General features: G+C 39.6%; 3 protein-coding genes across 5 annotated transcripts in view; 1 reads left to right on the top strand and 2 right to left on the bottom strand.

The window, feature by feature from the left end:
* The window catches only part of LOC131243442 (peptidyl-prolyl cis-trans isomerase Pin1), a 14,720-nt gene extending 67 nt beyond the window's left edge, over positions 1 to 14,653 (top strand). Inside the window, exons 1-2 of the mRNA XM_058242811.1 lie at positions 1 to 229; positions 14,262 to 14,653. The exon at positions 1 to 229 is cut by the window's left edge and continues 67 nt beyond it. Coding sequence (XP_058098794.1) covers positions 1 to 229; positions 14,262 to 14,386 — 354 coding nt within the window. The 3' untranslated portion in view covers positions 14,387 to 14,653. The remainder of the gene's footprint in view (positions 230 to 14,261) is intronic.
* A 4,304-nt stretch (positions 14,654 to 18,957) lies between these two features.
* Positions 18,958 to 30,050, bottom strand: LOC131243441 (uncharacterized). Its single transcript, XM_058242810.1, has 2 exons — positions 29,653 to 30,050; positions 18,958 to 19,276 (listed from the first exon to the last, which is right to left on the bottom strand). Exons 1-2 carry the CDS (start codon positions 30,007 to 30,009, stop codon positions 19,247 to 19,249), a joined length of 387 nt encoding a protein of 128 aa, XP_058098793.1. The 5' UTR covers positions 30,010 to 30,050; the 3' UTR covers positions 18,958 to 19,246.
* A 10,199-nt stretch (positions 30,051 to 40,249) lies between these two features.
* LOC131243440 (zinc finger CCCH domain-containing protein 6) lies at positions 40,250 to 67,720 on the bottom strand. 3 transcript variants are annotated; one of them, XM_058242808.1, is made up of 5 exons: positions 67,294 to 67,719; positions 56,822 to 56,894; positions 42,798 to 42,986; positions 41,547 to 41,671; positions 40,250 to 41,446 (listed from the first exon to the last, which is right to left on the bottom strand). In XM_058242808.1, exons 3-5 carry the CDS (start codon positions 42,888 to 42,890, stop codon positions 40,423 to 40,425), a joined length of 1,242 nt encoding a protein of 413 aa, XP_058098791.1. In that variant the 5' UTR covers positions 42,891 to 42,986; positions 56,822 to 56,894; positions 67,294 to 67,719; the 3' UTR covers positions 40,250 to 40,422. The 3 variants fall into 3 exon arrangements, with proteins under 3 accessions (XP_058098791.1, XP_058098790.1, XP_058098792.1); XM_058242807.1 differs by lacking the exon at positions 56,822 to 56,894 and having other exon boundaries at positions 67,294 to 67,720; XM_058242809.1 differs by lacking the exon at positions 67,294 to 67,719 and having other exon boundaries at positions 56,695 to 56,823.
* Between the last annotated feature and the right edge of the window lie 4,369 nt (positions 67,721 to 72,089).

Below are 72,089 nucleotides of genomic sequence, written 5' to 3'. Positions count from 1 at the left end.
CAGCCACAGCAGGTTCGTGCTTCCCATCTTCTGATAAAACACTCGGGCTCTCGAAGGAAAGCTTCTTGGAAGGATCCAGAAGGCCAAGTCATCAAGAACACCAGCAGGGATAGTGCTGTTGCCCAGCTCAAAACCCTCAGGGAAGAGATCATCACCGGCAAGGCCAAATTCGAGGACCTTGCCTCTCGCTACTCCGATTGCAGCTCAGCCAAGCGCGGTGGCGATCTTGGTCAGTTTCTTCTCTTTGTTTCTTTCTTTCCATCCATCAATCCATCAATCTAAATCTATTCGTCTTTCTACAGTTGAGATTTGATCCCGATTGACTACTCTTTCGATGTTTAATCGATTGCTTTGTTTCCTTTGAGAGATTTGATTATATGAGTGATACCTGTCTTTTATTCCCGACAATCAATCTTCTTCTAGAATTTGATCTTACGGTGGATGGTCCATGGCTCTTGATGGAAGGATCCTAACCCTAAATTCGAATTCCTGCAAAATAGACTGTTACTGAAAGAAATACAGTAACTGAACACATTCACCTGATATAAGGACATAGATTGGATGTGGAGAACCTAATCTGGGAGAGTTTTCTGGCACCGTCTATCAATGGTGGCACCCATCACATCAATGGTCTGGATCGCTCAACCTTGTCTGTACTCATGAAGACCCTATGCATATTTTCTGTCAAGGATGGAATAATTCCTTATTAGGGATCAAGGTCTAATTGATAGGGTTGGCTTTGTCCTTTGATCATCTAATTTGAATCCAATGAATCCTCTAAAGTGTAAATCATGGTTACCTAGATGGTCAAACTCCCTGCAGTTTTCAGTTCAGAATCATTTGCAATCTGGATAGCTATTTTCATTGATCTGGAGTTTTGTAATATAGACATAAAATATAAATCATTTGCAATCTGGATTGCTATTTTCACTGATCTGGAGTTATCTACTCTTGTTGTTGATTGAGTCGTAGTGTAAATTTATATCAAGAAATTGCATTGGTTTTTTTTTTTTTTTTTTTCCTGAAAGTACATGGTTTAGGCTTCTACCATATGAAAACTTATTATGTATAGTTGTTTTTCGCTATATTTTGATTCCTAAATGTGTATACATATTCCTTTTAACATCTCCTGAAGTTTCACTGAAAAATTAGCTCCTATTGGTTGAAACACATATCCATTAGAAAAAGGTTGAAACGTATCACAATTGCCAATCCTACTCATTAAACATATTTAAAATGACTAAATACCCTCAAAATCACATCACAACCATATAGGCCTTTCATGAATTAGCCATAAATTGATTAAACAGTGTCTGAATTGCATATGATCTTTAACTTGTTTAAAAGCTAACTTTATCGGCTTTCAAACAGTACCAATCCATGTTCTAACATCATTTGATACTGAAAAGTGGTCCACAAAATAAGTGACAAAACTATAAGGGAAACTTTTTCGACAAGTCATGGACTCATTCTAACACTAGCAACTTATTAGTTAAGTGACACTTTGCACCTGTAGAACATCTGATTGATTCAGTTTGCTCCACAATCCTGACTGATGATCTGATCCAGATCTTTCGTCTAACAATGTTTTTTAAAAAATCCAAATTCTTAATCAAAAAAACATGGATCTTGATGTGGCCCAGATCCGCAATCTGAATGGTCGTGTAGTTTGGCTTGATTTTAAAATAGACCCTTAGATGGCCTAATCTGGACCTAATTTGCAATATGGTGGGCTGATCTTTGATCAGTCCTTTCCTTAAAACAGAATCTTTGAGTGGCTTAACTGTGGGATCCATCTGATTTACACATAGCCTAGAAGCATTGATTCTTCCCAACTTGAAAAGAACCTGTCCACAAGTTTAAAGCCAGTAGTGGTCAATTGCGACAATTTGCCTTTCTAATGTCTTATATTTGCTTCAGCAGTAGTTGTTGATGCAATGCCGGATCGACATCTTGTGGATAGGATGGTGTTGCAGATTATGGCATCTCTTCCTGTGCTTCTTCACAGTTCTCCATATTATGGATACTATCTTTGACATCCTTTGTAGTATGGATTTGCTTGCCTTGGATGTCGGAATGGTGATATTGGCTTTGTACCTTGCTTTCAATTGACTTCTTGTCATCGCAGTGTCATCCCGGTTGATGCTGCACTCTGATTTGTGCACTTTAATTGTCATTGGGATGCGACCAACACATTTGCCGGTTCATTAGTCAAATTTTCTTCTAATTTTATTGACCCTTCATCTGATTGAGCCGTTAATCTATCAGTAGATCCATTTATCGATCCACCAGTCAATCCAATGGTGGAATCAACATGATTGTTATCTTGAATTGGGATCTTGTTGTTAGGAATATGTTCCTTGGAAGTTTCAGGCACTTAGGGTCCACTGATTGATTCACTTCCCTTACTTTCCCTTTTATCTAATTATCCTCTTCCAAACATTTGAAGAACAACAAAAGCTTTTCAAATATCAGTTTCGTTGTGAACTTTCTTTCATTATTTATGGAAGTGGTATGCATTTCTTTTCTCTTCATGGATGGCCTTTTAATGCTATATCCATGGTCCCCCAAGTATTAGGTGACAATGGTCAATGGTAGTGACTATGCACGATACATCCTTTGACTACCTTTCTTGGAAGGAATAAGTTGAAAAGATACTGTCAAACAGGGTATTCTTCATACTTGGGTAAATACGTTGATTGCAACAATGTCATAAATGCTCTTTGGGATACAAAGTTTTTAGGACTATTCCCATCAATTATCATTCTAACAACTTTTGCATCCACTGCTGCCTCCATTTTGAATACTTACTGGGGTTTTAGCTGGCCGCCTGGCTCCTGACCTAGCATGATTTCCATCTCTTCTTTTATCTTCCAGATTATAGTCATTATAGCACTTTGACTCTCTCCCACCATTTTAGGACTAAGGAAAAGTCCGGCTCATCGTGGGTATGAAACTTGTGGTACCAAATTGGGTAATTGTTGGGCTGATTTTGGAATGAAAATTCTCACTTTGTGGGATTGATTTTGGCTAAGCTATGCACAGGTTGGTATCTGGACTTTTAGAATTAATTGGGGAAGATTCTGAGGACAACTTTGTGGTTTGGAAACAAAATATGGACAGTTTTTGGACTGAGATGAATGGGCAGTGTTGTAGGTTGCATGTGGACTGATTCAAAGGATATGATTAAAGGATTGGGCAGTTGGGTATAGACTTGTAGACACCCCACCTAAAAAGAGAATAAGCTGCCCTTTGAGCTTTATCTTGACTTCAATGAAATCGTCTCCTATTGACATAGAAATCATTGAAAATCCAAACGGGTCAAACAAGGAGCATCCTTGGCACGTCCGGAGACAACCATCGGACTTTATCGGCTAGCGCCAAATCCAGTAAAGATCTGGTTACGAGGTCCGGTTGAAGTGGTTTCAATCCCATTTAAAAGTTTAATAAATCACATTTCCAATGAGCCCATGATCACTGAAAACGGATATATAATGATGAAAATGACAGCATTCAGTCAAATTGTAGGCAACCAGTTTTGCACACCGAACGACTGTATTTTTGATAGGTCAAATGGGGTCCGATCAAAGTGATTTCAGTGTCATTGGAAAACTTATCTAACAATCTTTCCAATGAATCCAAAATCCTTGAAAACGGACGGAAAACAAATAAAATACAAATATTTGTACAGCCGTAGAAAAAGACATTAAAATTTTAATATTTAAAAAAGTAATCATTACGTTATATATATAATTATATAAAAAGTAATTATTACTTATATATATGTAATCATTACCTTTTAGGGCTCGTTTGGGAGCTTGTAAATGGAGGTGAATAGAAAATGGAATTGGAGGTAAATGAATTGGGAGAATGGCTTACTTGGTTGTGTTTGGATGGGAGTAAATGAAATGCATTCGAAATCCTAATATTTTATTTGGATGGGAGTAAATGGGAGGAATTAGAATGCATTGGAATTTTTCAATATGCTCACGGGAACATATGTGATATCCCATATCAATTTTATTTCAAATTAGCCTTACTTTGCAAAGCCAAGTGGTATTAGGTAGGCAAATAAATGAAAATGTAGTAAATGAAATGACAACTAGCCTTGCTTCGTAGGGTTTAAGACCTTGGGCAAGTAAATAATGTAAAAGAAGATGAAAATAAGGGAATAATGCAGAATAAAGGTAAAAGGAAATATGAATGTAGTAGATGCACTTGGAATGTGTGGAGTGGAACATGACTTAAGTTAATATAAAAAAAAACTCTTAGCTTCAGTGACTTATTTAATTATCTTTTTTGTCTCCTATGTCAGGCAACATGTCAGCATGTCAAAAATATTTAGGGCACCTCGGGCAGTGCCTCCATGTGAACTCCAACTCTCTTAGACTCTTCCTATCTCTATTCTATCTCTCTTCTTGCTATCTTTGTATTTTTCTCTCGCTCTCTACTCTCTCCTTCACGCATAACGTTCTATATCATCCTCTCTGTCTACCCCCTCATTTATGAATGACAATGGAGCTCCTTATATAGACATTGTCCTCAAATATATGTGAGTGGGCGAGGTTGTTTTATTTTTTAAAATAATATATATCACTATAGTATTCTCTAGCAACTGTCTTTGTAAGAGGAGGAAAAATAAATATTATATAAGGTTATAATATATATATATATATATATATATATATATATATATATATATATATATATATATATATATAGTCATGTTCAACTGCGCACCTTCTTATGTGACAGCCCATGTGCACTTTTGCACATGTGTCATGGGCACAAAATTTGAACGGTCCATGTGATGCAGCACTCCATGAAACCCTTAGGGCCCAACTTTTAGCCTGATCCAAAACTCTGGTGGGCCATAGCAAAGAGAGAGAGACAAATCAAGGGAGATAACTATTTCCTTTCTGCATGGACCACCAGAGTTTTGGATCAGGCTGAAAGTTGGGCCTGGGGGGTTTCATGGGGTGTTGCATCACATGGATGGTTTAGATTTTGCGCTCACATCATGTATCAAAAAGTGCTCATGAGTTCTCAATTCTCATGATAACCAATGCGCAACTGAGTATTTCACTATATATATATGTATGTATGTATAAATGTTACATAGTATTATATATAAAAATTTATATTATATATAAGGTAATGATTACTTTTATATATATATATATATATATATATATATTTATTTTATATTGTGTGTGTTTGTGTTTAACGTAATTATTGCTTTTTCTAAATATTAAAATTTTAGTTTGGTCTTTTTATACGGTTGTACAAGTGTCTGTATTTTCTTTGTTTTTCATCAGTTTTCAGTGATTTTAGCTTCATTAGAAAGATCGTTAGATAAACTTTTCAACGAGAATGAAATCACGTCAATTTGACCCCATTTTACCTATAAAAAATACAATTGTTCAGTGTGCGAAACAGGTCGCCTGTAATTTGACCGAATGCTCACATCTTCATTGTTACATGTCCGTTTTCGGTGATCTTGGGTTCAATGGAAATTTCATCTGTTAAACTTATAAATGGGTCTGGAACCACTTCAACTAGAACTCATTAAGTATGACTGTTCGGTGTGTGAAATCAGTCGCGTGCAATTTGACCAAATGCTTGCATCTTCACCGTTGCACGTCCGTTTTCAATGATCTTGGGTTCGTTGGAAAGGTCATCTAATAATCTTTTAAATGAGACTGAAACTACTTTAACTGGATCCACCCATTTAACCTGTCAAAAAAGTGGCCAGGGATTACAATTTCGGCTGCTCGACAATGCACAATTTTAGTAAATGGGTCAGATCTTCTTCATCATAACTCGGATTGGAGGAAACTTAAGTTCGTTAGGAAGATCATTTGACTACATTTCCAATGAACCATAAATCACCTTGATCAAGGGACCATTTGATGTCGAAATTTGCTGTCTATAATATCATGGCCACTTTGTATACAAAACAGCCGTACTTTTCTTGATGTTGGAGATATGATTTTTCACACCTTAACACCGCATTATCCGAGGCAGACTAAGTAATAAGTATAGTGATCTTTGGGTAGAGAGAGTTCATTTTATTCTTTTCTCACATTAGTTGTTACATACAAAGAGTTTTCAAGGTTTTGGAGTTCGGATGCGCGGCTGTGACCATATCTTTATTGGATTTAACGTTGGCTGATCCGGTCCGGTGGTTGTCTCTGAGATGTACCGAGGATGCTCCCTATTTAACCCATTTGGATTTTCAACAATTTCTAAGTCAATAGGAAACGATTTTATTGAAGTCAAGCTAAAGCTCGAAGAGCAACTTATTCTTGTTTTAGGCGGGGTGTCTACTGGACTGTTTTGATGAAAACAGGACCGCAGAGTAAATGTTTGATTCGTAAGACAGATTCACAACAGAGAAAAAGAAGCGCAAAGATCTGGCAACTGCAAGATCTTAGGATAACTGATGTGTTCCTAATAGCAGAACTCTAAACAGGAACAGAATCAGGCTACCTAATTATTCTGTGTAGTAGCAATTTGCACCATAAACAAAATTTAAGCCAAAATCAGTTATTTGATGGATGCAGGGTGTAGGGTTAAACAGGGAAACAGATTTTGGGACCGGCATGCAATGCAGTGACTAGAACACGAACGGATAAGGCTCAGTCAATAGACTGCGGCAAAGCTTTTATTTGGAATCAATCAATACCAACTGAAAATTAACTTCTGATGCTGAAAATTTGAAAATTCAGTTTACAGATTTAACTTATAACCAATTTGGTGTAGAAATTCCCTAACTATACTGTTTTGATGCGAATATAGAACTGGTTGCAGCAGAAATAAATTTGGTGCAGGATTTAGGGTTTCGGTTGAGGATTTATATAGCTAGGAGCTACCGTTGGGTTTTTTATGGTGTAGGAATGATGGGATTAAGGATTAAGGGTAAGTTTAGGTATTGGGAGTGGGGGCAGTTGAGGGAATTGGGGAGAAAAATGGTAAGGATTAGGTTTGGGTTGATTTGGAAAGGGAAGAAAGCAAACGAGCTCCACAAGAAACAAGTTTTGCTTCGATACCACAATTTTTATTTATTTATTTATTTTTTATTATTATTATTATTTTTGGTGAAAGATGACTGGAATTTTATTAAAACAAACAAAAGAAACAAGCAGTGCCAAACCGCCGAGATGGCGGCCCAGCCACAGCCCAAGAAAGAGAAAATTACATCCCTTAAGCTTATGAATGTTGGATCACTCAATAATTAATAGCCTAGCCCCTTTTCTCCCACAATTGACACTACCAAATTTGAAAAAAAAAAAAAAAAAGGAGAATCTAAACTCAGATACGTACCTTTTTCTCAAAGATCAAACCACGAAATTTCTCCACATATTTACCAAAAAGTAAAGATAATAGGACTGAATGGTATCTAACATCTTACTAGTAGCTATGCTGGTAATTACAGTATTTCTCCCACTCCTATGTAGGCAACACATGCTTGATTTGCAGGCACTCAGAAATTGTAAGTGTGCCATACATAAACTAAACCGACTAATTTTTGGAACCCACCAGTGCTAAGTGACTGTTGGAAAATTAGATTGGTTGAACAATCCTAACCTCTGATTGGTAGACATTCGTTTCTTGAAATAGGACCATTGAATTTTACTCTCTCCATTCAACAGTACCAACCGTCTCACATGGTTAGAATCATCAAACCAAAGTGCTACTCTGGAATCATAAGCAAATACAGAGTGCCATCTATCTAGTAGATGTTTCAAGATGATGATTTGAGCTATTTTGTTTCCCTGCTTGCTCGGTTGTCCATTTTCGATGATATTGATTGGATGCTTAGGATAATCCAATCGGCGTGATTTTTACACCACAGCCTGCTCCTAGTTGTATGAATGAATGAATGGTTCATATTGATGATGGGTTGCCCCATGCTCCATTTAAAAGCTTTGGGGATGTTGCTAATGACCCCATGAAGGTGGGATGCTAGCAAAACATGTGTCCGTGCGTGCATGGGTGGGTGTGGAAACCAAAACTCAGCTCCTGTTGGTTGTAGACACAACCATAACTAATCCTAATCATCTAAAACATTAAAATGACTAAAATTCCTTGGAGTCCTGTCTCAGCCATACAAGCCTTTCATAACTTACGAGTTATTACTTGCTCAAAGGGTGTTGCAATTGCATGATCTTCGGCTTAGATGAATTCTAACTCAAACAACTAATTAAATAACACACACGTTGTTCGTATAGAATGTTTGATTGATCCGGTTGGCCCCACAGTCTAATCTAACAGTTGATTTGATCTGAATCTCCCATCAAACAACCAGTCTGATCCACATACTAAATCAAGACAACTTGGACCCTTGATGTGGTCCAGATCAGCAATTTGAATGGAGGGATAGTCTAGTTATTCAACTTGGATGGTTAGATTTTCAAATTAGCTTAATTTTGTCCTGCTTTGTCATCTAGTAGTCTGATCTTCTGTTAGCTCAATTATGGGATGCATCTGATTGTTATATGGCCTGGATGCATCATTTCACTGATGGGGACATCACGCGCACACGCACGCCCCCCTACGCACGTACGCAAGGAGGAGGAGGGCCCCACCATCGATCTAGATCGATGCCGACGTCCAAGGGGGACCCCCTAGCTAGGGTACTGTGTTTTGGTTCCTTGGAGTGGACCCGATCGTCACGTGAATCCCACCATGGATCTCATGATCGTGGCCCACTATTTGAGATGATCTAGTACTTTGAGTTTTGCTTATTATTGTTATTAGGAATATCATGGACGGTTTAAATTGCTTTGATTAGTTGTTATTTTTTATTACTTCGTCTCCAAGTAATAAGGTGCGCACATGGCGCGAGTTTTGGGGTATATGATTTTATTATAAATAGACACCCCTTGTAGTATTTTTTCTCATTGATGATTGAATAAAATTTCTACGTTTTCTAGCTCCTCTCCGAGTTGTGAAAATCCAATTGAGTGCAAAACCCTCCCTTCTTCGAAGGGCTAACTAACGTGGTGCGAAGCCACACCCATCCCAATTCGTCCCCACCTTCTACCATCCATATTTCTCCTCCTACAGTCATTCCACCTGCAAATCCATCGTTATTTTGCAGCCATTCCTTCTCTGGAGCAGATTTTTAAAATTTGGCCCTGCAGGAGGGCTGAAACTTCGGCGGAGAACAATGCACGGACCGTATATCGGATCGGACCGAAACTTGGGGGTTTGTAGTCCAACCCTAGCCGACCAGCCCCAAGGAGAGGGTTTTTGGGTTTGTGGGCCCCACACACGTGCGGAATGCCCTCAAGGCACGTGCGTCAAGCGTGGCCTGCTGTCCACACGCGAGTCTTTAGGTTCACTCTCTCCTCTCTTACTTGATTTCCTTAACCCTAACCCTAGGGCCTAGGTTGTCTTAAACTCTCAATTTCTTTGCCCTTTTTCCAACCCTAGGGTTTCCCGGATTGAAACTTGTGAATAACTTGGATTGGAGAAATTATTCCTGTGCATGTGTGGCTGAATCTACTCTCCTTTGAGTATTATTTGGTCTATAATTTTAATTGATCCAGCCCTAGCATGTGTAGGCCTAGACCCGCATAGATTCCCCTTGATTGAGTGCTTGACTTTATGTGGGATGTGGAATTTTGTGTGATTGTTTTGAACTAGTATGATCTAAAGCTTGGAATCACGCATATCATGTTTAAAATTTCATGTCCCGCAGCAAATTTTGTATCAGAGCTTAGGGTTCTTGTAGGGGGATGCATTGCATGTTTAGGGTTTAGTTTGTTTATGTCCATTATGCATCAAGTCTCATCATATAGAGCTGTTTAGAGGTCCATAATTTCTTATATAAGCTGCTAAAATATCTGTTATCAGAAAGTTAACAGTTCACATTGTTGAAATTTTCTGTTATCCCTTTATTTTGACAGCTATATTGCTGAATTTTGGTAGCATTGTGTAGTTTCCCTCATATAGAGTCTCATAGGATCATTTAGTCCCATTTAGACGCATATAGTCATATTAGAAAGTCTTTTAGTTGAGTTAGTGGTTGTATGACCACACGTACGGGTCGTGGCTTTGGCTTACACCCTACACTAAACATGGAGCAACTGCAAGAATCAATGAACAAAATAACCTAGCAGTTTGAGTATTTGGGTAAGCGCTTGGAACAACGTATTGACCAACGCTTGGATCAGCTTATTGTACGTGTTACCCAATTAGAGACCTCCGCTCGGGCAAACCCCACCATTGGGGAAGATGCCCAATCTCAAGCAGGTAGTCAGGAGGATAGACTAAGGAATGGAGGTGGCCAAGGAATCAGTTATGGGCGCACACTTGTGCACCCACCCCGTGAGGGACATTAAGACCACTATGACCTCGATGCGCAACTTCTCAAAGGAGTTACAGTAGATGCCTCCACGTTTGATGGCCACTTGGACCCTAAAGCTTTTCTAGATTGGTTGGCAGACATGGACTACTATTTTGAGTGGTACGACATGTACCACCTTGTGGCTAGAGAGAGTACACCAGAGGCTAGTGTAGAGTTACCCACTGAGGCCATTCCGGCAGTGGATGAGTTTCGTGATGTCTTTCTTGATGATCTATTGGATGAGTTTCTCCCTATGAGGGATATACAACACATTAGAATGTGGGATACCGTACTACCTATCACCGAGTTTGCATTTAATAGTTCTATCAATAGATCCGCAGGTTTAAGTCCTTTTGAAGTCATTACTGTTTATAAACCTAGAAAGCCTATTGATCTTGTCCCTATGTCCCTGTCCCATAGGTAATCATAGTTTGCAGAGTCCTTTGCATATCACATTCATTCATTGCATCAAAAAATCAGGCAAAAGATCAATACTAGTAATGAACATTACAAAATTTCTGCTGACCAATATAAACGATTCAAGGAATTCAATGTAAGGGGCTCTGTGGTGGTTCGCATCAGGCCAGAGCGGTACCCTCAGGGAGCCATTCGTAAATTACACGCGCGTAGCGTTGGACCATTCAAAATTATAAAACGAAACGGTTTTAATGTGTATGTGGTAGAACCTTCAGGGAGCCCGTTCGTAAACTACACGCATATAGTGCTGGACCATTCAAAATTATAAAACGAAACGGTCTCAATGCGTATGTGGTAGATCTTTCACCTTCCATGGGAATTAGTTCCACATTCAATGTGGAGGATCTAGTTGCTTTTCAGGGGACCACTAATACATTGTCTGGCCTTTCGCCCAACCATCTTGATTCCTCAGACCTGTCCCTTGATCCATGGCTTTTTCTCAACCCTTCTTCCCAGTTTCTACCTCCCATACCTATCCTTCCCACACCCAGAAAGGAGATAGCGGATATTCTAGACCATCAGATAATATCAACGTGGGATGGCGGGTTTTAGAAGTACTTGGTTAAGTGGAAGTCACGCCTAGCTTCAGATAGTACATGGCTCACTAAGGAGGAGCTTCAGAGATTTGATCCTGACATCTTGGAGTGATTCAGGAGTTTTGTTTCGCCAGTGGCGAAATCTTCGCAGCCAGGGAGAGTTGATGGGGACATCACGTGTATACGCACGCCCCCCTACGCACGTATGCAAGGAGGAGGGCCTCACCATCGATCTGGATCGATGACGACATCCAAGGGGGACCTCGTAGCTAGGGGGCTGTGTTTTGGTTCCTTGGAGTGGACCTAATCATCATGTGAATCTCACCATGGGATCTCATGATCGTGGCCCACTATTCAAGATAATCTAGTATTTTGAGTTTTGCTTATTATTGTTATTAGGAATATCATGGATGATTTAACTTGCTTTGATTAGTTGTTATTTTTTATCAAGTAGTAGGGTGCGCACATGGCGCAAGTTTTGAGGTATAGGATTTTATTATAAATAAGCACTCCTTGTAGTCTTTTTTCTCATTGATGATTAAATAAAATTTCTACGTTTTCTTGCTCCTCTTCGAGTTGTGAAAATCCAATTGGGTGTGAAACCCTCCTTTTTTTCGAAAGGCTAACTATCGTGATGCGAAGCCACACCCATCCCGATTCGCCCCCACCTTCTACCATCCATATTCCTCTTCTCCTATAGTCATTCCACCTGCAAATCTGTCGTTATTTTGCAACCGTTCCTTCTCTAGAGTAGATTTCTGGAATCTGGCCCTGCAAGAGGGCTGAAACTTCAGCGAAGCACCACGCACGGACGGTATGTCGGATCGGACCGAAACTTGGGGGGTTTGTAGTCCAACTGTAGCCGACCAGCCCCAAGGAAGGGGTTTTTGGGTTCGTGGGCCCCACGCACGTGCGGACTGCCCTCAGCACACGCGCGTTAGGCGTGGCCTGCTGTCCACACATGCGGGCGGCCTTCAGGTTCACTCTCTCCTTTCTTTAACTCCTCTCTTACCTGATTTCCCTAACCCTAACTCTAGATTGTCTTAAACTCCCAATTTCTTTGCCCTTTTTTCCAACCTTAGGGTTTCCTGAATTGAAACTTGTGAATCTCTTGGATTGGAGAAATTATTCCTGTGCATGTGTGGCTGAATCTACTCTCCTTTGAGTATTGATTGATCTATAATTTTAATTGATCCATCCCTAGCATGTGTAGGCCTGGACCCGCATAGATTCCCCTTGATTGAGTGATTGACTTTATGTGGGATGTGGAATTTTGTGTGATTGTTTTGAACTAGTATGATTTAAAGCCTGGAATCATGCATATCATGTTTAAAATTTCATGTCCTGCATCATTCACTCAACTGTTCAATTGAATTTGCTTTGCTTTAAAATTTTCTGTTATTTCTCTCCTACCACACTCCCCATAGCAAACTGTAGGGAGGCATCCAACAAAGTAAGCACCTTCTCTGCTTTGAAGGGCCCACTTCCCACTCTAAAAATTCAGGAAGAGTAACGTAATTAACCCCAAACAACTGAAAAATTGGCTTCATATATCCCTTGCCACGGAGCAATGAAGAAACAGGTGATCCACACTCTCTTCACTATTTCGTCACAAGAAGCACATGGATCATGTTGGCCTTAACAAACCAAGCAAAAGATTGCACTCTAGGCAGCACAGAAGCCTTACAACCAAATTTACATCTAGTCTGCATCCCAGGTTCAGATCAGAGAATTTGGAACATGGATTTTGTAGAGAACGTTCCATTTGATGAATGCTTCCAAATTTTCCGATCCAGCGAGAGGATCATTGCTCGGCTGACACAACAAACTCATGAGACTTTCCAACCAATAAACCTTCTTGTGAAGCTTTACATTCCAAACAACAAATGCTCCCATGATTCCTAGCAATATTTGACTCTCCTCTCTATTCAAAGATAGCAGAAGAGGCCTTGATATAAATCAGCAAGGGGAGCATCATCAGTCCAAATGTTCTTTACAAAATTGGACTCTTATCAGCTTTTCCTGTAGTGAATCAAACACCTCCTTTGACAGCTTTGAAGCTCCAACAGGTATTCCCACATTACTAATCTCTCTCTATACATCCGACAAAAGCTCTGCTTAGAGGGGAGGCCAGGGAACCAACTACCACCAGATTCCTGTACTCGGAATTACCTCACTCCGTAGTACCAAAAGCTCCTCCCTGAAACTTCACAACCACTTGCTCAACAGGGCCCATTTCTTCTCTTTGATTTTCTCCACTTCTATACCTCCTTTCATCGGTCTTTGTTTCATAAAGCTGACGTTATCTCTCAAGTTATTGACGTAAATTGATGAATAGATTAGGACCACCGCTATTGTGGTTAAACACAATTACGATAATATCAGCCTTGGCTAATTTGGGGCCTGTTTGGAATGAATCCCATCGGTCTGATTTTTCATCTAGAAAGATTTTGAATGCTAATTAGGTAGATGTTTCATTTCTCCATAATGTCCCCGGCTAAAACAGAAACACGTTAAAAAGATGCTCTTTTCCAATCAGTTTCCTTTTGTCTCCCACCGAAACAAAATGGAAGTATCCAATCTGGTTCAGCCATCACCACCTTGGATGCAAAGATGCCCTTACTGTTCATTAAAATTCCAAGTTAAACCTATAAGAATTGCGTCTCTATCAAAAATTAAATTGTAAAAGATTCAAACCTACTCAAATAAGAAAATCTTTATTGCTAAAGAAAGTGAGGTTTTCTCCTAATTGAAGAGTAACATATTGTGGTCTGTTAATTTCAAGATGTTTTATGTACTTTACACTGAATTTCCTTTATTTCTGGTTAATATAATGGTCCCAAACATGCTTTGGTCTTGATCCAAACTGTTATTTAATGATACTCTTGCAGGTCCTTTTGGGCGGGGCCAGATGCAGAAGCCTTTTGAGGAGGCCACTTTTGCTCTAAAGGTTGGTGAGATCAGTGACATTGTGGATACCGACAGTGGGGTCCACATCATCTTCAGAACTGGTTGAACCTTCGCTAATGAACTCCCTATCATATTGTTTTACCTTCCACGTGCTGTGACAGGGGAATTGTGTGCAGATGCTGATTTCTTCGAGCTTGTGTGTTTTCTTCCTATTGCATTAGTAGAGCTGTGGTATCATATGCTGATGCCTATGCTTGTAACACAGATAAGGAGTCACCGTATGTCTTTTCAACATTACATTTTCAGTCACTGGACAATTCTAAGCCTTTTGTAGCGAAGAAATATATAAAGTTTCTGCCAAAGTTAGCAATTAGTCAGGTGTTATACTGGCCAGCATTCTGCGCAGGTGGGACCCACCATTTGGTTATTCAAATCATTTTGCCCGATGGGCTCCAGTGTGGATGAGCTATGATGCGACAATTTGCCCCATCCGATAACCCCATGCCCTACTGTTTGCTGGCCTGAAAACAAATGGCTAGAAATGGAACATGGATGACAATGTTGAATTGAGTCATCTGATTGGGTAGCTGGGATTGTTTGATGTTGGAGGCTCTTAGTCCACTCCTGTGTTGGGCTGCCTAATAAATAATCTGGATCACTGAAAGGTTGGGTCCTTCCGTGTGGAATGTTGGCCCCAGCAAGAATATAGCTGGTTTGGAAGTGGCTCGTTGGTGGCATTGAGTCTTTGTGCAGTGATTTTCCGAGGTGATGTTATTATAGTAATTGCTAGACCAGCTAGCCTGTAGAGTGTATTGGCCACCGATGAAAATGGTAGTGATTCATCTACCGTATACTTGGTAAGGAAAAATCAATCCAGATCATATGAATTGTGGCTGTCATTGGGGAACGTGGATGGAGTGTGGCCCCCAAGATTGCACCGATTTTATGGTGCTAATCATCCAAGTGGTATCCACCATATGGTCAAAGGAAGCCCTCAGCGACCATTTTGATGGGAGTGCATACTTCTTTGGATTCCTGTTCATTTTAACGAGGCCCATGTTTTGGATGGTCTGGATTGCAAATGATGGCCTAAATATAAGGTGGCGCCAACTGTGATCACGCCATGTATAAAATTGGCTTCGGCGAGTTTCATGTGGCCCAGGTGATGGGTGGATCAGCATGTGCTTTGGAACATCCATTTTCACAGAGAGATAAATGGCGATCCTGTGCCTTGGCCTTGATACACACCGTAGAGATAAATGCAACAGTCCAAAAGGGCGATTTGAACACTTTAGATCTAGCGTGCACACACACACAGAGACCAGTCTCTACCAGACAATCTCAACTGTTTATTAAGTTGAGAACACATCCATGCAATTGCCTTAAGAAGACATCTCTTTGATTTTGTAAAGCCATCCTTTTTTCGAAGCTATGGATTGGATGGCCACTATTACCTTACAAAAGTGATTCTTTACTATCACAAGCCATCCACGATGCCCAGCAAATAAATGGATTCAATTGTTGATTGGTGCAAACAATCTTGGCCATCCATACTAAAGGCCATTTGATCAATGGTTCATATTTGTTAGATTTGTATGATGTTTGCATGTTAGCCCATGAAATCTGTCGTTCCACCTAATAACAGTAGGATCGATGAATTGAACTAAGCGTCCCAGTGCAACTAAGAGAGAGAACCGATCTCCTGTGATCCGTACCACACAGACCACTCTGAAGTCTAATGAGGTGGGCTCTACCATGATGTGCTGATGGCAGCCACTCTGACCACTAAATGCATCTCCCCATATTAGACCCACGCCCCCAAAATACCGCCGATCTGTGAATTGGGTGGGCCAGATTATAGGGAAAAAAATGAAGAGAAGAATGCCCACCCTTGATTTTATATGGGGCCCACCTGTTATGGAAAATGACTTTTTTTTTTGGCATTCCCCTTATCTAGCTAATCTGAACAGTTGTTAATAATAATCCACAAAGACAGCACGGTGGAGCCCGTAAAAAATGAGGGTAAGCATCTCCTCCCAATTGTTTCCTATCATTTGACCCGCCTGAATCAGGCTTCGGCTTGATTTTTCATGGGGCCCTGAGCCTAACATGGGTTGACGCATCTGATGGTCGGTTGGATGTGATCAGGACATGACGGTGGGACCCGCCCCAATCAGACCGCAGGAGTGATCTTCTCTCTCTCTCTCTCTCTCTCTCTCTCTCTCATACGCAGGCACGCGCGCACACGCTGAGCATTAGGAGTTGATGCTAGACAGCACCAGGGCTTCCACCAAAATGTGGATAACCAAAGACGTAAGGAATCCACTTATGCAATAATTCCTGTGGCCCCAGCAAACACAGATGGGCCCCATCATTTGGAGTCAAGAGCATCTCATTTCGAACAAGATGTCCGCTTCGCATTTTTACGTATATAAATTAGCTCTGGTTTGGTACAAGGAGATAATACCAAATCAACCGCTCTGGACGCGGATTAAGAAAGAAAGAAAGGAAAAAAAAAAAAAAAAGCACTGAGTAAACTGTGGGACTCACCATGATGTATATGTTATTATCCATTCCATCCATCCATTTTACCAGCTCATTTTAGGACATGAGTCCTAAATTGAATCATTTCCAAAGCTCAAGTAGACCAAACCACAGGAAAGGGGGGATAATGACGTCCACCATGGAAACCTTCCCAGGGCCCACTGTTGTTGATTTGTAATCCAACCTGTTCATAAGGTCACACAGACATGGCCAAAGGTTTTTCTTTCTTTCTTTCTTTTTTTTCTTCTTTTTTTTTTTTTTTTTAAAAAAAAAAAAAAAAAAAAAAAACCAAATATCAGCTTGACCCAAAACTTCCGTAGCCCCCACAAAAATTTCAACGATAGACGTTCAATTCACATGGCTTCCTCTGGTGTTGTCCACTTCAGCTTTGGATATGCTTCAATTTGGGGCTTAAGTCCTAAAATGATCTGTTAAAATGGATAGACGTCATGGATACAACAGGCGCATTCTCTGGGGGGAGTCCTCGGTTGTCCACTCCACAAAGTTTACAAATGTGCTGTAAGCATACTCCGTACCAATCCGCTTTCTCTGGGGGGAGTCCTTGGTTGGAAAGGGTGGCACCTTTTCTAGCAACCTTTACTTTATTTTATTTTTCAATTTTGAAAAAAGATAGTCCCCTACCAAAAATGTTCATGCATATTTTGGTTAAAAATTTCGGCCAAAAAAAAGTAGGGAATGCCAAGAATATAGGTCTTAATAACGTTTGAATTCAACAAATCAGAATGAGAGGGTCCTTACACTCTTTCTTTTTTTTTAACACGCACACACACCCCACACACTCACACTGGTGGAATTTCACCACCTATAGGTACTCGAACCCTTGACTGGGAGTTGAAAGTCTTTTTTTTTTTGTTGTCACCTAATAAGGGTCCTTCACTTGCCCGGGTGGTAGACTCTCAGGAGTTTCAATTCCCGGTCAAGGGTTCGAGTACCCATAGGTGGTGAAATTCCACCAGCGAGAAAAACGGCTATGCACGTTTGTAGGATCCATCTCTAGTGAAATCTTCCACCATTTTGCTCAGTTGTATCAATTATTGTGGCTACCATTTTTTTTTTCTAAATAATAAAATTATATATATATATATATATATATATATATATATATATATATATAAAAGAAAAGGCTGTGTTTGGTGTCATTGAGATGAAAATCTGTCGTAAGTGCAAGCCATTGCGAACGTGAGAGGAGCCATGAATGGACCTCAGCTAGAAAAAAAGACGGAAAAGAAACCAATCATTAACCTTATCCACCGTTGGGATTCTCTAACATAAGAAATGAAGCAACCATTATATAATGAATTTGGAATTTCCACCTACTATTCAAATAGGATAACTAAATATCGAGACCCACTTTCTGTAGCAAAGATGGAAGTAATCATTGTGTTCTCATTACAATTTCCGTATCCACACCTTAAATTCCTTGTTTCCAAACAGGCAGGATAATCCCAAATGTCAGATAGGCGCCTGCCAATGGGTGGTTAACAACTGATGCACAGCGACCGGCACTCAAGCAAACGTCCACCAGGTATATGGTTATGGTTGTCCAACATATGAGACTATAGGACTGATCCATCCACTGTTCAGCCCACAAGATTAATGGTCCAAATCTCGTACATGTGGACACCAAGTTTCTGTGCCTCAACAGGGTGGGATGAACATCCCAATAGTCGCTACAATAACCTATTAGCAGAAGTTTGAAACTTCCCATTTGGGCTTTCTACTGTCGACAACCACGGGAGTTTAGCAGGGTAAAACAGTGGGATCTGGGATTTCAGGCTCATGATGAAGGTAACAGGCAAAGCATGTTAAATAACTGACAGACCCGTATAATTTCATTGCCACTCCAACATGTTTAAGCATCATCACCTCTGTGACAGCAGGAAACTGTTTCTTCATAGACTGCTGTAGGCCGTGTTTGGATGTACTACTGAACTAGATTTTGATTATTATGATAAAGTGGGAATATCCAAATGGTAGTTTCCTCGCTTAGCATTCATATTGAAGATCTGAGCTCCAAATTGTAATTCTGTTACTTTCACCTTGTACGTGCACTACTCCCTCGTCAATGGTAGGAAACAACATTTTTTAACTGTCTGCAATTCAATTTGCTCATGCATCCAAACAGCCCAATTTCCAGAGCCAAATCACAAATAACAATGTTCAAGATTTCATGGTTGATGACAAGTCAGCCTCCCATATCTATATTGGTAGAGATGTTTCTCCGACACAATAAATTGCTACTACTGAGAAGAAACAGATAAAGCTCAACATCATGCTTTTCAAAAAAATAAAGCTCAAGATCGTCCCATTTTCTCCAAAAAATGAAGGGCCTAGGCACATGGATACCTGATTCAGTTTCTACTGAAGATGGAGCCAACAGCTTGACATATGGTAATGCACACTACTGCTTTTTCTCTTCTGCTTTTCTTGGCTGCAAAAGAGGCAACAGGTAAATAAATACATTGAAATGCTCAGAAAAACCAAATCAGATTTTAAATCACAGTTGATGTCAAATTGAATCGAACTGCAAATTGGGCAGTAGATCATAGATTTTTCCAGAATGACTTAGACTAATTACAAAACTGAAAGAAAATCAAGAAAACATTTATTTCCCTCCCACATCTCTGTCATTTGAATAGAAATAATGAACTTACTATATGATAAGCAAGTATGTCCATCCACCCACATAAATTGGATCATAGTTCAATAATTTCTTCATAAATAACAAAACATAAGCAAGTATGTCCATCCACCCACATAAATTGGATCATAGTTCAATAATTTCTTCATAAATAACAAAACACCTTGAAGTGCAAAAGTCATGCATTATAGACATTTATTGTTAGGGGCGTCAATGGGCTGGCCAGCCCTACCCTGTAGGGCCAAGGCCAGGCCCCTAAACTTGGCCTGAAGGGCAGGCTCAGGCTTGAAATCTAGGTCTGGTAGCCAATGATAAATGACCCAACCTGTTGGCCCAATCCAATCATCAAGTGGGAAACAATAACACAAAAAGAATGGAATGTTTAAAGACATTGTGAGTGGTTCACACTCAACATAAATGTGTAGTTTAAAGACTATCGTTGATGTCATGTTTTGATGATCCAATCCCGTTTATGTGATGGGACCATGGTCTGCTGTAAAGGCCGGTATGTAAGGGTAAAAGCAGCAACTGTTACATGTTATGGGGTTGTAATGGCCATAACAGCCATTATGGAAAAAAATGAACTGTGGCTGCCGTTAATGGCCCATTATGTCCCTTGTAAAGGCCATAATAGCCCCATAATGGTCTGTTATGAGACAGATACAAGTTTTTCAGATTTTTTTTCCAACGTTACAAAGCAAATACAGGTTTTTTTTCTTCTTCAATAAAAAAAAAAAAAAGAAAAAGAAAAAAAGAGAGAGACCGTAGCCGTTACAACTCGTATCATAAAGGCAACGTGGTGGCCGTTACGGCCACTGTTACCGTTACGGAATACCTTGGATGGGACTCATTGTAGATGGAAGGGTGCCATAAGAAGAAGAAGAAGAAGAAGAGAACAACTTAGATTGGACTACTTCAATCCTCTTATCACTTTTAATTCTTTTCCTTAAGAGGGCTAGCCGAAGCACGGTCCTGCCAAGTTTTAGTAGAGACAGATCGATTTATATGGAGATAGAAAAGAATTATTTGAGAGAGGCAAAGAATGCCTACAATTACCTCTACTCATTATTGGTTGTACATATAGAAAATTCTAATTATTCTAATTGAAGTTTTTTTTTAATTAAAAAAAATTAACCTTATTTATATGTGCACGAATACACTTTTATAGAAATTCTAACTATTTTAATGAAAGTTTTATATATATATATATATATAAGTCAAAATCATATTAAGGGCAAGTGCCATGGCCAAGCCCTTTTCAGGCCGATTAGGGTGAGGGCCAGGGCCAGGGCCAAGGCTTAGGGGACTAGGGTTGGGCTAGGGCCAATTCAATCAATACCACCCCACACTTCTCTCCATCCCTACCCAATTTCACCTTTGTTGTTTCATCCACTGCTTACTCGTAGAGAATCAATATATCTCTCATCTAGGACCAATAAACCTTCATTAGAACTAGTATTGATTAGTGTCATGGCTTTCTTCAAATGCTACTTGTAAAGACTATGCTAACCTTAGTAACAGCTCCACCATGAGCAATTTTGTTTATGCAATATGCTCCAAGGGTTATCAAGTCACTTCAATACTTCCCGCAAAAAGGCTACTCTTTACCCCCTTTAGATTACCAAATTGTTCAAGGCATGACAGGTGCCAAAAATTTCAGCCCTCTTCTAAGGTTGGAGTTCCAAGGTTAATACTAGCAAACAATCACCACCAAGGAATTGGAGTTCCTTGCTAAGGTAAGAAGTAATGCATTGCAAGTACCCAGACACCTACAAACCTTGGTTCCTCCCAAATTTGATTGAACACATTCCACTAATCGACTCCTATTGAAGTACCTTTCTAGTCGTAATCCATTGAGCTTCAAGGATTACACAATTGCACTTGTTCCTCAACCTTTGCGTTTAGTCACAACACATTCCATAAAGAACGCAAGACATTGTTGCAGAGGAAGTAAGGTTTGTTTAGGGCCTGTTTGATTTTCCAAATTCACTATAAATAACCAATTATTACAATTTCACCATGTTTGAAAATAGGCAGGTATTTTTTCTTCGAAAAAGAGTCCAAAAGACTAGCTTAAATTTGTGGGCCCCACTGTGATATATATGACATATCCGCGTCGTCCATCCGTTTTACCAGAACATTTCGAGGCATGAGCCAAAAAGTGAGACAGATCCAACATTCAAGTGGCCCACACCAAAGTAAACAGTGGCCCCAAGAAGTTTTTAATAGTGGGTGTTTGATACCCTTTTTCCTGTGGTGTGGTCCACTTGAACTTTGAATCTACCTCATTTTTTGCCTCATGCCCTAAATTCAGTTGGCATAACGGATGGACGGTGCAGATAATCCACATACATCACGATGGGCGCCGCATATATTTGGCAGCATCCTCGATTTTAGCGTTGAAAAAAATAGGAGTCAAATCAACCCTCGACAATGATGCGGTAATTACCAAAGAAAATAATTATTACCCATTTGCAACGCATTTACATTTACTTTAGAAAATCAAACATGCCCTTAAGAACTGAAGATAGATTCATCAATTAACCCTCAATGTAAGATATATCCCTAGAGGGAAGAAAGAAAAAAGATGTGGTGAACTTCAATTCGAAGAGTGGCAGTCACTCCTCCTAATTCTCCAAATGTGAGGAGCATAATATAGATGGTGGCACATTGAAACATGTACATATGCACATCGGCAAATGCCACATTTTTTAGGCATAAAGATCAATGGCGGGACACGTGCACATATGAGGCCTTGAATTGGACGGTCACACGCGTAGCGCATTGGAACATGTGTATGGGTAAGTGTTGCTCATATGTACCTATAGAATGTCGCCAACAAGTTCCACCCGTTCAGGGGTTGTTTTGATTTGGGGAAAGTTGTGTCATTAACTAATAGTCATAGATAAAAGTACATGTCTAAGGTCTGTAACCCTTAATGCATGGGAAACTAGGCACTTTTGGACAAGTAGTCATGGACAATGTTCGAAATATCGGTATCACGTTACATATCACATCCTTGGGATATAAATACTTATCAATTATCACATGGGATATATTGTTTATATCAGGTAATTTATTACACCTTTTGTGAAACACTGGGAAAATTGTTAAATTTTTTAATGAAACTTCAGTGATTGTTAAAAAAGACCTTAATACACACTTTTAAATCATAACATCTTAAAAAAAGAAGTGTATATCTAGTAGGTTTCTTGTAAAGGTTCCTAAGCTATGCGTTATCTGACTAAAGTAATGCAACTATACTTAAATTGAATGTATAACATTTAGGGGCTGTTTGATTTTCCGTGTATCAGGGAAATACCCGAGAAAAAGCTCATTATTACCCTTTTACTCTGTTTGAAATTTCAAGTGTATTTTTGTCTCGAAAATTGGTCCAAAAAAGCTAACTTAAATTTGTGGACCTCACTGTGATGTGCATGACATATCCACACCGTCCATCTGTTTTATCGGAAGATTTTAGGGCCTAAGTCAAAAATTGAGACAGATGCAACACTCAAGTGGCCCATGCCACAGGAAACAATGGTCTTAAACGTCCACCATTGAAAGTTATTTTGTTCATTAGGCCCACATTGATGTTTATTTGTCATCTAACCTGTTCATGACGTCATAAAAACATTGATAAGGGGTAAACACAAATATCAGCTTCATCCCAAACTTTTGAGGGCCACACAAATTTTTATACGGTAAGCATCCAATTTCCACTGTTTCCTGTGGTGTGGTCCACTGGAGCTTTGGATCTGCCTCATTTTTGGGTTCATGCCCTAAATGAGGCTAACATATATGAACGGTGTGGATACGCCACGTACATCACAGTGGGCCCTACATTCATTTGGTAGCCATCCTCGGTTCTAGCGTTGAAAAGTTAGGCCGTCAACGTCTGCATCGGAAACGATGCGGTAATTACTTGGGTAAGTAATTATTACCCATTTACTAGGTAATTACCTCTTACATGAAAAATCAAACAGGCCCTTAGAGTGTGATGATCATTTCGTCTAACTCCTAAATATTTTGAAAATAGTCTCAATTGACTCAATTGACTACTGGTTTAAGGGAATTTCGAAAAAAAATAATATTTTAATAATTTTTTATTAATTTTTAATTAAAAAAAGATTTTTATCATCCAAAAATTAATGACTTAACAAATTAGTAGATCAACCCTCATACATGCTTGATTTCATGTTTGGAGTACAACATTGCAAGCAATTTGGGATAAGTTGGGAAATTTTTGAAATTTCCCCAAAATTTCCCAAATTAGACCACCTACATTAGATTTCGAAATTAGAATGTATGTGATGATCATTCATAAAAAACCCCTAAAAACTTCGAAATTAGTCTCAATTGATAGCTGGTTGAAGGAAATTTTTTAAAAAAAGCATGGAGAACATGAAGAACCAATGGGTATTGAAATTAGAGCTCCAACTCCACGATTTTTCATGCAAAACATGAAGAACCAATGGATTTGTAACCATCTGACACTGATTTAACATAATTTCAACAAAAAAAGGGATCGAAAATTGAAAATGCTCATCGGATCGAACATGTGAGATATATCGGCACTACCTGTGCGTTTCGTATTGCACAGGTAGTATACAAGAGATATCGTGGGATATAATGGGCAACATCGTTGATGTTTAAAACGCTGGTCATGGATCTATGAGCGTTATACCATGGATTCACTGTATATGGTAGAGAGATGGAACTGCTTGTCAACGACACTTAATCGATTCAATGCACATGAGGATCACTTTTATCATGAGTTCGTGATAGGTTCCAATGTGCATGTGTGAGACAGTCCAAGTTCAAGCATACCACATATGCATATGTTACACCATCAATCTTCAAGCGCACAATGTGGCATGTGTCAATGTGCCACCAAACGATCTTTAAGTTTCCCACGTGTGCCAAAATCTTTCCTATCCCTGCTCCAGGATTTTGACTAACAAGAGATGGAACAACTAGTCATCAACAACATGTCCATGATAGTTTTTATCCCCAGTAGCATCCAAAGAATTGTTAGTCAATGATGCAACTATCCCCAAATTCAAACAGCCCCCTTAATAGAGACAACCAATCCCTTATTTAATGATCATGTCTTGGATTATTTCTCTAAAAGTGCCTAGGTTCCTGTGCATAACGAAGTTCACAAACCATGGACGTGCACGTTTGTCTCGATTGCTTGTCAATGACACAGCTTTGCCAAAATTCAAACAGTCCCAATATTTGCTTTCATTGGAATTGGTGTCAACAGTGATTCACATACCATGGACATGTGCCACTAATTGGAGAAGGCTATCCGAATGGAACTCTTTGGGTAATCACACAAACCATTACTGTTTCGGCCTTTAACACCCTATCTCCAAAGAAAATATCTTCGACTTTCTTTTTTTTTTTCTTTTTTTTCCTGAAAGGTAAGAATATATCTTCGACTATTCCCAATTCCTCATTTCCTCTCGATTGAATCAATACTCTCGCTCATCTCTATCCCACCCCAAGTTCACCTTGGTTGTTTTATTTACTGCCTCTTAGAGAAGTCAAGCTAAGGTGTGTTGTAACAACTGTTATGTAACGGTAATAGTGGAAACCATTATGCGTTATGAGGTTGTAGGAGCCATAATGGCTCGTTACAGGGCTGAGACAAGTTTTTTTTTTTTCTAAAAAAAAAAAAACAGAGAGAGACCATAACCGTCCGTATCGTAACGGTGACGGTGGTGGCATTACGGCCACTATTACCATTACAGAATACCATGCATCAAGCAATCTCTCTTTAGGGACCAATTAACCTTCATTGAAACTCTTAGTATTTATTTGTGTCATTTAATCCGCTCCAAGGGTTATCGAGTCGCTTCAATACTTCCTGCTAGAAGGCTACTCTTTACCCCCTTTAGAATGCCTACTTGTTCAAGGCATGATAGGCGTTAAAATTCTCATCTATTCAAGGGGTTAGAGTTCCAAGATAATCCCTATTGTACAATCTCGACAAAAGAATTGGAGTTCCTTATTAAGGTAAGAAGTATTGCATTGCAAGCACCCACACGCCTATGGCCCTTAGTTCCTCCTAAATTTGATTGAACATCTTCCACAAATCCACTCCATCGAAGTGCCTTTTTAATCGTAATCAAACGACCTTCAAGGTGTTGCAAAGTTGCACTTTTTCCCCATCCTTTGCCTTTAGCCGAAATCCATTTCAAAAGGAAACCAAGCTATTGCTTCGGAATATGTAAAGTTTCTTTAAGAACCCATAATAGATTCATCAATTAACCCTTAAGGTGAGAAATCTCCCTTAAAAAAAGGACGTGGTGACCTTCACTTCGAAGAGCTCATCTCCTTCTATGTCTTAATTCTCCAAATGTCCATGTACACATTTGACACGTGCACATGCCACATTTTTGGGTGCTTGAAGATTACTGACAAATGTGCACATATGAGGTGCTTGAATTTGGACAGTTGCAGAAGTGGCCCATTGGAACATGTCACATGTGTGCACAGATAAGAGTGATCTTCATGTGCACCAAAAGCGTAAAATACCATTGACAATTAGTTCCACATTTCTTCCAAAGACGGTCAACCCATATCTTAACTATCATATACCAATGTCAACTTATCCACAAGTACTTGGGTCCATGCACAAGGGGGTTGACAAACCATTGAAATGTACTTTTGTTTAGGACTACTAGTCAATAACACAACCAAAAAAAGGTAGGGAGGCTCTCAAGATGACTAGAAAGACGAAAAAGGTGAAAAGGAGATTGGGATAGATCAAGCAGAGCCATTCTCCAAAGATTCTCATAAAAGTAAGGAGGTTACACACACGCAAGAAACTGTTGCAGTTCCCTCCCATCTCTCAAGGGATGTTACGTTTAGGAAATCAGACAATGGTCATTGTCAGCGAGAGAGGTCTAAGGAAAGCTATAGAGTAACGCGTCACTCTCAGAAGGCGAGATCCTCTGCTAATCGACAATCATTTTCTAGGGTCGTCATGCCCATCGACCCCCCTCCTCGGGCCGTGTACATTCTTCTACTTCCAGATCGAGGTCAAGGAACTTTTAGAGCTCCTCTCAGCGAGACATGAGTTGTTCCCGGTTATCAGATAGCAATTTCAGCTTTGATGGAGATTTTGTTAAGGAATATGCAATGCAGTGATGCAGGACAATTAACCACTTGCTCTAAAAGCTCAAACTGTTAAAGCATGGCGAATTAATCCTTTTATCTCATAGCCTAGGCCCACATCGCATGGGTCAGGACCTCTACCGAACCCCCCTCGCGGGCCCCAAATCACATAGGTACCGCCCCACACGAGTCACCCTGCCTCACACAGGCCGCCCACCCCGAGTGTCCCCGCATCACACAAGTTACCCTACTCGAGCCCAGTGTGAAATGCGCATTAATCACCCCCGGTAAGAAGTCTCGAACACGAGACCTCCCCCGTGGGCCCCAAATCACATGGGTCACCCACCCTGACTGTCCCCGCATCCCACGGGCTACCCCACTCGAGCCCGATGTGAAAATGCCCTTGCATTAATCATCCCAAGTGAGGAGCCTCGAACACGAGACCTCCCGCTCTGATACCAATTTGATGCAGGACAATTAACCACTTGCTCTAAAAGCTCGAACTGTTAGAGTATGGTGAATTAATCATTTTATCTCATAGCCCAAACCCCACATCGCATGGGTTGGGACCTCGCCCGAACCCCCATCGTCGGCCCCAAATTACATGGGTACCGCCTCACACGAGTCAACCTGCCTCACACAGGCCGCCCACCCCGAGTGTGTCCCCGCATCCCACAGGCTACCCCACTCGAGCCTGGTGTGAAATACGCATCAATTACCCCTTGTGAGGAGTCTCAAACACGAGACCTTCCTCGTGAGCCCCAAATCACATGGATCACCCACCCCAAGTGTGTCCCGGCATCCCACGGGCTACCCCACTCGAGCACGGTGTGAAAATGCCCCTGCTTATGCGGCTATAAGAAATAGGGATCTGGAATGGGCTTCGAGCTTTGTGTGACATCTTAAGAACAACCCTTCCGCCTTTCCAAGGGTGTGTAGGGGTACATCTGAGGATTGGGTAAAGGTATCTTATAAAAAATATCGCAGGCAATCAGAGCGCAGTCGCCCAGTTCAAAACCCTATCTAGTAGCTCCCTACTCTTTTTGTGGATATCTTCCTTGAGGAATGGATGGAAATCCAATTTCAAAGGGTGTTTTAGAAATTTGGAGATGTTTGGGAAGTTGTTATCCTGAAGGAATGAGGGTCCTCTGCCATTTGGGGCTTTGCCTTCTTTCGTTTTTCCACAGATGATCAGCTCAAAAAAGTTGTGGAAGGGATGGTTGGGAAGAGGTTTTACGGTAGGGAGATTGGGGTTAATGTGGCTCACTTCAAGCAGATAAGGAGGTTGAACCCAACCCCTTTACCTCAGGTCACATTTCCACTACCTGACCCTTCCATTCCTCCTCCACCTTCCCCTCCGGTGATGGGGTCAACCTTCAGTGAGGCACTGACGGGGGGTGGGCCCTTCCTCTACCTGACCCTTCCATTCTCCCTCCACCTTCCCCTCCGGTGATGGGGTCTAGGGATTCCTCTAGTGGTATGGATAGAACCTTCAGTGAGGCACTGATGAGGGGTGGGCCCTTCCTTCCCCCCCCCCGGGCTTTTCTACCATTCTTTTCTCCTCTCCTTTACCTACAGAAGAACCTCCGCTAACCGCCAGACCCATTTTCCTAATAAAACTGAATTTACATCTTCTAGCTTTCTTATCCCAGCTCCACCCTCCTTGAAAGGCCTACACACTTCCCCCCACTTCAAAAGATGGAATTTCCCACAAATGGCACTACTACACCATAGAAAATCTTAGCGAAGCTTGTCATTTTTCTGGATCACCGACTTGGGGCAATGGAACAAGGACATGAAACAAAGTGGAAAATTAGACGATGTTGACTTGATAAGGGTGAAGAAGCTTTCCTTTACGTGGTGAAAGCTTCCTCTCCATTCTTTTGATAAAAACTTATGTGCCGGAGAGATGAGGAAACTGATCATCATTTATTCATTTATTGTAGGGTGACGAGATCTATTTGGAGCTCTTTCCTATTTGTTCGGTATAGTGAGGCCTGCCATTGAGAAGTTGGGCAAGGTTTTCAGAAACTGGGAGAACTGGCTGTTTAAGGATAGGGGTAAATTGTTGTCAAGGTTTCTTTCCTATACAAAATGTTGGGAGATTTGGAAAGATAGAATAATTGGATCTTCAATGAAGAATAATTGAATCTTCAATGAGGTCGAATCCAGATGATAAGTTGGTGGGGTAAATAAAGAAGCATCATCATTCAATGGTTCCTAGAGGAGGAGAAGCAATCTGCCAAGTGCATGGGAGCATACAAATCAACATTCTAATGCAGAAGTTTTTCACATGTAAAGACTAACATATTGTAAAGGTGAGGTATGGCATGATCCTCAACCTGAGGATATGCATAGCATGCTCTCGTTTTCAGTTTGTACAAGTGGGATGCCATAGCCAGGGAACCCAACCATTTGTCTGATGGTTCCGAAGGTCACCTCAATAGGACAGGCCTAACCTCTCTAACTTGTGGGCTGCAAAGACATGGCCACCAAGAGAAATGAAAAGGCCCAAGATTGACAGTACCATCTCAGTCTGGGAGAGTTTTGGGGAATGCTCCAGCCATGGTGAGGACTGGCAGACCATTGGTCTGGATCACTAAATCATGGGCCCTACGTATACAGTCTGAGAACCCGAGTATACAGTGCATATCCTTAAGTCGAGGGTCATTTGAATTCTCAGTAAAAGAAGCATCCGATGACCATTTGAGGAAGAAATTATATACAAAGATGAACTTAAAACAGCACACTGAAAGTTCGATCAAATGCAAATCTGACATGCGGCAACAATCAACAAAAAAAAAAAAACAAACAAACAACCCATTCCCAACGCATTCATCTCCACAGCAAGTAGGATTAAAGACGTCATTCAAGGAAGAAGAAAAAAAAAACACTCAGAACGAACAAAGCAAAACAGCACACCAACTGTTTGACAAAATGCCCAAACGAAGCAAAACCAAAAACACCCCAAAATCAAAGAACCCATTTATCTCCAGACCAAGCAGACTAAGCGGGAAAAGGTTTTTTTTTTAAAGTACCTTGGTTCCTGGGGCCTTCTGGTGGAGCTCTTCCTCAGGGATGACGACAGGCCATGGCTCGCCGGCATCCCTGAACATCTGCTCGGTCTCGAGGAGCTGCCCCTTTTCGAGGATCCTCTTCCTTATGTCCTGGGCCGAGGTGGCAGTGGCGTCGATCACCTCTTCTACGCCGTTGACGTAGGTAACGGAGATCTGCGGAGGATGGTCATCGGTGCGCCTCTTGACAAGGAGCTGGCACGCGGGGTTCGACTCCTTGGCCTTGCGAGCATTGCACTGGGCCAGAAACTCCATACAAGCCGCTGTACGAGTATCCAACGCATTGAATTCGATCTTCACCTTCGACAGGAACTTCAGCATCTCTCTCTCTCTCACAAACAGGGAGAGAAACGCAGACGGAGAGGCAGTACCACCGCGACGGTGCTATGGGAAGCTACTTGGCTAGGGGGAGTTATTTGATACTCTGGCAGAGTATGATCCCTGATACGCAGGTACTCAGAAGTTGTTACACGTGGAACACATTTAAATAGATTGATATGTCAAAACTGTGCAACCCACTATAGATAAGCAGCAAACCCAAAATGATATCCGTTGAACATTCCTAGACTCTGATTAGTGGAGGCTTGTATACTGAAAATGAGACCGTTGGCTAACGGAGTGCTAAGTTTGGGATACCCCTTGTGAGTTATTACAATTACACAATTCATTAGTGCTTTTTTTTTTTTCTTTTTTTCCTTTTTTTTTTGCACACACGCGCACACACACCAACCCATACTCACACCATGTGGGATTTCACCACCTATGGTACTCGAACCCTTGACCAAGTGTTGAAACTCGTGAGGGTCTACCACTGGAAGAGTGGTGCTTGAAACTAAATAAGGTCAACAATTTGCATAAATAATATGTAAATAATAAAAATAATATTTTTATTTTTTCTCATCATCTCTTTGACACACAATAATTATTGATTTCTCTATTGGGGTGACTGATGAAGAAATACCTATTGAAAAATATTTGAAACTATGGTAATCGAGCTTGTGTTATCAAGCCGATGGGCAACCAATAGGTTTGGATCAAGTCCAAAATTCCAACTGTCTAGTTGAACCCATTTCATTTCATACATAATGAGTGAATTGTGTTGGGACCCGTGGAAGTACATGGATGAATGAAACAAGATAATCACAATTGCACAAAAAATAACTAATAAGAAAGCAATTCAAATTTACATGAAAAAATTCTTTTAGGGAAAAATAAAAATAAAAGAACATGGTACAAAGTGATAATATGTTATGAGAAACGAAATTATAAGAGATGAAAACCTTACCGATCAAAGCCCCGAGGAAAAAGTCCAAGTATTTTCTCTTCAAAATTATCTCAAAGTCTTAAGCACGTTTAGAAAACTCTAATTCACACCCTAATCCCAATTACACCTGGTATATATACTATTGCAACCGAAACAGGAAACAAATTGTGTACTTACACAATTCTACGCGCTCTAAATGGAACCTTCGAAGGCATCAACAACCATTGAGGGTCAATCGATGACATATAAGAACTCTCAATGCCATCGAGTAGCAACCTCTAAACTATCCAACAATTAGTAATGATTTTTTAGTTTTTCTTGATGGGATCAAACATCTGTCGTTGGCATTGATGTTTGCACAAAGGAATTAAGTGGTCTATCAATATCATTGACAGACTTTATTATAAACAAATTTAAGACATTAGACAACAAACTGCACTAGTTTATTTTTAAGTTATTTTTTTACTTGGGGCATACTTATATGAATGGCTCAAATCTCATAATTTGTATAAGTTCTACTATATTCATTTGACTTGAGCCCATCATAATAAAGCCTTATTCAGGAATAAATAAACCAATTTTCAATTACACCACAAAAAGTCAGCTAACTAAATCAAATATGCATCTCCATGATGAAATGATCCATAAGGGTTCCATGATTTCAATACTCTGGACATCCTATTAATGGCCATCTAATTAGATAAAAAAAAATCTAATGCTCATGGCAAAAAGAAAAAGAAAAAGAAAAATGATAAACAAACGGCAAATTGCTTTACAAACTAAAATTGCATGTGGATGGATGATTAGCAAGCACTTGGAAATTAATTATAAATTGCATATTTGGCATAAAAATAAGTTAATTTTAATTGCAAATATTATGGTTCCTAGTTTAGATGTATCATGAACCAAAATATTACATTTAGTTGATTACATGATCATCGAATTGGTGGACATTTATTGGAAAGACAAAAATGAAAAATAATCAATGGTCCAATTCCAACACGCAAGTGTCCACAAATCTGAGGTTTGGATTGTTCATTGAATCTGATCAAAAGTGAGGAATAATCAGTAGTCATGTTACAAAAAAACAAGCACAAATCTAAGGTTGGGTTCTTCATCTAATCAAGGTTTGGATTGTTCAAAATATGATATTGGGTTCCACGTACATGCGATGCGTCTGGTGGATCCAAGCCACTCATCATGTGGACCACACCATGAATAGTCCTTGGGCCAAATAATAGGCTGGTCGGCTAATTACACTGGCCATGTATGCTGTGTAAACAGCTACATATACCCGCTTTGCAACATCCGAAAGTGCAAAGAGCACAACAGCTTGGATAGCCTCTCTTTTTTTTTTCTTTTTTTCTTTTTTTCTTGCAGAAGTACATCCTTGTTCACACACACAACCAACCCCTGTATAAGTGGGATTGTACCTGGAGCTGGGCGACTGGACTGGTGTAACTCGTTTAGACCTGAGTCAATCTGAACCGTGTGGGTGAGTCGGAGTTCAGGTCACCCAGTAACTCGACTCAACCTGACCGGAAAGCCAATTTGGCATTGACTCCACTCGCGCGCTCGCATGTGTGTGTGTATGCGCTCACCTGCGCAGCAGTTCTAGAGAGTCCTTGGGAGCAATTTTTCAAAACTCATTACCTGTGATGTGAACCCAAAATCTAAACGGTCCACGTGATGCAGCACCCCATGAAACCCCCGGGACCCAAATTTTACTCTTATCGAAAACTTTGGTGGGCCATGACAAAAGAGAGAGGCAAATCAGGGGAAGAAATTGTTTCCTTTTACCATGGCCCACCGAAAGTTTTGGATAAGGATGAAAGTTAGGCCTTGGAGGTTTCATGGGGTGTTGCATCACATGAACAGTTCAAATTTCTAACTCATATAGAGATGAATTCCCAAAAAGTTCTCACGAATTCCCATGAGAATTGGTGCACAGGTGAGCATTCTCACACACACTCACACTCAGTCTCTCTCTCTCTCTCACTCACACACGTATATATGTGAAAATAGTTTGAGCTCATGGGAATTTTTGTGGGCCCACCATGATGCGTGTCGAACATCAACACCATGCATTTGATGGGTCCCCTTTAAATGCTAGGACATCTCAAAAATCAGCCATATACGGAACTCAGGTGGGCCATACCATTTAAAATCATGTGAAGACATGCCTAAAATATATAAAAGCACTTGGTGGAGCCCACCTAAAATTTGGATGCATATGAAACTTGGACTGACCCCTCATCCAATTGGGACACACATATTGGATGGGCTGGATTTGTGAACCACATGCCGATGGGCCCATCAAATGATTATGAATGTTTTAATGGGAGGGCAACCCCTTTTTGACTTTTGTACATGGTGTGGCCCACAAAAGTCATCAATTGACTTAATTTTTAGGCCCAAGGCCCACCATGGAATGGTGCATCTTATTGATGGAGTAGATGTTCGACACGCATCACAGGGGACCCACATAGCTCGACCTCATGGAAAGTTGTATATATATATATATATATATATATATATATATATATATATATATATATATATAAAGTGTGCACCTAGGTTTTGAGCTGTGATTTCTGTCCATAAATACCCGACTTGGTGCCAAGTCAACCAGCTGACTTGGTACTTGTGATCGGGTCGAACTCGGTCCGGATTAGTCGAGGCTAGACCCGGACTTAGATTGGGTCAGGCATACTGGACTTGGTATTGAGTTCGAGTCAAGTTCGGTCAGTTCTGTTTGAAAACTAGATCGAGTTGTGTCAGCCCTAACTTAGTCTGACTCAACACAATGCTATGGTCTATGGTAGCCACATCCAAACGAACTCTAGAATCATGATTTACCAAACAATGCCTCCACGTTTTGAAAGTCCTAAAAGGTGCATCTAGGTAGTGAAATTGACTAAAATACCTCTGTAAGTCGTGTATTGTGGAGCCCACCATGCCTATATGACTTCCAACCCATACAGCAGGTGCGTCCCAACATGATAATCAGTCATACGAAAAATCAGGCCGAATCCAATCATAAGATGGGCCACGGTTGAATTTAGAGTTACTTAGGTGGTTCAAATTATTTTTATATGGTGTGGCCCACTAACGATTGGATCGACCTGACATTTTGTTCATCTGATTATCATGGTATGGTGCACCTGCTAGAAGGTTTAGTTGCTCTACACACCCCATGTGGGCTCTACAGCTCTACTTTCAAAAGAATAGGCGAACCCAATATGGTCGTTTCATGCTACATGTGCACATGCTGGGACTTTCAAGACGTTAAGGGACTGTTTGGTCAAAACATAATTCTTGAGGAGTTTTTTTGTTAATATATCTTTTTTCTCAAGACCGAATATCCATTGCAATTAAGCAGAAGGAAGGATCACTTCAATAAAATGAATCCTACTGGGATGCTTGGGGCCCACCAAAATCAGGATTAGGGTAAATTCATCCATATTTTGCATGATCCTCTGTGAAAATGCCCTAAAGAAAGTGTATTTTTGCACAATATGGCTTATTAGATTTTCTCACATTTTGATTACTACTAGCTAAGGGTGGTGATGTGCCAGTTAGCCCGACCGACCCACCTTTGGGCCACTCTTGGACCTACTAGCTTAGCCCAGGCTTAGCCCTCGCATGCAATTTCCTGGTCGGGCTAGACCTCGAGTCATTTTAGCCTAACCTGGCTACGCCTTTTATGCACGTATTATGCCCCACAAAATGCAATTGCAATCCTCTAGTAGGAGAGCCATTCATTTTGAACGTAGGCAGCTGTTTTCATTCCTCTAAAATATTTATTTCTTTGTGAGGGGGTCGGTCCTGGTCCAGTCATTTTTGGAGCTCCAGTTTAACCTCTTATATGTTCACGCTCATTTTTAACACACATACATAGACCAATGAGATGATATCATATGTTGGTACTACACGCTAAATGATGGACGAAATCCTACTTGTGTACCGAGTGATCTAGCGTTGTCAGATCAAACGGTCTAAAAGATGCCACGTGACAATAGGGTCACATGTGATGTAGATGAGCTTTAAAATAAATTAGAGACGTACACTTGAGAGAGCATTAAATGTTAAATTTTTATCAAAAATACTTTGTAAAAAGTAAGAGTCTCATTAAAGCAATTTTTTTCTCTCAGCATTAAATGTTAAAATCTTATTAAAGTATATCTCTATCTATCATTAAATGCTAGAATCCTACTAAAAGCAACACTCTACGGATGTCAAAGCCAAGTGACATTAGGAGTCCAACTAATGCACGATCCGAATAAGCCAGAGTATATCTCCTATACACATGGTCATACGCGAGAGGCTATACTAATGTGGAAGAATCAAGGAAATATGCATGACCGAGCATCCAAAATCTTTACGATGCTGAAGACTACGCAAGCCTACTGTCTCGTAAAAGCCTATATAAATAGCACATGACTAGATGCCTCATGATATTACGATTAAATCCAGCTCTATGTTGCCTGTCCACTATAGACATTTGTCTTTTATTTTATTTTAGTCTAGCTCTCATCGCTGTTCATAGCATCGGGCTCTGTTTTGTAACTCATTAGTTTATCTTTCAACCATTCATCTACGACATCTTTTTGGATCGTAAGGAAGATCACTTAATTTCAAACAAAATGCCATGGGGCCTTCTTACTATGTGTTAGGTGTTTCTATCAGCCGTCTAGCCATGAAGTTTATCCACACCAGATAACGAACGGATAGTCGATTTATGACCATCTCGCCACATATTTGGTTTCCACTAAGACCATGAACAAATTATCACCTCATCGGCCATCTCGCCAGGAAGACCAATTCCGACCGAGCAATGAACAAATTGTCGAAGATTCACCCTTCATCGATCATCTCGCCATGAGGCCAGGTTTCCAATCAAGTAAGGACCAGACGACCATCCCGCACATCATGACCATCCTGTTATGAATCTCATTCCACAATTGGTCGTCCCTCAAGTTGATCGTGAGTCCTAATATTGTAAAAATCATTAATAGAATAATACTTTCGGCTTTTATCTTATTTCTATTATTTTTTATTATTGAACTACGGTTACTATCACGCTAAAAGAATAAGTTCTTTAGACACAAGGTAAAAAGAATCCTTAAAAAATGACTAACCCTTACCATTTTGCAAATCGCCCGATTGTTGTTACAACTGGTGGCTGACGAGGGCAACCAGATCCTATAATATGGACTTAATCGATCCATCTCAGTGCAGGGGGCACCAATGTTCGATCAAACATTGAGTCGAGTATGAATTTTGCACGCCCACACTTCCCAATCGCAAATGTGACCGAATACTAGCCCTCATTAACACATGTGGCATCGTGTTTAATTAAATTATGCAAATAATATTTTTTAGCACGCTCGATGGGACATGTGTCCAGTCAAAAGTTTAATAGTTCAGCAATATGGTTAAGAGATTTAAACTCATAAAGATATTAAAAGATCAAGGAAGGCTTGTGCAAAAGGATATGCCCTTAAAAGACAGTAATTCTCTAACACCTGAAACCTATGAGCCTATATCCTCCTCCAACAATCATTCACTAGAAAACATTATTAGCCGCTTGGAAAACATGTACACTCTCCTTCAACATATAAAAATGCAAGCTAAGTACATAGGCATATTAATGAAATTTCTAGATAGTCTAATAGAAAAAAACCCACTTCTTGACAATTGACTTGAAATACTATTATTCTAGTTAAGGCGAGCATATGAAGAATGGCGAAGCCTTAATCAATGTTTGATCAATTAAACCAGATCATCGTTTCTCAAACCGAATGAGAAACAAAAACTAATGACCAATCATACGTCCAATACAACCAGTATGACCACCCATAACTCATACCGTCAGGGGAAGTATCAAGTTAGCACCAAATAGCTCAGAAGACAACCTCTCATGCCTCTGATGCCATATCTTTACTATGCATGTATCAAATAGTCCGAGGGCAACCTCCCTTGTTGTTGGCACCCCACGAAAAAGGTGAAGCCAATCGATAAACAGTGTCGATTGGATGAATAGTGTCGATTGATGAATAGTGACAGTTGGATGAATAGTGTCAGGTGGGTGAATAATGCATCCCGGATGAATAATGTCACCCAATGAATAGTGTTGGCCCGATGAATTGTGTCGCCTAGGTGAATAGTGCTAGACAAATAAATAATGACCAAATGGACGAATAGTGTCGGCTGGGTGAATAATGACCAGATAAATAGTGACCTAGTGAGTGAAATGATCAAGTTAATAGTACCGATCGTGAATAGTAAAGCAAAGGGAGAAAAAACAACTGTAAAAGAAAAAAAATGGAATAACAAAAGAGACGATTGTCCCGACAATCGATGGAACGAAGAAACTGTTAAGAGCCATTCAACCTCTCTTTATATTCTTTAGTACATTCTCCGAATGTAAAGAGACATAGGAGCATTGTTTACGCCTATTTTTTGCACACTTATATGAACCAAAGAGATGCTTACACATATTGGCACTATGGGCTAAATGATGGATAAAATCCTACTCACGTACCGAGTGGTCAGGCACAACTGGATCACATGGTTCAAAAGATGCTATGTGGTAGCTGTGTCACATGTGGTGTAGATGAACTTTAAGACGAGTTAAAGACATGCACATGAGAGAACATTAAATGCTAAAGTTCTATAAAATATACTCTTTGTAAAAAGTAAGAGTCCAATTAAAGCAAGCCTCTTTATCTCATAATTAAATACCAAAATCCTATCAAAGCATCTCTATCTATTATTAAATATTAGAATCTTGCCAAAAGTAATTACTCTACACGGATGCCAAAGCTAAGTAATGTCAGGACTTCAGTCGATGCATGATCCAAATAAGCAAGAATATATTTCTTGTATATGTGGCCATACGCGATAAGCTACGCTGACGTGGGAAACAAATAAATTTTCATAGTCGAGCATCCAAATCCTTCACGATACTGAAGACTATGTAAGACCATCACCTCGTAGAAGCCTATATAAATAGCACACAACAAAGAGCTAGAGGCCTCACGGCTTTACAATCAGACCCAGCTCTACATTGTCGGTCCGCCATGAATATTTATCTTCTTCTTTTTTAGTCTAGCTCAACATCACTACTCATTACATGGGGCCCTAGTTTTTATTCATTAGTTTCTCTCTCCACCCTTTATCTACAGCATCTTACTGGATCATAATAATGATCACTCAGTGTTGAACGGAAAGCTGTAGGGCTTTCCTGCTACACGTTAAGTGATTATGTCGTCCATTTCGCCACAAAGTTTGGTTAATATCATACAATGAACAGATAGTCGATTCACGACTGTCTTGCCACGTGCTTGGTTTCCACTTAAACCATGAATAGACTGTTATCTCACTACCAATTTCATCACGAAGCCCAATTTTGACCAAGGAACGAACAGATTGTCGAAGATTCTCCCTCCATAGGTCGTCTTGCCATGAGGCTCAGTTTCTAATCAATTAATGAACAAACGACTACCATGCACACCATGATTGTCCCACTACGAAGCTCAATCCGCGATTGGGTAATGAACGGATCGTCATCCCTTAAGCCGACTGTGAGTGCCAGTATTGTAAAAATCATTAATAAAATAGTATTTTTAGCTTTTATTGTCTTTCTCTATTATTTTTATTTTTGATTTATGGTTGCTATCATGCTGAAAAAACAAGTCCTTTAGACACAAGGTAAAAAGAATCCGTCAGAAAGTACTAACCTCTACCCTTCTACCCTTCTGCAATAGAAGGACCAACCCTTACCCTTCTACAAATAGCCTGACTGCTATTAGAACTGGTGGTTGAGGAGGGTAGTTGGATCCTAGAATTTAGTCATAATTGGTCCATGTCAGCAAGAGGGCACCAACATTCAATTAGACATCGAGTTGAGTATGAATTTGACATGCCCGTACTTCCTAATCGCACACTTTAACCGAATACAGGCTCCTATTCACATGTATGGCCTAGTGTTTGATTGAATTGTGCAAACACTATGCTAGGTCTGTGCTGAACTTGTGCAGGCTCGGGCCGTGGGTCTTAAATGCAGGCCGGGCTAGCCCAAATCCAGCCCATTGCCACCCCTAGTGCAAGCTGAGAGCGCATATTCAAGTGCTTGCTCTCTACCAACAAACTGCCTTTCTCTATTGCGAGGACTTGCATCATCCTGCTCGCAATGTTCACCGCCACGCTTAATACAGGAGATTTGGGCCATAGTTTAGTAATCTAGATTTTCAATCTTCAGGCCCACACCACAGATGGCCGAAGCAAACAAATTTCCAAGACCAAAGGATTCCAGCCCTTCAATCTGAGGCCTACAAATGGGTAGCTAAGAATGGAAACAAATAAATTATCTATAATAAACACAAGTTTTCCAAACATCAAAGGATGAGGATCTCCAGCAGTGAGAGATTTTTGGAAATTTCCATTCACAGCAGAATCCACCAGATTTGACGGTCCAGATCACCCAACCATATGCCCCAAATGTCCCAAATGCATTGAACAGGTACGATCCCATCACTGTAGTTTTCTCCCATCCACGCACAAAACCTTAAAGGTCCACAAGTCCCTGTCATCTCTCACTCGTGAATAATGAGATTCTGATGTCCATTTAGAGACCACGATACAGAAAGTGGCAAAACGATTTTTGTATGGGTGGTAATAGGTCAGGCCCCGGTAAGGATCAGCCCAAGTCCAACCTGCTTATTACACAGGCTAAGAATTCTGACCCAAGCCAGACCCAGGAGTCTTGGACCTACCCCACTTAAAATTCACCAGGCCTGAGCCATACCTGTCCCGACTCAACCCAACCCATTTGAGTCATAATCAGGTCAGGCTCAACTGACCCAACGTGGCTCAATCCGTCCTAGGTTCAACAATACAATATCACCAAGGGTAAGGCGGGTGCATACATACATATTGCAACAAGGTTGTGTTGGGTTATGTGGCCCATTCATAATTTATATTGATGGGTGGTGTTAGAAAGGCTTCAACCCAAGTCCAGCCCCTTCATTTAAATGGGCCCCACTTTCTAGCCTCATCCTGACCCTCCAAACATTTGTTTTGGCCTGAACCCAGCTCAAAAGAGGATTGGGTCAGTTGACCAGAGCCATTCCCAACCCTAGGTTTGTGCACCATAAGCCCAACAAATGAACGGCTCTGATCATTAGAAGCCCCAACCCAGGCCAACTTGGCACTTCCATGTATCAATTACTTAGGGCATGGCCCAAAAGAGGTGTGTGGGTGTGTCATGCAACAGAAGCAGCTTCAAAGGTATGCTCAAGACAAAACGGATGACATTTACTGAGCAGATGATGGATGCAGGAAAAGAGGAAACCATCAGTCATTTTCAATTTGTAGAAAAAATTAAAATAAAATAAAAAAACCACTCAGAAAAGAACTATATAACCGTTGAGAAATACACAGGTAAAAACAGCACCAAGCCTACTTCAAGTCCTTCCTGTAATTTCTCTCTCCAGTTTCATTCTCTTTGCGCTCTGCGCCTCCGGCCCGCCACCAACCCTTGGCTGAAATGGCACATCATGCTGGTACATGCAGTTGGCTCCATGCCGGCATCCGCTCGCACTGTTGAAATATGAACAAGGCTTGGAGATCTTGGGCCTCGAATCTCTCTGTTTGGAACTCTGTACAGCATCGAGATTTGGCCCCACGGGGCTATGATGGTTATGGCGGTTACCTAATTGTGCTTGGGCCTGATTGTGGGATTCATGCTTTTCCCCTCCATGTTGTTGAATGAGATTCTTATAGTAGTTGATATCCCTCACAGGAGGGGCTTTCACAGCGGGCATAGAAGTGATTTGAGAAATGGCAGGGGCAGGGGCGGAGGCGGGTGGAGGTCGTGGATTCAAAGTTGGTATTACTGGGTTGTTTGTCATGGGATAGAAATGTTCTGTTGAAGGGGCCGATGGTGATACATCAGATTCCATCCGATTGATGTGGGTAGGCACTGGGGTAGGAATGGTAGCCGGCACTGGGGTTGGCTTGGATGTGATTTGCGGATTGTCTACCAATCCATGCTCTTTAACCAATTGCTCTAGCAATTTCGGATTGCTGAGGATTTTAATGAGCAGGTCCCGGTCAATCAAGCTTCCCTCCTCATTGCTTCTCATTATTGCGGTGAAGGCAGCAGAAGCTGCTGCCACTACATCCGGTTCTACGCCTGGGACAATCCCGATTGCAGATCTTTCATTGTGAGTTTGTGTTGGAAGAGCGAGTGCATTTCCTTGTGACTGCTCTACTGCTGGCCTGATATCCATCAGCAGAGGTGTTGTTCCACCCACAGGTGGAAAGCATTTGGGCGGGCCTGGCAGTTGTGAGCTTTCGAATGCATTGACCGGTGCAGCTGAATCCGATGAATCGGTGGAATCGTCGTCTTCGATGGGGGTTATTGGAATGAGAGGAGTCTGACGATCGTCATGAGGATAGTCATTTACTTCTGACGAAACAGATGGGCTGTGTGGACATAGATGAATGAGGTTTGGTATGATGATACAGTGGCAGCTGAGTTTATGAGTGTTGTGAGAGTAATTAAATGGAGGGCCAGATGGATCACCTTGGAGGAATGGCAGATGGACGGGGATAAACTGCTTCGAGAACTCTAAGCTGCCGTTGGTTTTCAACCTCCACCTCTTTGCTCTCATCGCCAGCCACCACTTGCCAATCACGATTCAACAGTAGCTGCACATTGGAGGAAAAGAAGCAGCTATATGACTTCAATCCTTTCCTACTGGATTTACACCAGAGGGATTCGAGTCGGAAGCATTTAAAGAGGAATTACCAGATCCTCGGCAAAACAATATGCAGTATACTCAGGTTTTCAATTTTATACCAGAGGGCCAATGGTCCACAGACCAAGGCCATTGGTCTGTTGGGCCCCCATCATGGATGGACCAAGCCACAAAAATCTCCCAGACAGGAAGGTCCTAGGCACCAACCTTAGGCCTCTTCTTTTTTCAATTGAATGTGGACTGCTGCCATATTTCTCAACCTACTAATCTACTTCCAGGCCAGACTGAAAGTTGGGATTGTCCTATAGAGGAAACTTTTGGGACATGATCCATCCAGAGTAGGGCTCAACATACCACTTATCTGTATAAATGAGTAGTGGGCTCCACTTTTACAAATGGAAGAAAGTAAAATATGCACATTTTTGGGTCGAGGATTATATGACTTCATTTTATTTTTTTCCAAAAAATAGAAAGAAAAAAAAAAAAATATATATATATATATATATATATATATATAGAGAGAGAGAGAGAGAGTCATGCTCCCCTGCGCACTTACGCACGTGCGCACCTTTGCACACGTGTCATGGGTGTCTAATCTGAACGGTCCATGTGATGCGGAATCCCATGAAACCACATGTGACAAATTTTCACCCTGATCTAAAATTTTGGTGGGCCATAGCAAAGAGAAATGCAAATCAAGGGAGAAAACTGTTTTCATTTTGCATGGCCCATAAAAGTTTTAGATCAAAGTAAAACTTGGTCCCAGGGGGTTTCACGAGGTGCTGCTTCATATGAACGGTTCAGATTTTGGATCCACACCACGTATGATGGGTTCTCAAAAAAGTTCGTATGTAGTACGTACGAACTGGTTCGCAGGTGAGCGTTTCCGTATATGTGTGTGTGTGTGTGTGTGTGTGTGTGTGTGTGTGTATTAAGAAAAAGAGAGAGACAAGGATCGTATGATTCCTTCCCATGAACCCCTTGTTACTGAAAATCATAAGGTTCAGAAAGAGTAAAGAGTACAGCTTCTCACAAACTGCATTGAGAACTCGAAAAGTAAATGAACATTGCCATACTCTGGGAGGACATTGCCACGTGATCAAAGGGATCTGGAGGGCAGCAACTTGAGGTCCCTCAAACCCAGGCGGCGGCTGGTCATCGGAACCCATTCCTGTTGAATGCCACCATGAAGTCTTTGCCTGAAGGTGATCTTGCACTCCCAATCCAGATTGTGAAGGAGCATCTTCTGAGAGAAAAAGTCTTACCTGTAAACAGATATCATTAGCCCATTGCCGATCCAATGGTAATCAATTAACTGTGTCACTGTGTCAGACCAAGGAAATGCAACAACATAAGAGTTGAAAGAATAACAAGCAGCCACAACAAGAAAAACTACAGAACAGAAGAGAGGACATCATAAGCTAATCCCTCAAACTTGATACTCAGCAATTTATAACAAAACATACTAAAAAGCCAGAAAAAAAAATTTCAGGGAAAAGGGGTGGTGATAAAAATTTATAGAGGAGCTCCAAAATGCAAACAAGTCACCAAGCAGATATGGTTCTTGAAGACAAAATAGAATGTATCTACAAGACAATAGAATGCATATACATTTTGATCCTTCAACAATTCACTAACGAGATTATAGTTTCCAACAGGAAATCCATCTTGGAAAATGATGGGAAACATCGCGAGCTACTAGAAAAACAGGATGCAAAAAACCATTGTTAACACTAATAAGTTTCACAGACTGGGCATCAATCCAACAGCAACTAAAGTGGACTGTTCCTAAGCAATTCATATTGTGCCAAACTAGTAAAAAAAAAAATTCCTGAGGTTTCTCACTCCACTGCTATAAGCAGCAGACAGGTTTTAGAGCAGTAGAACAATAAAATACAAAGAGGAAATAAGCTTATTTAAGTACCCAAAGTGTCTCAGAATGGGAGTGAGTCTGGAGTAGGGGCGGCACCTTGAGTACAAGACTCACGCAACTATAGTTTAGCACTGTAAGAATTAGTGCTTGGTTTCTTCTAGAGTTGTGACAATCTCAAATGTGAAGCTGAAAGTTTCAAATTCAATCCATTGAAGCTGAACATTGAGGGTAATAATTAAAAATATGAATAACTAGAAACGAAGGAGAAATGTGGTATCTCGTCAAGAGCTTAGGCAGTTTGAACATGGTATTTGTATTACTAGTTTGCATACATCTGTTTGTTTCATCATATGCAATTATTAGACGATCAATATGATGTTCCAGTGGATACAGCTGGCCTTAGATTCTTTCTGAACCATAGTTCCATGGTTCATTGGTAACATTGATTAAGTTTGGGCTCACAATTTGATGCATATAGAATGAACCTGGTTCATAGAGAGCATGTTGTTTTTTCTATTTCTTTTTTTTTTAAGGGAAAAAAAAGATTGGGATTTGGTAGTCCTGAAGCTTTTGTTTCACTAGCAAAATTCTGATTAGTTTGATTGGCATGACATATGTCATTATTGGCCACAAGGTTGCACTATAAGTGCACGAGTCGATTAAAAATCGAAATTTAAGTAAATATTGAAGCAGAAATATGAAGCTATAGTTAATGTAAAACAAAACCTCATATTTTTGCAAATGATATTGATGAGGACATCCGAGAACATACCGGAGGGTTGAGCCAGTCTCCTTATGGCTAGACGACCATAACATGGGGCCCACTTGGCCCATTTCGCATTCCTAGCCACATTGAAGACCTCATGTGCATGTTCGTACGTCTTTGAAGACCACACACACTAGGAATATGCACGTGGGTTACATATATGAGCTTGATGGACACATCGGACAGTTGCATTAGGTGAACACGATGATCGGACCATTGGATCATCATCATCGAACATCTTGATCGTGCACCCCCATGGCCACAAAATAGTTTAGTTGTTTAGATTGTTTACATACTTCGTTATTTTTTATATAGATTATATTTGTGTTGAGATTAGTAGAGGTGTACACGAACCGAGCTAGCTCAACTCGACTCGAAAAAGCTCGATTCGACTCGGTTCGAAGCTGAGTTCGAGTCGAGTCAAGCTGATTTTTTGAGCTTGAAAATGAGTTCGAGCCAAGTTCAAGCTGGCCCCAGCTCGACTCGACTCGGATCAAACCCAGCTCGAATCGAACTCGGATCGAACCAGTTCAGTGACTCGGTTACTTTGATATTGATGTTGCTCACCAAGTGTTTGATTAAATGACTCAAAGAAGTGTGGCTAACGGCAAGGAAGGTATGTGTATGAAACCAACACCCTTTTTTTCTTGATTTTTATCTTGCTTAGAAGGTGTTTGATAAAATACCCATTGTTGTTGTCTCAAATATAGTGAGACTTTGAAGGTGCAGTCCAAGTGTTTGTGAAAATGCTGCAATGGCGAACTCGACTCGATCTTGGCTCAAACTCGACTCAAACTGGCCCGAGTTGCTAACCGAACCGAGCCGAGCTGGCCAGTCAAGCTCGATGACTGAGTCGAGCCGAGCTGGCCAGTCAGGCTCGATGACTGAGCCGAGCTGAGGTTAGCTAGTGGCCGAGTCGAGTCGAGCTGAGGCCAGCTCAACTCGGTTCAACTCGATGTACACCCCTAGAGATTAGGGAGTTAGGAACAACTTTTAATTTATTAAGCATCTTTATGTTGAAAATCTTTTCTAATGGCGTCTTTTTATAAAAGGTCTTTTTTGAGACTATAAAAGAGAAATGGGTGTGTGTGGACCTTTAATGTCAATTATTTTGAAAAAAAAAAAAAAGCTTGGTGTTTCCTCTTCTTCACATGATTTGAAGAATACTACCTATAATTTGGAGCTTGGGTGTGGTGTGATTCTATTCTCATTCAACAGAGGTGCAAGGTTTCCATCTATTATCTTCATTCTTTCTTCATTTCTAAAATTAAAAAATAAAAAAAATAAAAAAAAGAGGTATTTTTTTCAAAAACTTCATCTCTTCTTCATTTCCTATCCAAAATCATCTAAATCATCTTTTTCTTCAACTTTTCATCATCCAACTTCAACTCCAAACAAAATCAACCATTGAGGACCCCAAAACGCTAGCCAACGACCCATATGTGTGACCGTACAGCCACACGTGCAAGCCCCTAGGCTGACCGTATGAACAATTACTCAATCCCTAAATTTCTCCATACTTCCCCCATCAAAACCATTTAATTCCACATCCCTAACTCTACTTATAAACCCTAACCGTAACTCTAGATTCTATAATTCCCTAATTTCCCTAAATTCCCAAACCCTAAAACTCTAATTTCCTTACTGACCCAAAATCCCTAACTTCCCTTCATCGAAACCTTAATTCCCCTCTACCAATACCTAAATCCATCATTCCCATTAACCAATTCACCCAATTTAGCCCTAATTTCATATTTCCCCCTTCCTAACTCTAATCATAGAACCTACAAGTCAGTCCATTGAGTGTGGAACATACCTATGCTAAATTGGAAGTTCTATCTTTTCATCGGGCCTAGTTTTAATCGATTTATGTGACTTCTTAGCATGCGGGGCATGTGATTTAGGTTAAATCAGATTTTATTTCCTATTGTTTACTCTTAATTATGTGATAGGTTAGCATCTTTTGTTAATTGAATTACATTATGGATTCTTTCGTAATCTCCACGTTGCCTGCTAATATTAAATCATGTGTCCTGCATCAGATATCCATTTGATGGTTAGAAATTTTAGTTTGAATGTCATATATGAGAAATAGCCCCATTTGCTCCCACTTTGTTGTCTATGAGATTACTTTTGAAGAACGATTTCCAAACCATCCTATGATCACAAAAATCCTACTAAGGGCCAATAGATTCTCACCCAACCACTCATCCCTCCAAAAATTGACGCCATAAACTATCTTGTATCTAGTTCGTCAAGGGAGAGGATGAGAAGCTTCTCTCTATGACCACCTTTGTAAGGGCAGCCAAAGAAAGTGGTATGGTGTATATTATGGTGGCCCCAGAAGAGACCAATGGCGGTGCACAATTTTCTAATAATGTGAAACCGTTGCTAGAGGAGTTTGCCAACATGATGCCTGATGAATTTCCCAAAAGGGTACCACCGATGAGGGACATCCAACACCATATCGATCTTGTGTTGGGTGTTAGCATTCCAAACAAACCTGCTCACTGTGTGAGTCCAAAGGAGCATGGGGCACCACACATTCTGGGCAAGATGGCAAAAGAGTTGGGAGAAACCCTCATTTCGACCACCTCCGAGGCACTGCAAACATTCCAACATCTCTTCAATCCTAAGGTGGTTTCTTATGTACATGGTGGGCTATTGGACCTCAACAAGGCTCAACTCTTTGACAAGGAGCCTGATGAACATTCACACATTCACGGGGCACCTATGATCGACGAAGGGTCCATTGGTCACCATGACATTGCAAGAGATTTAGCCTTTGATAAGCGACTGAAAGGGAGCAACGGATGTGGCAATGGATGCCTTCTAAGCATGGCCTCTCCAATGCTTGACGATTTGTGTGAGTACATGGTGTGTGGTCTAGTGAAACAGTAGCGTCGGCTGATCCTCATCCATTTTTTGTCGAGGGGTGCACGTTATTTGGTCCATTTGTAGACAATATGTGGGAAGCATTTATTCAGCAACTTCAACTTTGAAGATCCATACAAATGAGCTAAAAAGCCTTCAACTTTTGTCATGTGATGTTTAGTGCTGCAGGAAGTTGCACCAGGTGAGACCTGAGGACAAGTCCTTATTACCTCCACCCACATCCTTTTGGGCCATCCCTTGCCCTTATGAGCCAGCATCATTGGTGGCGGAAATACTTTTCCTGCCACCAGTAAGCCCTCACAGGATGGCAGGCAAAGTTTCTTTGCTAGCTAGAGATCTCAGCCATTGATGAGTTGGTTATCTAGATGACGAGAAAATCTTCTTTGTTAGATAGCGAGATCCTTTTTGTGAACTATTTTATGTTGCTTATTGCTTTGGGTAGGAATTCATTTATTTTATGTTACAAGTTGTTGTAGTTAATTGTTAGTTGTAATGATGTTTTTTAAGGGTTTGTAATGATGGTTAATTAGTTGTATTAACAACTAATTACCTAGGTTAGTTGGGGATTAAGGAGAGCTTACTAGGATTGATTGAGGGTATAAATCTCTATAATTTTGCTCGTGTTAGTTCTACGCATTATAATGAAAGTGCGTATTTTGAGAGGAGAGTTCCCCACTTGTGTGTTCGAGAGGTGTTTGGTTGCCAATTTGCAACCAGTATGCCTATGATCCCCCATTTCCCTTATCCTTTCTTCCTTTTCTAATTGCTACGAAAAACTCTGGGCTTTGTCGAAACACTAGATCCAAGGTTACATCATCATCAACCAACTTACAGATACCCACTGCTCATTATAGTGACAAATGGCCACCAATACTTTAATAATTTAGCAGTCTTTCTAGAGTGGTGAAGTTTAATCATCCAGCTTACAAATGCCCCTTCTATCAATAGAATGCAAATGTTCAAGCCACGTTTGCAGAAGTCACAGGATGAATATTGAAAATCCAACTATTTATTAGCTTCCTAATGTAACAAAAATAGGAAAAAAAAAAAAAAAAACTAAATCTAAAGAGACGAGTGACTCTCAATTCCTCAAGGAAAACACCAATAATGAACAAAAATCAATGCAACATGCAACCTTGCCACGAGCCAACAAAGGAGGTAACAATAAAAGTCTACTTAGAAATGGAATGAGATATAAACAAGGGGTCTCTCTAATGCACATGCACGAAATTTGGAGGATATTCATAACATGGAAGTTCAACCAAGAAAAGTTTTGTTTTTTCTACAAACAAGTGAAAACAATTGTAGTTGATGCCATAACCGAATTTCAAATCATGGCTAGAGAACACAATGTGCCTCTAGAATAAAATCTGTGCAAAACAAGGTTTTGAATAATGGTGTTTGTGGGTGTACTAGCCAGGCCCAAAAACAATACAGTATGGACTGCATTGGACACATGCTAGCTGAAATTCTTTTGGGATTTTTATATAATTAAAAAAAAAAAAAAAAAAAAATCTTTAAAAAATATTGGGAAAATGGGAAAAATGTAAAACATCAGAATTTATCGTATTTTTATGTTTCTAACTTGTATAACTTTGATAAGAATGTTGTGTATCACCTTGACCTACTTAAAGTCAACCAAATAACACCTAATTGAACACAAATAAAGCATGATTAGGGCCCATCATATATGAATACAACAAAGAGTAAAAACAATGAAAAGAGTGATGGTTTACCCCTTCTTCCAATATTTCCCAAAATGGTCCATTCCGCTTTGGTTTGTCGAATCCCACTCAAATATTGTGTTTTGATCCTCAAAATAGGCTTAGATCTAATCTAAAATTAGTTGTTAAGCAGTGATTGAAATGAAGAAAGAAATGGAAAAACAAGAGAGAATTTGAAAAAAAAAAAATTTCACAATGGGCCCTTTTTCAGTGCCCATACAGTGTGTATCCAGGCCTGCATCAGCCAATATGACCCAATTTTTCTTAATAGACTGATTCACCCCCATATCATGTGACAGAGGTGACCAATACTTAAAACCATCATATAAACGGAACAACCAAAGTCAACTTGGGGTCTCATTTACCGAATAATAAAATATTCTCCAAGAGATGAAAAGAGAGGAAAAATCTTTTAAAATGGGAGGATGTTTGCAGGCCTTTGTTGGAAGGGGGAGCTGCTTTGCAGGTTTTGGAGCATACGAATAGGGTGTTATTGGGAAAGTGATTGTGGTGGTTTGCTTTGGAGCAGTGTTTTCAGTAGCGCGCATAGCATAGTGGTAGCGTAGCACTGCCATAGCGCTACGTAGCGTGCCAAATAGTGTAAATCCCCTGTAGTGTACGTTATAGGGGTCGTAGCATACGCTACGGAGGTGTAGCGTATAGCGTAGGTAGCGTGCACTATGCTGCAGTATTTTTATTTTTTTTGTTTTTTCTCTATTATAAAGAGTGGTGAACTCACACCACAACTACTTAACTTTTTTTTTTTTCCTTTTTTAAAGGTATTCGAAACCCCCCTTGGAAACCTATGTCGAACGCAAATTCCTCTCCCCCTCTTCAATCTTGTGATCCAAAAGCCCATCGAATGGCTTCTTTGGCCGATTGTTGGATACTACAAGGAGGTCCATTTGGTGCAGTTTCATGATCATTGGAGAAGAAATGACGGAGAAATCAGATTTCCCCAATTCCGGTTCCGGTCGGCTGTGGAGCTTCAAATTTTAGAGTTTTCATTAATTGTATCTCATCTTGAGACAACAATAGGTACGCTCGTTCTTAATTTTTTTAAAAATTAAAAAATTTAAAAATTTAAAAAAAAAAAAAATCAATGTACTATTTGTATTCTTGAAGCTCTTAATTGTGGGATTTGTATTTTGAAGAATGTGACATATATATATTGCTATTCACTACACACTACGGAGGGTTGAACGCTACGCAACACGCTACCGCTATTTAAAACACTGCTTTGGAGAATAATAGGTTATGAAGGGAGACAACTTCAAAGTATAGTACCAGCCTGCAAGGGTGGTGGATTAAAGACTCTTTGCAATATAAACCTTTAGGGTTGTGGAAAGCAATTCTTTTGATGGATTCTACGTTTAAAGAAAGTGTTTCTTTTGAATTTGAGGTGAGCAATGGTTCTCATATTTGATTTTGCGAGGATCTATGGCTTGGTGATTGCTTACTCCAGAAAGCATTTCCTACCTTAGCCCTTCTTGCCCCAGATAAAAATATCTCAGTTGCTAGCTGCCTCTCTAGATCTAGCGAGGGGCTTGTTTGGGTTCCTCCTTGCCGTAGAGGTCTATCAGATGAGGAGATGGTGGCCTTTATTAGCTTGCTAGAGAAGTTGAAATCTGTCCCTATTGTTGACTCTTCAGAGGATAAAGTAGTGTGGAAAAGTCATAGCTCGGGAAGGTTTTCAATTCGGTCCTTCCATCGACTCCTCTATGCTTCTCCCTCCATTCCTTCTCAGAACCTTTACTTCTAGAAGTATGGTGCTCCTTTGAAGATGTCTACTTTTGTTTGGTTAGCCGGCTAGAATAGAATTCTAACCGTGGATAATTTAAGGAAGAGAGGCTTGGTGCTCCTGAACATTTGCATTTTGTGTATGAGTGATGCAGAGTTGGTGAATCACTTACTCCTCCATTGTCAGTTTACGAAAAAAGGTGCCGGACTTCTTTCTTTTTACCTTGAATGTCAGTTAATGCCGGAATCCTTTCTTCTTCTTTTTTTTGCTTCTTGGCACGAAGGTGGAGTGGGAAAAGAAGGGAAGGTGGTTTGGAGTTTAGTGGTGATGGCTTGCCTTTGGGCTTTATGGGGCGAAAGAAATAGGCGATGTTTTCAAAATAGATCAGAGTTGGATGGTCAGGTAATCCTCGAGGCGAAGTCTTGGGTTGTCGAATGGGCCTCCGGCTTAAGGATTTGGACGCTTGCGTCCTTGCCCTTTTGGGGTTATAATTTTTCTGTTTCTTTGGTCCTCGTATTCTTTTCAATAATGTTGTTATCTTTGAGAGAGAGATACTACTCAGCACGAACCTCAATAAATTCTTTAGATGCCAAGTTTTATACCAATGATTACTTCCTCCCCATCATCAAAAGGAGTTGATGCACCTTGTAAATTGGCACATGAGCGCATGTGTTTTGGGGTGGATGGGGGGAACCTTCTCAATCTATTCTCAATTGGTCATGCTCTCACATTCATCGGGAAGGAAACTTTAAAATCCAAAACCTTTTCTGGAGTTTCTTGCTCTTCATTATGGATCTTGAACTTTGACTAAGCACCGCTATTGCTTTTTATGCTCTTTATTTCAACTAAGATATCCCTTTAGTAGTTATCATGTTGGGAAAAGGCAACAAGCAAGAAACCTATGACCAGGTTTCAATGACTCACCTCTACTAATATTGCACCATCTCAACCCACAAGTCCATTAAAAAGCATAACCATGGGCTCCCCTCGTGGTTCAGATGGCAGACTAAGAGAGCTAATATACAATGTAGACCAGAAGAGAGAGAGAGAGAGAGAGAGAGAGAGAGAGAGAGAGAGAGAGAGAGAAATATCACAGTTGAAGTCTTGAAGAATATAGGCATCACAACATTCAGCAAAGGAGTTAAAAATTCTAGCTCTGTATATAGAAGTCCATCCCTACTTGAGGGATAAAATCTATGCAAATTGGGTTTGAGTGCAAAGCATAATGGTAGATGCAAAGCGCAATGCTAGACAGTGCAATTTCCACATTGAAGTCTCAGGTCTGAGCCTAGCTTACCTATCAAAAAATAAAAATAAAACTGTGCGTGTGTGCATGTGTGCGCTGAATTATCTGAACTCTACAAGAGTAAAAAAGAGTAAGAATATGATAGTAATCATATCATGATAATGTAGACTCAGCCCAGGAAAAACAAAATACAACACAGACCAAGGAAACAAAACTATGAAAAGCATTATAATTCAAGAATATAGAAGTGACTGACTTTCCTAGCTCTGGAATGGAATTCCCTCCCCACTTAACATATCTGATTGAACAAATGGTATTTGATCTACTCTGGAAACAATTTCTGAACCAAATGAACAGTTACATAACATAACCATGATTGTAACAGGATCATGATTAGTCAAAAGGAAAATTAAACATCGATTTCTTATAACACTCTTCCTGCTAATGAAAGAAAAGAATCGTGTCCTTGCTAATTCAAGAAAAGAACCTAGAGATTATATGAGAAGTTTTTTTTTTTTTTTTTTTTTTTAAAGAATGAAGAAGAAAATGTTTTAAATTGTCCAGCAACATGACCATCTAGACAAAATCTGAGAAGAATGAAAGAAAGAAAGAAAAAGAAATATCATTGGTAAATTATATTATTGAACTAAGTTCAGAATGTGGTATTTCATTGGATAGAGCCTTTTTTTGGCCTATACAATTTCACAAATTTAGAACTATCTTTAGTAGTTGCCTCTTGCAGACTATAATAACTCGAATAGAAGTTAGTTAGGCACTTGATAAATAGATAACTACTATTGTTTAGAACTGTTTTCTTTTTCTACTTTCATCCGGTTTCTAGTTACGAGAGGAAATTCCAATAAAATATAAATGTATGCAACATCAACAAAACACTTACATTGTGCTGGCATAGTCGCAGATAACAAGCAGTAATAAATCCAAGTTTCAGCCCTCATGAGTTTACCAAAGTTAAGTTAACTAATGACTTTATTAAAAAGAGAGAACAAACACAAAAGCGGTCCACCGCAAGTGACCCACTCATGACTCAGCCATCAAGGCAGCCAAAAAGTAACCAAAAAAAACAAAACAAAACGTAGGGCAACTCCAAGCAGCCTCTAAACATATTACAACTAAGAACCCCCCCTATGACAACATCTAGAGCAGTCTCTAAATTCCTTGTTTTGCAAAGCTCACTCTATGATCATGAGGGAGATCCATCTTTTAACTAGAGCATTAGATGCAGCCTTGTCCTAAAAGAACTTGTCGTTCCTTTCTTTCCACAGCCATAAGATACTAAGAATATCATCTCCTGTAACATCTTCTTCTGACATTTAAAAGGACCACCCTACAGTCCCAATAGAGTATCAACAATGAACCGTTGAAGATCCAAGAGACCCCCCGAATAGATAATAGGGAAACCCAAACCAACCTCGCCATGGGACAATGAAGGAAGGAAGATCGAAAGTGGCCTCACAGTACTGCAAGACTGAGAGGAAACCAATAAAGGCCAACCGGTTGCTTAATGAATGACCAAAATGCCCCTGCATACGAATCTGTATGACATACCAGTGTTTTAAATAGAATGGCATGTAATATAGCGATCCCCTTCTAAAGTGTGAAGTGTAAGATACATGGTGTGTAGATTTAGATTTTAATTAAAACAAAAGGAAAATAGAGCAAAGAGTAAAGGGAAGGGCTTTTTGGATACATGGACAACCGCCCAAGTTCTAACAAAATAACCAATTATCTCTTAAGAAACCATGTTTGGTTTTGCAATAAGAATTGGATAAGTTCTTGCCTTGGTTAATGTTTTAACCAGAAAGGCCCAAATTTTTGTTATTTCTAATCCTCTCATAGTGTTCGTTAACCACTTCTCTCTCCCTCAAAACCCTAACACCACCACCACCATTTAGGCTCCCTAAACCCTAACAGCACTACCACCATTCAAGCAAAGGGGATTGTATGTTGAAGGCCAGATGGTGACAGGATACGATTATCAAGCAAAGTTTTTAAATTGGTTAATGCTTTAACCCCATCCTCCTTAACATCACTATCACCATTCAAGCAAAGGGGATTGCATGTTGAAGGCCAGCCAGTAACCAGATATGATTATCAAGCAAAGTTTTGCCTTGGTTAATGTTTTAAACCCCTCTAACCACCAAGACAACCCTATCATACCCAAACCCATCTCCAAGCAAAGTTGGGATATGCTCTATCCTAATTCGATTATCTCCATCATACCCAAACCCATCTCCAATCATAATCCAATGCTGCTGGACAACTCCATTTACTGGGGCCCACAACCATTCAAATTCGAAAACAAGTGGCTCCTTCAGCCAGATTCCTTGCTATGATCAAAGATTGGTGGACAGATTCTAGTGTTGCTGGATGGACTGGTTTCAGATTTTGTGAGAAGTTACAGGTTATCAAAATCAAGCTGTTCGCTGGGATAAAGACATTAAGGCAACAGAAATAGAATCAGCCAAAGAAGAATCCATCCTTCTGTGAATTGATGATACACACACACACACACACACACACACACACATTGCTTGCTCCAAAAAAAAAAAAACACACTTGGTAAAAAAAAAAAAATTGTATAGACCAAAACTTGACTATTATTTTTTTATTTCAGCATTTTCTTTTTTATATAACCTGTTCTGAAAATTTTCCTGTATCCAAACAACCCCATTAAAAATAAATAAAATAGCAACAGAACTGATTTAACATGCTGCTCATATTATTTCAGCAAAAAACATTGAAAAAATGAACTAATTTTTAATGAAAATAGCAGAATGTAACAAATCATTGAAAACATTAATTGATTTTTACCAAGTGAAAAATTGCATATAGTGTCAGCTACAGTGCGTAGCATACGCTACACATGACTTGGGCTACTTTCATGCTACGTAGTGCATAGGCTATGCTATGCTACATAGTGTATGCTAAATGCAACGCTCGAACATACATCAACCAGTTGCTGAGAAAGAAAAGGACAGAATTGCCCCTAGGCAATGCTAAAAATTACAAAACTATTCCTACACATGGGCTGATTGTATAAACAGCTGATACGCAGGGTTGCTCTGCAAAAATTTCTGCTTAACTTGGAGATTTAGGAGTCTGGGTGTCATTCTAATATTGGTTAGAGATATATTTAGATGCCATGAATACAGATCTAAAAGGATTCGATTGCGTAAGGTCTACAACCATCTCAGCCACAGCCTCCACAATCCAATCTGCTCCAGCCTTCAAACATATGTCTCTTTTTGCCAATAAACCCAACCAGTCCTCTAGTCTCCCGACACCAAATCTGCCCTCAAACGTAACCTTAAATCTAAGCTAAAATGCATACCTACCCTAACTGAACCCTTCTTCTTTTTGCAATAAACCCAACCACGTAACCTTCAATCTAAACTAAAATACATTGCTACACCCTAACTGAGCACTTTCCCTTTCCCTAACTGAACCCTTTCTTCCTCCACCCCCTCTTCTTCTTCGATGGTCAACATGTTGTCCCAGATACCTTTGGTCGCAATTGACCAGTTATATTCCTCCAGGTGATCAACATGTGTCACAAATCACAGCCCAGATTCATCCAACTCTTCCAGCCTTAATTTCACACCCTCAACTTACAATAGACCATCACCATGGCCCAAGTTCTACCCCAACAGAACCAAAACCCATCTCTTTATCAAACCTCAAAACAGTCCCTAATTTTAGCCCAAAATTTTGTCCTCAAAACTGATCCACAAATGGGTCTCAAAATTTTCCACATCCAGCAACTAAACCCAGCCTTTAATCAGTCACTTGCACAACCTATAACTTGTCCTAAATCAGCGAATAATCAGTTTCCTAATAATCCATTATCTAGGACATACAATCTGCCTACTAGAAGTGGGACCTTACACTTTGGACTGAAAGAGGTCCGACTTCTAGTGTGCATAAACAATCTGTGGCAAGGCTCTCATCACATCACTTTGTTCTCATTCTACTATGATACCAAATTGTTTATGCCCGTGGGACCTCTTTCAGTCCAAAGATGGCAGGGGGTGAACAAAGCGATGTGATGAGAGCCTTGCCAAAGAGGACAGACTTGCTAACTGAGAAGATGAATGGCAAGAGTGTTAAGATGACGTAACAGATGAATCCCATGGATGGTTGCATGGAGGCAATAGAGGAGAACCTTAGGAGAGAGAGTATCAACCCACAGGTATCTAATGAATGCCCAGATCCAGATGGCTTCGTGGAATCGGGCAATTTCTCCCCTAGATGGCTCAAACTACGTACGGAAGGCAAAGGTAACGGCAAGCTTGGATATGGGCCATACCTTAGGTCTCAACAACCCTGACACACTCAGCCATAGCAACGGGCACCCATGGCCCTCATCAAGACCATCCAAACTATCCAGAGGTCGGACCAATTCCACATGCTTTCACAGGTAAAGTCATATTGAAAACTCAAAGCAAAGAGAACAAAAGAAACATCAAGGCAGTGGATACAAGTCCCCTATGCATAAAGATAATCTACAGATTCCTTTTGCTAGAGAATCCACATACATTAGCCTCTGGGCCCCTAAAGACTGAAACGGCAACATGTTCACTCATATATATTATAAGCTATAATATGTGAATACTTTATAATGGTAATACAAGTACATAAAAGTTACTTGAAACCATAATATACATGCGTAATAAACATATGGCAGAAAAATGTAAAATAGTTAATTACGAGCTTTTGCGATAGCGAGTGACCCTCTTGTCAGTCCAGCAATAGCTAATCTGTCAGACTTTGTTTTTTCTACTCAGTGTCTATTATTGGATTTCCCGCAGTGCTTGATGCTAGATCTGGAACTTACAGATCCAGCTCTGAATTTTCTGCAATTCCCGTTGCATCAAAGGGCTTCAGTTTTGTAGGAAGTCAAGCAATTCCTAAACCGCCAATAAGAACCTCATCAATTAAAAATACCAACAAATAAAACACAAGCCCCTGAAAGTTGAAAAGGCAACATGTTCATTCATATAAATTATAAATTATAATATGAATTATAACAATATAAACTATAATATAAAAAATACATTATAATAGTTATATAATTATAATAGTGTAATATAACTATCTAAGTACTTAAAAGTTACTTGAAAGTTGAACCAATAATTTGCATACAGAAATGTAACAAACATATTTAAAATGTCATCATCATCATTATCTAAGCCCTATCCCAATTAATTGGGCTCAGTTACATGAATCCTGTTCTGCCAATCATGGTATGCCAAAACGGTTATGTAACAACTGTAACAGCTGTTACAGGGGGAAAAAAAGGACCCGTTACAGCCCCGTAATGGTCCTGAAACAATTTTTTTTTTCAAAAAAAGAAAAAGAAAAAGAAAAAGGAGGCCATAACAGCCAATATCATAACGGTAACAGCGGTGGAACACCCTGCTGCCAATCCACTCTATCAAGGGCCAGACCTTCGTTAGACCATAGGTCATTAAATTTTCTCTTATTACGTCTTTTAGATGCATGTTTTGTTAAGCCTGCTGAATACAACGGCTTCTTGAAAATGAAATATAATGGGTAAATGGATGTGAATAAACAACGTTATAACTAATGCACTACCAATACTCTTATTTGAAGAATATATTGATAGCTTCATTCTCCTGCTTGTTGATTCCAAAAGATTAACACAAAATACTCACAGACTACTGATGGTCCTTAAAATTCACATAGATTACTGTCATCCAATATGGGGTGCACAATGGCTAGATAGTCTCAACCCATTTTTTTTTCTTGTCTTTTCAACTAGAAAAGGACCTTAGTGGCTCAGATGAATGTTTCATTGACTAATGCATTAACGGAGGCCAATCCACTCTATCAAGGGCCAGACCTTCGTTAGACCATAGGTCATTAAATTTTTTTTCTTATTACATCCTTTAGCTGCATGTTTGTTAAGCTTGCTGAATACAACAGCTTCTTGAAAATGAAATATAATGGGTAGATGGATGTGAATAAACAACGTTATAACTAATGCACTAGCAATACTCTTATTTGAAGAATATATTAACAGCTCCATTCTCCTGCTTGTTGATTCCAAAAGATTAACACAAAATATTCAAAGACTACTGACGGTCCTTAAAATTCGCATAGATTACTGTCATCCAATATGGGGTGCACAATGGCTAGGTAGACTCAACCATTTTTTTTCCCTCGTCTTTTCAACTAGAAAAGGACCTTAGTGGCTCAGTTGAATGTTTCATTACCTAATGCATTAAAGGAGGCAAATGCACTTGTGATTGGCTCATCTTTCCCCCTTTTCTCAATTGTATTCTCTTTATTCCTTAAAAGTTTATTTAGCTTTAAAAATAGTTGTCTTTGATGTATTGGTATTAGAGATTCAAACCCCGCATTTGAAGATGTCTATATAAGACAGCACGAGTAAATAAAAAATAAAAAACTTACAGCATTGAGGATGCTCCATTGATAAAAGAAATTGATGCTGAAAAGTTTATACTCCTTAAAAGATAAACATGCTATTAATGCATAAATGCAAGCATGTGTGTGAATGTCCTAATGCAGGCGCATTTTCACACCGAGCTTGAGTGGGGTGGCCCGTGGGATGCAGGGGCACACTCAGGGTGGGCGGCCCATGTGAGGCAGTACCCATGAGATGTGGGGCCCACGAGAGGAGTTCGGCTGAGGTCCTAACACATGGGATGCGGGGCCTGGGCTATGAGATAAAGGGATTGATTCGCCATGCTCTATCAGTTCGAATTTTTGGAGCAAGTGGTTAATTGTCCTGCATCAAAGTGATATCAGAGCAGGAGGTCTCGTGTTCGAGACTCCTCACCGAGGGTGATTAATGCAGGGGCATTTTCACACCGGGCTCGAGTGGGGTGGCCTGTGGGATTCAGTTCAAGCTTTTAGAGCATTATAGGGATAGACACAATTCTACTCTTTATAATATGAGAAGAATGTTCTGGAACCATGGTTTTAACTTTTAAATTATCCCTTTACAACTCAGCATCAAGCAAGTCATATAGGTTTTGGTGGCAACCGGTCTCCCTTCGGTAATGATTGACACAATGTCTACACAGGTATACAAATACTATATAATTCAGTAAACTTTTCTACACATTTTGGACTTACATAATCATCTTAGCTTGCCTAGGTTGTGCAATCTACATTTTATATTGCCTCCAATTCCATGTGTTGGCTAATTATTGTGGATGTAGGTTTAAATTTGTTAACACTTTTTATGGGTTTATAAATGCATCCAAAATGTCTCCGTATGTTTAAATTTGTGTGACTAACTTAAAATAAGTTTAATTTGTTTATATATGAGTTCTTGTTTTTTTCCTAAAATTTTCCCAATTCTTTCTCCCAATTTTCTTTCTTTTTAATTTTTTTAATCAAAATTTCAGATTTTTTATTTTTTGTTTTTAAATATTTTTCCATATCATCCAGGTGACCCATCCTGCACCAGACGAATTGAATCAGGATCAGCAATAGGAATTGGTCCAATACCAGACTGAGTCCCACACCAAAACTGAGCCTTAAAAACATTTGTCTGAACTCTTAAGGTTAGCAAGACATTCCAGAGCTATTGTTAGTTTTTGTTACCATTCCATATTGATGAAAAGATATTCTGCAATGTTAAGATGTATTAAGATCAAACTCTTTGAACTGAAATTTCTTTAATTTTTTTACTTTTTAATTTTCTCTGTTAATATGGACCATCATAAGCAACGCATTTGCTAATTGGTGGATAAATCCCTTTTAGTTCTTCTCAAGTGCACAAATTTCTTGTCCAAAGATCTGGATTACTTTTTATAATTTTCAGAAGATTAATGTGTGCTTGACAGCTGATTCTGCATCATATTTCTGATTTTATCTTATTTTTTCATTTTAAACTATTTTTCATATTGTCAATGCAACTGGCTTGTATCAGATGAGCCAAATCAGTATCTGCCATATGACTTGGTCTGATACCAGGATGAGTCTCTCTCTGAAACCGGGTCTTAAAACCTTGGTATTAAGGATTATAGGAAATATTCAGGGCTATTGTTACTCTTTCATATTGCTGAAAAGATATTACGGAATACTGTGATGTATTAAGATTCGAAGTCTTCAAACTCAAAACCTTTCAAGGTATAAACTTGAAATTATTTAGTTTTTTCACCTTTCAGCTTCCTCTGTTAATATCCATCAAAAATATTTCCTGTGCTAATATGGGATATCATATGTCATACATCTGCTAATTGGTAGATAAATCCCTTTCAGATCTTCTCGAGTGCAGAAATTTCTCATCCTAAGATCTGGATTGATTCGGTAACTTTCAGAAGATTACTGTTTGCTTTTGCTCCATGAACTTGCATTTCCACAGGACTCGTAGGTATTACGGATTCAACTTTTTTAAAGTACAACATGAATCCCTTCTAGTCCTGGCTCAACTGCAGCCATTGCATTTCAATTGCATGAACTATTTGATATAAGCATGTGGACAGCCTGATAATTCTCACCAGATTATTGGGCCCATAAAATTATGAACTTCACTTTTCAATTTCATATGTTTTTAGTTGTAATGAAAGTATCAAAATGAGAAGCTAGGTAATTTTAATGCATAATTAAGAAATCACATTGGAACGACAATTAAGCTTTATATAACATCTAATTGAAATCCACCACTTTTATCACTATGAAAATGGACCAAATAAAAAAGGAAATCATATTCTCAACAATAGTGCAAAGACAAACATTATAATTTCCAAGACACTACATGTTCCATGTGATCAAGAAGTGCCCCCTAAAATAACTATTTTCAGTGTCTCAGGTTGATCATACATGGGAGCAGAGAGGTTGAGAAGGATGTCGCCATAGAATTCAAGCTGGGTGGAAGAAGTGAAGATGTACCTCTGGAATTAAATATGTTTGTTGCATACCAATCAAACAGAAGGGGAAATTTTATAGGATATCCATAAGACCAGCCATGCTTTATTTATGGGACAGAATGTTGGGCAGTTAAGGAACAACATGCTCATAGGATGAGAGTAGCTGAAATGAGGATGTTGAGGTGGATGGGTTGTAAGATAAGGAAGCAAAGAATTAGAAGAGAATGCATTCGAGGGAACGTAGGAGCAACAACAATAGGTAATAAGATGAGGGAAAGTAGATTTAAATGGTTTGACCACGTGCAATGGGGACCAAAAGGGTACAAGGAAGGACCAAAAGGACGTTAGTGGAGGTAGTAAGGAAAGACTCAAGGACCCTATGGTTTAATAGAGATTACAGTGCGTGATAGAATGGAGTAGTGGAACAGCATTCGTTTAGCCGACCCTAATTAATTGGGACAAGGGTTTAGATGATGATGATTGCATGCTCCATGTGGGAATGTATCAGTAACAAATAGGGTAATTTACATGATATAAGATCACACGGAGTTTACTATTTCACAGCATTATCAAAACACAACATTGCTCAACCATCACAATGAATTTCTTTAAAATCTCCAAGGTACTTCATTCGGTGTATCAACTATCAGCTGAAAACACAATACTGTGAGAATCATTTATAGGCGCCACATTAGTCTACATTGGCAAGGGGTTTACAAATCAAGGAGTTGGCTGTAACGCTCATGATACACAGCTGAAAGTATCTGCTCAGGTGCAATGAAAAAGAATTTAACATCAACAAGCCTCCTCCTCACAAATGGCTCTGACAATAGGGTGACTTGCAGAATTCAGAAAACAACAATAAACTGTTTTTCTTTTTCTTTTTTTTTTTGAAAGATAAACTTAGTTTGCTTTTGCTTCCATTAAAACTATTTTCCGAGGCTTGCCGTGACAGTTCCTCAATGAAGTTTTTTGAAAGGAATTTTTTTAAAAAAAATCCAAGTGCTGATTTAAAGTTAAGCTTTAATAACATAATTCCAATAAGACGGCACTTACCTTTGATATTCTATAGCAATCCATGACTCATCTAATCTTAGCCTTCTCTAGCAGTGATCTAGTCCATGTTAATGTGCCGGTATCCAAGATCTAAGGGTTCTGTGGGTGAACTTAATGGGAACAACGCCCAAAACAATTTTCTCCTAAGATCCTATTCTCTTGGCTTTATTTCCTTTATTCTTTAAGGTTCAGATTTACCAGCTACTGATGCCCATTAGCACAATCAGTGGGGCAAGATAAAGATCATGGTTGAATCTTGACGTACGAAACTTAGGTTGCATATCCAGGGCACCCTATCTGTTCCTTCCAATTAGATTGAACTTGTTGTTATGGAAATCCACACACCTGTCTGTACATCATCATGCATAGTTGGCTCCGAAGTAGTTAGTGGGGTCTGCTTATGCATTGATGCACATGGGCAACTTCACGAAGTTATTCAAGTTATTTCTAATTTTATCCTCTTGCATAAGATAGACTAGAAGGGGTGGCCACAATCTCCGAAGGCTACTAAACTCCCCAGTGCCACTTTTTGTTTGTATTAGGACATACATGTCCCAGTGAGAGATTCTATGTATAGTACACAGAGCGTGAAGCGAAGCAGTAAAAAATTCAAACACAGGAGCGGGGAGGCAGCTGTTTCAAAATGCTAGCAAGTATAAACAGCTCAGAAGCATGAGCACAAGTCCAAAGCATGATTCAAAGTGGGAGTGACAGGTGGATAAAGTATCCTGTAACTAAATTTCTGTGTGATTTGAAATGCGGAACAAATTGCAGACCACCAAGCAGAGCAGTTGTATTTTCAACTTAATGGCCATGGCAGTAACCGGTACGGAGAATAAACTAACTGCATTTTCAAAAGGTGTGCATAGTTAACTAATTGAGTGCCATCTCCACCAATCAGGGCAGATGTATTTTCAAGTAAATGGCCATGGCGGTCAACCAGTATGGAGAATAAGCTAACTTCATTTTCAGGGGATGTTTGGTAAAGAACTTTGTTGCTTTTGTATCTGGACTTGGATTGCCTGGATTTTGACATGCATGTAGGAACTAGCTGTTGCTTTCATGATACTTAGTGCAGTTATTCAACAATGACCATATTCCATGCAGGCTTTCAAAGTGGGAGCCAAATTGAGTGCTATGGTAACCATTTTTGTTTAATTATTTTCATTGTCCACTTTTTTTGTTGCCATTCTTTCTTTCCTTCTTTATTTTTTTCCTAAATATCAACCTCATATCCTTAAATGTGAAAAGAAAATATCCAAACGCCGGAGCACATCTGGATCTGTTTGATCATCAAGGACTACTGTTATCTCAAATATCTATGCTCACAATCAGATTAGTGTACAGAGACGATATGATTGTTTATAATGTTTATAATGTTGTTTTCTAAGTATTTAAAGTATTTGTTAGCTGTTTGAATATGCCTAGTTACAGGCCATAATCGTTTGGTCATGTTAAGCAATTTATTCAACCCACCGTTTCAAATAGCGCTCGTAGCGTAGCCGTAGTGCTACGTAGCGTAGCTAAATAGTGTAAATCCCCTATAATGTACGCTACAATGTATTTTTGTTTTTTGTATTTTTATTTTTTTTTAAGAGTGATAAGAACATTTATTTTTACTTTTTTTATTTTTGTTTGTTAAAAATTGTATAGAACTTATTTTATAAAATAAAAAACTTAAAATGTAAAGTTAAAACTAAACCTTTTTTTTTTAACTTTTACTTAAAATGGTGGTGATCCTTTGTTAAGTTGGTGTGAAATTCACACACTAGAAAATCTTCAAAACTAAACTTGAAGAAAAAGGGTTTCGAAAGAGGGTTATCAAAAACCCTTCTTTGTATAGATGATATCTGTATTGTACTTGATACTCTTAACATGTGGCATTTTTTTTTTACTTTTCATACTTGTGAGTTGTGACTTGTGGTTTCACTAAGACATTATTAATTAAAGTGGTTTGATTCAAAAAAATTAAAATGGTTTGCTTAGAAAGTTGTTGATGTGATAATTATTTGATTCAGTTTATGACTTCATATGTGGATTTGCTTTTGATAAATGATAATTAATAACTTATTTGAATATGCTTATACCAAAAAAAAAAAAAAATTAATCATCTTTTAGGCAGATATGTGTGTCTGTGTGCATTTTTCCTACTATTTATCATATTTTTCCTACATTTAAATTAAAAAATAGAAGTATTGTGTAGCTTGCACTACACGCTACAGAGGGCTTGAACGCTATGCAACACGCTACTGCTATTTAAAACGCTGATTCAACCTGATTTTCATCATCAAGTAATTGATCTTCCAGCGTGAGTATTGCCTCTCTGCACAACTTCCATGCCCATTCCCCATAATCAACTCAAATTTTTAGTGCAGAAATTGAAGGACCACTCTTGCTTTATGGGGCACTGTATTTTTAAAGCAATTGGATTTTGCAGATGGGATATCAAGATTTGTGGAAGATGCTCAGTGTATTATATGGAGTGGAACAAAAGAACCTTCAAAATGTCCTGCACACCTTAGAAAGGGTTTACATCAAAATCAAAGGCTCTAGTGGGGTGGGATCTTTCTTGCAAAGATTGCAAGAGTTCATGAGAACTTCAGCAGAAGATATTTTTAGAAATTGGGATGGAATGGCATTATATATGATGTGGTGTGAAGAGTGGAAACATCCTCCAGAAGGCTCATGGAAGTTAAATCTAGGGGTTATTGGCTAATTGCAAGGGGTTGGATAACACCTACAGCATTCTTGATGCCATAAGAGAAGTCCTGAAACAGCATAAAGTCAATTTTGGATCCCTCAACAACAGATACTGTGCTCAAAGCCAAAACGTGGGGATTTGCAAAGGTTTATAGCAGATTGATAATGCAGGAGTGGGAGCAGGCCTTGTTATAGTCTGAGGAAGCTCCAGAATGATCCCATTATGGATTAGAAATTAGTGTATGGGACCTGGAGGCTGAAACTCTATGTAATCAAAGAGATTGTGGCTAAGATAACATTGCTTGTCAGTTCTCAGTAGTTCCTGTCTAGTCTAATGCCGAAGCCATTTTATTTACCAGCAAAGGGGCCCTAAGATTGTATCCTTAAGTAAATGTGATTCTGTTTTTACTTTAATAATTTCATTGTATGTAAAAAGTAGATTGATATTTTCACTCAAGGCTGCATTTGGATAACAAGTGAGTTGAATTGCAATTGTTCATTTTAATCAAGAGGTATGGCCAAACTGTAATGATGTTTCATTGTATTCATAACGAGAAAGCGGACCTCAATTAAAAATAAAAAAATGAAGCAGACCTCAAAATTGCAGTCACATTCCACCAAGTCCAACTCAGAGACGGAATGCAATTGCAACTCAAAGCCCTAGCGCTCAAACAGGATGTTAAGGAAATCCCAATTTGTTCTTTATCACTTCATTCACCACTCAACAGAGTTAATTGATTAGTGAACACTCAGCTCAACCAAGTGGAAATGATGAAAGGTAATTATTTTTTTGAGAGATAAAAGTTAATTATATTCCATTGTATCCATAATGAGGAAGTAGCTCTCGTCTTGTAGTTGCATTTCTTTCAAGTCCAATTCGGAAGTAACATAGTTGCAATTTGGAGTTACTATAGTTGCAATTTGGAGGTACTATACCCTCAAGGTAAATGCTAAGGGCATTACGAAGTTGGTTACTTACGCTTTTTTACACTAACAATTGGAATGCAATTCGATAGTGCATCACATGCACCCTAAGTGCCTGTTTGGTTGTTGGGGAATTCATTCCCTGGTTTTTATGTTTCCTGGGAAACGACTACATTTTTTTGGTTGATACACCAGGTTCCCTGGGGAAACCTAGAAAAAATCTAAAATTCTGTTTAAATTATCTAGGTTTCCATTCCCAAGCTAAAAGACGGAGCAACTTTTTTGTGGAAAAGATGGAGAATGGATGTCCCAGGGAATGAAAAAAAAAAAAAAAAAACCTAGGAATTACTAAGCCGAGAAATATAAAAACCAGCAACCACACACCCCCTAAAACAATGAAGTGCCTTTTTTTCTTTTCTTTTCTTTTTTTTTTGAAAGGTAACAATACAAGCGATTGAACCCTGGATCACTGACACACACTACTCTGTCCCTACCAGTTCATCTAACGAGTGGGAGATGATGATCTTCCATTGAACCTTCCGATATTTCAAATCATAAGTAGTCTAAAACAGCAATGATTTCGCTCATTCCTATAAATGATACAAGCCTTCAAGATAATTTAACTTCGAGGGCTGACATCTGAATTCCTTATATCTCTTGACAGTATGATTTTCCTTCGACAATTCTTTTTATTTTTGCAAATTAATGATGACTTAACTTCCTGACCTTTACCCGATTCTTCCACCGACTTCAAATAAAAAAACCACACACACTGTAATGAAGGAAGAGAAGGGCCGAAAAAGATAGCATGATGGTTTGAATAATTTCCTGAAAAAGATGAGTAACACTAGAATTACTAGATCTGTGTTCGGACACACAAGTGAACCGAATTGCAAACATGCAGTTACATCAATTGGACATGATAAAAATCCATGAATGTTCCTAGTAGGGTTTTGATAGAATGCACGGCCATGGCAGTTCCCATGTGGTGCCTGGTTCCACCATTGGATGCCACACGCCCTGTCAAAGATCCGGTCATCAGGTAGGGTTCACTGTGAACATGCCCTGAAGCAAAAATAATCTTGGTCCACTGACCAGGCAGGTCAAACTTGTATGAGGAAAGCGAGCAGTTAGAAAAAGAAGTCAGAACCCTTGTGGCCAACTTGATGAGTGAACTACCCTAACTTTCATATAGCGGACATTTAAATGTGCACTACCTGATGAATGGCCCAGATCTCGGACATGTGTGCCGTCTGACATGGAAACCAATTTCGGCATGTCAGCCGTCATGCAGGACCCATCGTTCTATCAAAACCCTTCATTTGTATTCCCAACAAGGATGTATCCATCAGAATGCGGTCATACCCTTTCAAATCCAACTTGAAAGATTATTACATTTTGGAGCTGAGGTGCTCGATACGAATGCTACCGACAATAAATACAATCCCGTCATTTCCACTTCAGTTAACTAATTACTGAAGTTGAATTGGATAGTGCATCCAAACGCACCCTAGATGTCGATAAAATCACGATCTGTTCGAACTGAAAAAATCAAGAACAAGATCGAAAAAAAATGAAAAGAAAAGAAAATTTAAATGAATTGCAACAGATTAAACAGAAAAATATAGTGATAAAATAAAAACAATTTAAAACCGGGAAAAAAAAAGTACCCAGAAATTAACAAAATTACAGGAAATCCTTACGATTTTTTACGAATTTCTACAAGAACTACATAGATTAATGGCGTAAACGCTGTAATTACCTGACAGAGATTTGAATCTGGAGCCCAAGAAATCCTCTTCGACTTGTGCGATCTGGCCATGTGATAACAGACTGGAAGATCGAATTCTCCGCTCGGCGATTCTCCTGATTCGATCTTCTTACAAATGAACCGGCAATCAATGAGGATATCGACGATCGTTCTCGATTAAAAAGAGAAACGGAGAAAAAGAACCCTAATCTCGTCGAAACCCTAATTTACCGTCATTTTCTTTAGGGCAGCGATGTATGGAAAGAAGAAAGGAGGGAGTATTTTTGTAATTTTTCCATTTTCGTTTTTATTTTTTATTTTTTAATTTAGATGGATGATGAGAGCCCGATTCGAAGGAGAGGAGATGAAAACCCTAGAGGGCTTGCAGCGGCCTCAATGTTTCTCTCCTTTGTATTTTTCTTTTCTTTTTATTTTTAATGTTCGTAGGAAGCTTTTAGTAATCCGCGGGACTACCTAAATGGCGGACTGGAAGTCTGGAATCCCCCACCACTACCGCCTTATCGCGATATTTTCAGAATCTCTGAATATTTTAAATATTGCGTTTTTATCTAAGATATTGTCGTGATCTCGTGGAAAGTAATGACAACCTGCGTGTGGTATGTGCATGAAATCTACTCCGACCACTGGACGTTGGACGTGCAATCGCATGTCAGGGCCAGGTCTAGAAAATGAGGCTGGACCGTAATTCAGGTCAGCCATAGATAGATAAGAGTCGGAAGAGGGATCATATCCCTTAATTTCTATAAGGCCATTATGATTATCATATGAAATCTACTCTCGTTATTCTTATTACTAGTTGTCACACCAAAACTTAATATCAAGGCTAAAAAATCAAACCCATTTAAGTTGGTCATGTCAAGAGAAGTATTTTGGATGGCAACCCCTATTTCAAAAGATATTGAAATCACTCTTGCATTATTAATCATCAATTAACCACAATATCCAACAAGTTACATTTGAGAGTTCCTCTCCTTTATACATATTTAGTAATGTAAGGTACACCTCATGAGGTTGAGCTATGTGGCCTGCAGTGATGTTTGTAAAATATAAACACCAAGCATTTGATGGGTCCTCCTCAAATTATGGGATATTATATGAAACTAAGGTGAGCTATACCATTTAAAACTATGTGAAGACATGTCTAAACCATATAAAAGTACCGTGGAGCTTATATGAGTTTTGGATATGGCTTAAATTTAGTTTAACCCCTCATTTAGGTGGGATACACACAATGAATGAGTTGAATCTATGCGCCACACTTTCATAAGACTAGTAAATAATTATGAATATTTAGTGGAGGATAACCTGTCAACGATAACACGTGATGTGGCTCACCCAAGTCATTGAATAACTTGATTTTTAAGCCCATGACCCACCATGGAATGGTATATTTGACCAATAGGGTAGACCTCATGCAAAGTTATCATGAGATTGACCTCACAATACCATTTTCATATATATAACTTTTTATTTCAATCAAATAGCCTTAAACATTTTTTAACTTTTTTCTATGATAATATCCGGTGAAAACTTTGAAAATCGAAAAACACAGGAGTGAAGGAGGATGAAATTTGTAACGATGAGGGCACCACCCGATTAAAACGCCAAAGTCTGTGGGACCCACTGTTTTGTATATGTAAAATCTACTCTGTCCATCAGTTCTATCATCTTTCCTAAAATGTAGATCCAAAAATAAGCTACATCTGCAATAAATATAAGCCACACTAAATGGAAAAAGTGGAGATGGGATGTCAACCATAAGTTTCCATCTGGGGCAATCATATTGTTTCTCTCTCATCGAACCCATTAATCAAGTGTAACTCACAGGGACGAAGTAAAAATAGAAAAATACACTGATACGAACCTCACGTGGGCCACACTACTGAGCTTGTTTGGAGAACAATTTTACATTGCTCCATTGTGTGGACCATATGAGCCGTTAATCTAGCTCATCTTTTAAATATATAGTATAAACAATGGTTATCACCTGATGAACGGAGTGGATTTGACATATACAAAATGGTTGGCCCCACAGATCTTGTGTATTCCTAAAACATGCATGGCAGGGGATTCCGGTCACCAGGGGTGTCAATGGGCCGGGCTGTGGCCTAAAAGCCAGAATTATGAATAAAGCCACCCCATGGCCCAGCCCGAAACAGTTCAAAAGTCTGGGCCGATACCTACCCCAGGCCCGGCCCGTTGAAAACCTACCGGTCAGAAATGGAAACGCAAGGAGTTATTTGATGCTCTGGCAGAGTATGATGGTTGATAAGCAGACACTCAAAATGGGTACATAATGGTACATATTAACTCAAATTAACCGATAAATTTGCCAAAATCTATGTACAGGTTATTGCCTAAAATCAGACGGAATGAAGTATCAACTCAGAGTAATGGATATCTGTTTGTTGAATTAACCGTTGATTATTCTTCATCACGACTGTCCATAGAATGTCCACCAATATTCGGAAAACGAAATCAGTATAAAATTTGGTTTACGATCTATCTAGATTACGATTTTTTATATATTTTATTCACATTGTCTATTCATATTTTCATTTTATTTTGGGGCATGAACACACATAAGAGGTGGAACTAAAATTCAAATGGACCACATGGGTGAAACTTTCTTACGGGCCACAATGATGTTTACTTGTTATCCAGCCTATTCATAAGATCAGGCAGACGTGGACGAAAGGAAAAGACAAATGTTACTTGTTCTAAAACTTTGTGTGCCTGGGAAATTTTCAATGGTAAGCATTCAAATCCCACTAGTTCATGTGGTATGGTACTCTTGAGCTTTGGATTTACCTCAATTTTGTGCACTGCCTTAAAAATGAGCTACAAAAATACTTACACAGCGGTGGTGACCATGGAGCCTTGACACTTAGCTGGCTGGTGTTGGGCCACCGGCCAAGCCTTTCCTGGATTCGGCAGTAACCTCACTCAGTACCACCGTGCTGGATATTTTTTGAGAGCTCCAGCGTGATGTATGTACTTTATCCATGTTATTTCTATTTTTCAACTCATTTCAAAGGCAAGAGTCCAAAAATTGAGGCGGATCCAAATTTTAGCGAAACGTAGAAAAAAATGGTGGGCCATGATGGATCAAGCTGATAATTTTACTTTTCCTTCATTTAGGTATGTGATATAATTAACGGGTTGGATTGCAAATAAACATTACAGTGGGCCCTAGGAAGTTTGTAATGGTGAACATTCAATCACTACTATTTCTTATGGTGTGGTCCACCTAAGATTTGGATCTACCTTATTTTTGGGCTCACGCTCTAAAATGAACTGAAAAAATGGATGGACGGTGTGGATGAAACACATACATCTTGGTCGGGCTCACAGAGCACTAACTAGCAACGAGGGAAGAGTCACTACCGAATCGAAGTCCACATGATGAGTTGTCCAGATCTTGTAGAACACCGACTGGACTAATTTCAGGACCAAAAATGGGCTTTGGCTTATCAAGGTCCACCCCAAATCCAGCCGACTGACAGCCCTGCTACAGCTACGGCATGGTGAGAAATTTCACCCACGACTGATCCAGATCATACCATGGGAAACGGATTGGCTACTCCCCCTGCCACCAGCCCCGTGGCTGATGGTCGGTGCTGTGTGGGCCCCACCATGATGTATCATGTTTAATCCATTCCGTTCATCCATTTTTTAAGATCATTTTATGACTTGAACCCAAATATGAGAGGGACATAAATGTCAGGTGGACCACACCACAGGAAAACAATAGTGATTGGATATCCACAATTAAAATCCTCCTAAGGTCCACTGTACTGTGTATTTGAAATCCAATATGTTGATTAGGTCATACAGGTCCAGATGAATGGAAAAAAAAAAAAAGATCATTTTGATCCAAAACTTTTATGGCCCCAAAAGGCTTTTAATGGTCCACGTTCATTCAACACTGTTTCCTGTAATGTGCTCCACTTGAGATTTGAATATACCTCAATTTTTGTCTCATTTTATAAAATGATCTGGAAAAATAGATGGACGGCATGGATGAAACACATACATCATGTTGGGCCCACAAAGCAGCATTGACCACCAGCCATTGGCTGGTGGCAGGGGGAGTAGCCAATCCGTTCCCCATACCATGTAAATCTTGTCACCTCTATTGTACGGTGAAGATGTCACGTGAAATAACTTTTTCTATCGTCTGTTGGACATACAGCATTTAAATATGAAATAATTGTAATCCTCTACTTTACACTTTTACTTTTCCAAGTGAGCATTCAATCACTTGAGCATGGAATTTTTATTTTTATTTTGCTCATGGCATAATATGATTTGGCAAATTAGATAAGTGCATGGATAAAAAAGCACAGACCACGGTGGGATCTATAGAGCTTTTCCACCTGCTACCTGGTTGGTACATGGGTCACCAGCGAACAACATTGGCCATATTTGACCGCAGTACATGGCTTAATTAAATCCCGCCATGTTAGTTGTTATGAATGTCCGTGCACCACCCTGCCACCATAGAATCTGCATTCGATTAAAGGGGTTTGTTTTCTTATATTGAGACTTTAAATTGCTGCCATTTGTCACCCATTTGAGTTGCTTGTTGAGATGGTCCATTGATCTTAATTTTTTATTTTTTCAGTGCTATCTTATATAAGAGATGGTCCTATTAAAATTGTGTCAGTTATCTAACATAACATCATGTTATGTGGAAGTTTGTGGAGCTTAAAATTACAGGTAAGTCTTAGAAGATGGGTGAATAGAATTACTTAAAAACATATGCCAATTAAAAGCAATTAACA

The sequence above is a fragment of the Magnolia sinica genome, chromosome 4 (genome assembly GCF_029962835.1).
Source record: "Magnolia sinica isolate HGM2019 chromosome 4, MsV1, whole genome shotgun sequence".
Lineage (NCBI taxonomy): Eukaryota > Viridiplantae > Streptophyta > Magnoliopsida > Magnoliales > Magnoliaceae > Magnolia > Magnolia sinica.
The sequence above is the reverse complement of the archived record's forward strand: the minus strand, read 5'-3'. Positions and strand labels throughout refer to the sequence as shown.

Excerpts from the sequence above, each read along its gene's own strand:
- LOC131243441 (XM_058242810.1), bottom strand. The coding sequence starts at position 30,009 with ATGCTGAAGTTCCTGTCGAAGGTGAAGATCGAATTCAATGCGTTGGAT. Across the intron at positions 19,277-29,652 it reads AGAAGGCCCCAGGAACCAAG|CCAAGAAAAGCAGAAGAGAA; the intron begins GTACTTTAAAAA and ends CCTCTTTTGCAG.
- LOC131243440 (XM_058242807.1), bottom strand. The coding sequence starts at position 67,353 with ATGGCCAGATCGCACAAGTCGAAGAGGATTTCTTGGGCTCCAGATTCA. Across the intron at positions 41,672-42,797 it reads CGTGGCAATGTCCTCCCAGA|CTACTGTTGAATCGTGATTG; the intron begins GTATGGCAATGT and ends TCCAATGTGCAG. Across the intron at positions 41,447-41,546 it reads CCATCTGCCATTCCTCCAAG|CCCATCTGTTTCGTCAGAAG; the intron begins GTGATCCATCTG and ends ATGTCCACACAG.